Source organism: Pezoporus wallicus, unplaced genomic scaffold, assembly GCF_028554395.1.
Source record: "Pezoporus wallicus isolate ANWC-B61680 ecotype Strahan unplaced genomic scaffold, APGP_CSIRO_Pwel_v1 contig_4450, whole genome shotgun sequence".
In the NCBI taxonomy this organism is placed as follows: domain Eukaryota; kingdom Metazoa; phylum Chordata; class Aves; order Psittaciformes; family Psittacidae; genus Pezoporus; species Pezoporus wallicus.
In genome coordinates this window covers 52,332-124,420 of record NW_026635196.1, presented here as the reverse complement: position 1 = coordinate 124,420, position 72,089 = coordinate 52,332, and the positions used below count along the sequence as shown (strand labels likewise).

Genomic DNA, 72,089 nt, shown 5'->3' with positions numbered 1-72,089 from the left:
GCGGTGTACAGTACATTTTTTACATCTGGCCCGGTCCGGACTGGTCCCAAGGCTACTGCGTGAACTATCTCTCATTTAATTTGTTCAAAGGCTTGTTGCTGCTCAGGCCCTATTTAAAATCATTTTTCTTCTGGGTCACATGATAGAGAGGGCTTACAATCAAACTGTAATTTGGGATGTACATTCTCCAGAACCCCACTGCACCCAAGAAAGCTTGCGTTTCTTTCTTATTAGTTGGTGGAGACATTGCTGTTATCTTGTTGATCACATCTGTGGGGATCTGGTGATGTCCATCTTGCCATTTTATCACCAAAAATTGAATCTCCTGTGCAGGTCCCTTGACCTTACTCTGTTTTATGGCAAAACCGGCTTTCAGCAGGATTTGGATTATTCCCCTCCCTTTCTCAAAGACTTCTTCCGCTGTATCGCCCCACACAGTAATGTCATCAATGTATTGCAGGTGCCCTGGAGCTTGCCCCTGTTCTAGTGCAGTCTGGATCAGTCCATGGCAAATGGTAGGGCTGTGTTTCCACCCCTGGGGCAGTCGGTTCCAAGTGAACTGGACACCCCTCCAAGTAAAAGAAGACTGTGGCCTTCAGTCGGCTGCCAAAGGATTTGAGAAAAATGAATTGGCAATATCAATCATGGCATACCACTTGGCTGCCTTTGACTCCAGCTTATACTGAAGTTCTAGCATGTCCGGTATGGCAGCACTCAATAATGGTGTGACTTCATTCAGGCCACAATAGTCTACTGTTAGCCTCCAGCACAGTCAACTCTTGGGATCCTCCTTTCACTCCAGAAGTATAGATGGGTTCCACTCCTTGACAGCTTTATGGTAGCACGGTACACTGTGCACTGGTATGTATTTGAGCCTTATACTTTTGTGGGGCTGATGTGCCAGGCCATCTGATGCACACAGTCCAGTAAATCCGATTGTCCTCTTCCTCCACCTGGCTGGAGGAAGGGCCCCTCTAATAGTCATCACATTGGTCACTTACATGTTTTTGACAGGGATTATTCTTCTTTATCACAGGAGCTGGAGTAAAATCAGCTCTTCCACTCCATCTGGGAATCTGCTCACCAGAGACTGAAGCCGTGGCTCTCATGAGATGATCAGCCTTGACCCTTGTTCTCTTCAATTCACTGACCCGTTCCTCCAAAGCTGAAGTAGGTTTTCCATCACACTTTGTCATGTCTCCTCCGTGATCCCACGTGTAAAACCATAGGGTAGCCCGTGGCGTATATCTCCTGTATCTCCTCTCTCGAACAATAGGACGCCTTTTGTTAGTAGCTGAGACGTGTGTTGGTACACGTGAGGAGCTGGATAAATCAGATAGATCGTCCCTCAATTGTCTGAGGTCCTGGGACAGTTTTTCCACAGCCGAGATGATGGAAGGAGTGCGATTGTCTTTGAACTCTCAGAATTTATGAACCATTTCATCCACTGTTAGTGGTACTATGTCATTCCAGGTTACTGTTGCCAGTGAATGGGCATATGATGACAGTGCATTCTGTGTAAGTTTTCGCCACATGGGTTGTGTACATTCGACTTCATCGGGATCTATGGGTCTATTCCCAGCATCCGGCCTGCAATAGATCATCTCTACAATGGCCGATTCCCTCAGAGACTGGATGCCTTTCTCTAGAGTAGTCCACTTGGCGGAATGACTCATAACATCGTCCTTGTATGGAAACCTTTCTTTCACAGCTGCCAAGAAGTCACCTCTTCTTCTTCTTCTTCGTCATGGGATGATGACTCCTGATCAGATGCTGGCCCAGGTGGTGAGTACATTGTTTCTTCATCTTGCTTCACCCTTCTTGCCTCTTTTTTGCTTTTCCTTTTGCATACAGGGGCTGCCGATGTTGGTACGAATTGGTCCTCTGGTTTAGCTGCAGTGATTATCACTGTGGTTTGAGTACCGACTGTACTTCTCGCTGGGGGTGGTGAAGCTGCTGTGCTTGGAGCTGGAGTAGCTGCCCTTAATGTTGCTTTGCCCTCAAATCCGCCGACATTCTTTTCCTTTTGAAGGTGCTGGATAGTGTTGAACAAGGCCCTGTAAGCATAGGCCAAGCCCCAGCACGTTGCCATGATTTGTCCCTCTCTGATATGACCAGAATGACAACACACCTCATTTAAGTGTTTTACTAATTTTTCTGGAATTTACACTTTTTCAGTGGTGAAATACCAAAGCACTGGAGGGGCCCACAGGCCTAGATACTTAACCATAATATCAGACACAGCCCTGCCACTCATGGCTGTCCAGCCTCGAGGAAAAACTCTTGGTCCTCCTATATCATAGTCTAACCCCAGACAGGGCCCAAACCCAACTCTGCTTAACTCGCGGGACCAGATGAAATGGTCATGGGCAAGACACACTCTGTATGTGTGCCAACATGGTGATCCCCATCACAATCAGCAAGCTCATCTAAAGGTATTTAAAGGCCATTCAAACCTTTAAAACTCTCAAATAATGATGTAAAGGGTCCAGGGGAGGGGTGGGGGGTAGGGGGTTGGGAGGGTAATAAAATGCCTCCTTCACAGGTTGACCACCTGAGTAGAAAAAATATGTGCAATTGCTAAGCGCTTCTATTATATACCTCCCAAAGTATAAAGGTGGTGACCACACTGGGAACATAATCCAGATCAGTTTCATGATTAATGATTCTATTGTATTACAAGTCATTACCATAAAGTACAATGAGACAAGAACCTTAGCCCAAGCCCCCCACCTGATAAACACTAATACAGCAGACACTGGCGATAAGAAAAATGTCCATCTGTGTTTAAACCAGGCTGAAATGCCCCAGAAAAGCTCTAGTATTCTGAGAAAGGCAAATGCAAAATGTTAGAGAGAGTGAATCTTTCTCAGCTGCTTCTCTTTCTCTATGGATGAACATTAGCAGCAGAGGTTTCTCCTATCTGTTGCATGGTTCAGTCATCTGAAACTTTGCAACACCCCTCCCCCCCAACAACAAAACGAAAACCAAAAACCAACACAAAACCAACAAACAAAAAATAAAAAAAGAAATTATTGGTATGAAAGGCTGTGAATAGGGTCAAGTGCAAATGCAATATTTTATCAGACTTGTCTTCCTTGAGCTATGTTATGCTCTTTTCAAGATCCCTCTGAACAAATTTCAGAGGCCCTTTTTTATTTGTTCAGAATTGGGAATTTAGAGATATGGTTCCTTCCTACTGAAAAGCTGCCCAACGTAAGTGATATTTATACTCTTATATAGTGTCATTTTTGCATGTTGCTATTAGAAACTCCTGGTATTTGTAAATAAGTGGAAAATAACTCAGAATTTGAAATTCCTGAAATACAAACTTCAGTCTACAAAGATGATGCAATACCTACAAATCAGCATTGTCTTGTTTTGATTTTCACTTCTTCCAGAAATCCTGCCTTAGACTTTGGCTGAGTTTTTTAACTTTTCTGTGCCTTAGTTTTCACATCTGCAGAATATAAATGCTTGTTTCTTTGTGAAGTTTTTGTAAGATAGTGATGATACTTTTTATAAACTTGCTAATTATTATAAATTGGCTCAAAAGAAATAAGCAAAACACTCAAAACACAAGTACACTAAGTAAAATCAAGTTTCCTGCAAATATTTTTCAAATTATGATGGCTATTATGTATGTTTCAAATATTCTAAGAGACACTGAAAAGCATAATGTTTTTTTCCTTCCTACAATGTGACACATCTGACAGTGTTATAAAATGAAAGTTAGCGAGGTGTAATACTATACTTAGGAGAAATTGTTTCTCACCAAGCTCTTAATTAATTACAATTTAATCATACATATATTCCTTCATTAAAAAACTCCTACACTCCTTGACCAACAGTAAGGCATACAGAAGAAGTACTGTGTTATCTGATTTTTTGTGCACAGCTGGCTAACAATTGCTTCCAATTATATTGCAAGTGAAGTCATGTGGGCAGGAGCTTAGGGGGAGTGAGTCCTTGCTAAGGAACAGGCAGGATGGTACCATCTGGACAAGTGAGAAGACACCTTACAGAAATTATGAGGAAGACTGGAGTCTAGAAGGAGGGAGAAACTCAATACAGGGGCTGTGCAAACAACACATAAAAGAGGCTGAAGGGCAAATTGACCAAGATACTGGATAGCTAGAAACTCCTTGACACTTGAAACTGAATGACAAATAAACCCAAACAAAACCAGTGATTCCAATCAAGGATGATTCAGAAGGCAGTGCTCACTAAAAAATTCCTTCTCTTGAACAAGGGGAACTGAGGGAGCGAATTGGCCAGGAGAGTCAGGCTGCCTAAGTTTATTTTTGTAGTCAGGCTGCCTACAATAACTTTTATTACAACTATTCATGATTATACACAAATGAAATTGATTAAATTAATAAAAAAACTCTAAAAATTCCCCTAAATAAAAATTTGTTATGCACACATTATGCCACCTCTTATGTAATCCTGTAAGTCTCAAAGGGGGAAAATGTAGGCTTAAATTGTAGGTTTAAACTAACAATAGTATGTGTGTCTTTAACATAGTAAAATACAGCAAACTCTTCTAACTTGCTAACATGTAGAGAGAAAGGAATGTTCAGGTGATGGGAGAAGGAACATCATGGCACTGATAACAACTAAGGAGACAGCGAATAAGACCAAGGATGCCAGCCTTCAAGATAGCAGAGTGGCGCCCAACATGGAACAGAACAGAAGCAAGGACATACCAGTCGCTAACTCAGCACTAGCACCTTGCAAGCGTTCGCAAGCACTGAGGGTCATTCAGTAAACACAGTGAGGAAGACTGTCAGTGACCACCAGATACCCCCACTCAGCAAGAAAGCACATGCTTAATTAGGATGCAAATATCATAATTAGTTCCTGAAAATCTCATGAATATGTAAATAATTTTCTGGAAATGCTGTAAATATACATGATTATGTTAAACATATAGCTCCTACTGGCAAGTAACAGGGGCACTCACCTTTGCGAAACTATTCATGTGTTTACCCAGTACTGCAATAAAGAATGCCTGCTTTCTAAAACTCCAAACTGACTCTTAGAGAGTTTCTCTGACCGACTTTTACGGTAACAAATTGTTGGTCTAACTTAAATTGGAAAGAAACAAAGAACAAATCAAACTGATGTTTGGAAAGCAAGCTGATCGCAAAGGGTTCAAACAGCAAATCCTGTGCGTGGCAACAGGATGGTCTTGCTAATATCCCATTCTTGCTTTTTGTGATCTATTCTCAATTAACAAAAAATATCTTCCTAAGACTGAAGAGTATCCTAGAGCCATCAGATATTTGCTAGATCATGAAAAGAGAGCTCATTCTTGTAGTGTGTTTTTGTTTAAACCCAGCCAGCAGCTAAGTACCATGCAGCCATTGGGAACAGAATAGAAAGAAGGTAAAACCTGTGGGCTATTCATGATTATACACAAATGAAGTTGATTAAATTAATAAAAGAAACTCTAAAATTCCCCTAAATTAAAATTTGTTATGCACACATTATACCATCTCTTATGTAATTACCAGTGATGTCATTACATGCACGTGCTGTATCTGTCTGTAAGTCTGGGTAAAACACCCTCTTGCTGTAAATCTGCTGGCTGTTGGTAAACTTAACAAAAAATAAGCTACTTTGCCTATTACTAATATTAAATTATCAGTATAGGAAAAAATTAAACTCCTTTAAAATAAAAATAGCAGAATACTAAAAGTCTTGAGAAGGAGGTAAGGGAAATTAATCCCTTTAAAAATGTGGCATGAGAGATAAGCAAGCAAGACTATTTTAAGAAGTCTCACTTTCTTACATTATACAGAATTCCAGTTGGTACTGCATAAAGCTGTGTTACTTCTGCTCCTGAAAATTAAAGCACAGGGAGATAAAACTAGGGGATTAAAAAACTTATTTTGTGTGCCTATTCTTTACCGCAAATGCAATCCTCAAAACCATGGTATCAGAACAAGCAGTGTGATTACAAGTAGTAAGTGATGTCAGTAACACACAGACAGGGTTCCTTCCTTCTTCCCATCTTGAAGCTCAAAGACTATAGATTTGTGGGAGATGGCGACTTGTATTTTTACAACAAACTCTTTGCTTTTCCAGTAAATTAAATAGTGCTAGAACATGGTCCCCCATAACACCAAACTATTAGGATGTGCCCCACATGTTTTGTGCCCTGCTCCCACCAGCCTGCCTCTTTAGTACCCTTCAGGAGTTATTGTGTTCAACGGTCCATCTGCAACAGGCAGTCTCTGCAGGAAACAGATTTTGCTAGCAGAGGTGTGTGCGATTCTGTGCTTTTTGGTGGTTTTAATGTCTAGGAAATATCCCTGAGTATATTTAATTTACTAATAGAGATACAGCCTAAGCGTCTAAGACCAGCTTCATTTCCTGAACAGACAGTCTTTACTTCTTTTGCTATTATGCTTACAGAAAAGGACTTTGAGGCCATTAATCTAGAGCTTTGGGTTAGCTGGAGGAGTATGAAGTGAAAAGTATCACAGCATTTATGCCACCCAGATACAAGACCAAGACTTCAAACATGATTACGGTATTCACTGAACACCATAAATCTGTTTGATGTGTCCATAATAGCATATACCTAAGAGTGCAGAATGTAAAAGACTTAATACTTAATTTTATCATTCTTTAAGGGTAAATAACAAAAAAAATGCTACAGACCTCAAGAAATTTTCTTCTAGAGTTTCTGTACTCTATCTTATAACTCCTCATCTATAACTGTTCAGCTTCATTACGCTATTGGTTTGTTTTTGTTGTTTGTTTTTTGTTTTTATTTTTAAGACTAGATTCTTCACTTTTAATTAATTTTAGTTCTTCCCTTTTCTGAGTGTTTCGAAATACTTTTAACCACTTTTTTAATCAGATATTAACTTGGATGATAAAATATATTCAAAATATAGGCATAAAATGTATATTCATTACTTCAGAAGGAAGTTTCGGCAGTTTTTTATCACTTTTTCTTGATTCCAGTTCAAGAGAAAAGACACCTTGAAATATAGAAATCCATACATTTTTGTATGCCCAGCAGGTATGGAAAACTGCATTTGCATTAATGTAGCTATTTGATTCACTGTATATATGCATACACATATTTTGTTCAGCCATCTCTAATTCAGAGTCCCTGTAAATTTTTGTCATGGCTTAAGACCAGCTGGTAACTCAGAACCATGCAGTCGCGTGCTTACTCCCCCCCCACTCCCAGAGGGATGGGGAGGAGAATCAACGGAATGTAACTCCAACGGGTTGAGATAAGAACAGTCTAGTAACTAAGGTATAATACAAAACCACTACTGCTGCCACCAATAATAATAATGATAAGGGAAATAACAAGGGGAGAGAACACAATTCCTCACCACCTGCCCACTGATACCCAGCCCAACCCAAGCAGTGATTTGGGCCTTCTGGGTAACTTCCCCCAGTTTATATACTGGGCATGACGTGCTGTGGTACGGAATACCACAGCTGAAGGAAGCTAGTTTGGGTCAGGTGTTCTGTCTCTGCTCCCTCCTGGCTTCTTGTGCCACTCCTCCCTGGCAGAGCATGAGACTAAGAAAATCCTTGATTGGAGTAAACATTATTTAGCAACAACTAAACATCGGTGTTATCAGCACCAGTTATCAGTTCCCAAAGTCAAAAACACAGCACTGCATGTGAGCTACATTAGAGTGATTTGTGTCAGTAACTGAGGGGTCCTAGTGATCATTGCACTTTGTGTGGAGATGGAATCCCTTGTGATCATTGTGCTATGTGCAAAGGGTATGATAATTGTCCCTGTCAATACCACAGTGAGGAGGAAGAAGAAACAAGGGAATAATTCCCCTGGGTCAACCGCAATATTGTGGAAAGAAATGTTTTGCTCGTTGTTTAAATTGCATGAATGTTCTTAGAAAAGGGGGGGTAGGTAACTTAGAGGTATGTCCTGTTACAGAATGTTGTGAAATCTGTGCGCTGAACAAATAAACACATAAGGAGTGGAATTTATGGGGGCTAAGATGGCGGTCAGACTTGTGATAGACATCTTCCTGTTAATGCATTAACAAGACATTTAGTAACCTTTCTAAAATATTTCTTCACCTGGAGACGAGACCCCAGCAACAGGTGGAGAAGCCCAGGAAAAGAAGGCAACAGGATTGGCTGAAACCCAAGAAGCCTGGCTAAAGAAGACAATAGGATTGGCTGAAATCCAAGACCAAAAAGTATAAGAGACTATCCCCAGAAGTTCCCCTCATGTGTCTCGGGCAGAGCGGAGACTCCCTGGCGCACCCAGCGCTGCTTGCTTATTGCCTCTCGATATAATTATAATAAAAATCAATTAAAACAGATTGGTGATATTAGGTTCTTATAACAAAATTGATGACCCCGATGTGATCTCTGTGTGGCTGCCTGGGACTATAGCTCTTACGAGGGGCGCCCCGCAAGTTGTGCCTCAGGAGCGGTACCCCTGGGCAGTCTCGAGAGATCAACGAACAGAGAGGCAATAACCAAGGAATTCGAGCTCCCCAGAAAACCGCAGTATAAATTACCCGTAATTCTTGTGCATGAAGACCCGGACGAGAACAACGGACTGTAAGTATCGTTCGGTTGGGTGGGAAGGCCGGTGTGTGCATGTGACTGAGACGTTTTCCTCTGTGATCCCAATGTCCCCTGAGAGAATTGGCCAGTGAAGAGACAGAGTGCTTGGAGATTTGTGTTTGTGCACAATTGAGACACGGACTGGGTATCCTGGACCTGTGAAATACTGGCCAGGGCATCAAGATCTGTGAAGCGAGTGTGGACCTATTCTAAGCCCGTTTCCAATCTCCCATGAGGGACTTGGCTGCTGAAGAAGGGAAGTGATAGTGATCGACTGGACGGAGACACACCTGGCGGGAAATGGGTCAGAGTGAAAGTTGTAGCTCCAGCCCAGGAAGGGGCCCACGGAGAGGTCCCAAGAATAAGGCAGGGAGCGAATTACCAGAAATACCCCCAGACAGTCCCTTGGGGGTAATGATTAAAAATTGGGGCTTTTGGCCATCCCAAGAAGGGAAGAGTAAGGAGAGAATGGTCCATTACTGTATGGAAGTATGGACTAAAGAGGAAATTTGGCCTGACAATTTATATTGGCCAATATTTGGGACTTTTTATGATTGGATTTGTCAGGCTTTAAATTCATATTTAAATGGCAAGGAACCCTTTAATCAGGAGGAAAGTGATTATGCCGCATTGTGGAAAGGATCCTCTGTAGCGGTTTCGCGATTTCCTCTGAGGGAGAAGAAAGGGAAAGCAGAGAAAGCAAACAAACCATCATGGGAGCTGCTGGATAATTTACCATCCCTCTATCAAAGGCAGAACTCGGGAAATAGTGGAGACAGTATTTATCCTTCGTTATCTCCCGATTCTATTCCAACGGCTCTCCCTTCTCTCCCTTCTCCCCCTTCTCCCCCTGCCTCCAGTTGTACTAGAAGTAAGACAAAAATACGGGAGGATAAAAATCCACAACAGAAAATAGGAGAAGGAGAAACTTTGTTTCCCCTCTGAGAAGTTCCAATGGGAGGAAATGTAGGAGGAATTGGATTTGTAGCAGTACCTCTGAACAGCGGCGATGTAAGATCCTTTAAAAAGGAAAAAGGCCGGTTATTAGATGACCCTTTGGGGGTTTCTGAATGATTAGATCAATTCTTAGATACTAATATTTATACCTGGGAAGAGATGCAGTCAATATTGAGGATATTATTTACTGCAGAAGAAAGATCTATGATTAGACAAGCCGGAATGCAAAATTGGGAGAGACGACATCAGCAGGGTCCTCCTGGAGAGCAAAAATGGCCTAATCAGAATCCCCATTGGAATAATCAAAATGTTCAGGACAGACAAAACATGACGGACTTGAGAGAAATTATTATACAAGGAATTAGGGAGGCAGTTCTGAGAGGACAGAATATTAATAAAGCTTTTAGTGAACATCAGGAGAAAGATGAGTCTCCTACTGATTGGTTAGAGAGATTAAGGAAAACATTGCAAATGTATTCCAGAGTTGATCCGGCTTTCCCGGTAGGAGAAGCACTTATAAAAACTCAATTTGTAGCACGCTCGTGGGGGGATATCAGAAGAAAGAGAAATTAGATGATTGGCAAGATCGTGGATTGCAGGAATTGCTGAGAGAAGCCCAGAAAGTCTATGTATGGAGGGATGAGGAGAAACAGAAAGCAAAGGTAAAATTATTTGTAGCGGCAGTGCAAGGAACTCAGAAACGAGAACAGCCAAGATCAATACCCAAGGTTTCAGGACCTGGGTATCGAGAAAGGAAACAGAACAGAAGGAAAAGGCTAGGACCCTCTCTGAAGAGGTACCAGAATGTTATTATTGTGAAAAGAAGGGACACCTTTAGAGAAATTGTAGAAAGCGGATGTGGGATGGGAAAATGTTTAAAGATGAGGAATAGGGGTGTCAGGGGTGCCGCAGAATATATATGGACTCAGTCAGAGATCAATATGATCAGATAAAAAGCCGTTTATTACAAAGCCTTAACCCCTTAAATACTATTTCTTACATGCACTTACAGTGATTTGGCATATTATGATTGGATACATGTCTTGAAGACCCTTTGCAACTAGCATATAATTGGTTAAGCACAGGTGTGGGAACTTGACCTCAAAAGCTTGCCAACAGTCCACAGTTCTAATTAATTCAGTAAAATCCAGCTTCTTCTTATCTTGCTTGTTTAGGCTTCCTTGGGCCTCTCATGGCCTTGCTGTATCTTTCAGGATTTTCAGAATTTATGTACCAATTATCCATTCTCCTGTGAGAACACTGCCTCCACATCTCCCGCTTTTTGTTTTATATATGGTTTGGATGACTCTACTCAAGCAGGGGTTTGGCCTAGATCATATCTCCAATATATGCCAACCACAGGCTGCTGGGCCTGCCCCTTTTTTCTGCTGTATGGCTCTCTGGTAACAGGGGAGGCCATCCTTCACATCAAGGTCTGGCATGGCATGCGTCCCCACCGCTCCACGCCTGCTGGGTTGCAGCCAACAGCGGAGCTAAAGGTTCTTCTTGGTGGCAAACACAGAGGCCAACCCAGTCTTGCCCTTGATTATGGTAGCAGGCATTTTGTCAGCCTCAGTCCTTGCACCTTGTTGTCAATGCAGAGTTTCACCTGCTTCATCCAGTAACAAGATGCTACTATAGCAAGGCACACACAAATTTACATTAGCAGAGTAACTATTACAGGGTGCAGCAGCATGTGTGAAGATGCTGATGGGAGCGAGGGACTAGCCAAAGAAATTTCTTGCCTGTGGAATTCTCCCACCCTCTTAATTTGTTCCATTACCTGCTTTATAGCACTACCATTGTATTAAAATCTTTCTAGCTTTTGCCTTAGTATTTTCTAGCAGCTACTGCAAATTTCCATACTCTAACATCTCTTTTACAAGTGACAAATCTATACAATACAAGGCGTAGTTACTTATTAGCAACTAGCTAGTAAATACAAGTGGTTTTATACACAAAATCACAGGACCTTGGACCTGCAGTCAGGTGGACACAAATATACCCCCTCCCCCAGGTTATCAGTTCTTGAGAAGTAGACAGGTTAAACTGCATATTTGCATCATCATTGCTCTTTTTTTTTTTTTTTGATCCCTGTAAAAGCCGGCCTGCTCGGCAGCAGCTACAGCCGCCTGCCTGCTTCAGCAGCAACTATAAATACCTGCTGGCAGCCGCACTTTTAAATTAACCCTTTCATGCCCGAAATGTTAAACAGCTACCCGTTAAAAACTTTTACATGAACCCAACAATACACAAAACATCGATTGCCCTCAACACACACACACACGTGTGGGATCCCACAGGCACATGCACACAAGTACAATATTTGAAACACAGAAAGACAATTATTACTCCCACTACACAGTCCCACATACAGAACCTGGCATAAGGACCCTGTGGAGATTAACAGAAAAACAGCTCTGAGAAGCATCATTGCAGTGCGAGGTGGCAGGCTCAACCTTAGCGGGCGTCCCCGCAGAGGCTCTGCCTCCCCCACATCGCATGAGGCTTGGGCTTTTATCCTGACCAAAATGCACACTCATTCCGACACAGGTGGCCAGCCTATGTTGGAAGAAGTGGCCAGCAATATCTACAAAGGTCTCCAAAGGTCGATAGAAACCTGGACATACTTATATTTACCGACTTCTAGTTCATGAGTATCACAGAGAGAGTGTATTAAATGAGTCACAGTATGCCCAATACCCCTGATAAGAACATACGAAAGACCTTCCCAACACCGAAAACGCACACAATATTCACAGTATCACAGTATCACAGTATATTAGAGATTGGAAGGGACCTCGAAAGATCATCTAGTCCAATCCCCCTGCCGGAGCAGGAACACCTAGATAATGTTACACAGGAATGTGTCCAGGCGGGTTTTGAATGTCTCCAGGGAAGGAGACTCCACAACCTCCCTGGGCAGCCTGTTCCAGTGTTCCGTCACCCTCACTGAGAAGAAGTTTCTTCTCAAGTTTAAGTGGAACCTCTTGTGTTCCAGTTTGTACCCATTACCCCTTGTCCTATCATTGTTTGCCACTGAGTAGAGCCTGGCTCCATCCTCGTGACACTCCCCCTTTATATATTTATAGACACTTATAAGGTCACCCCTCAGTCTCCTCTTCTCCAAACTATAGAGATCCAGCTCCCTCAGTCTTTCCTCATAAGGGAGATGTTCCACTCCCTTAATCATCTTCGTTGCCCTGCGCTGGACTCTCTCCAGCAGCTCCCTGTCCTTCTTGAACTGAGGGGCCCAGAACTGGACACAATATTCCAGATGGGGTCTCACCAGGGCAGAGTAGAGGGGAAGGAGGACCTCTCTCGACCTACTAACCACCGCCCTTCTAATACACCCCAGGATGCCATTGGCCTTCTTAGCCACAAGGGCACAGTGTTGGCTCATGGTCATCCTGTTGTCCACTAGGACCCCCAGGTCCCTCTCCCCTACACTGCTCTCTAACAGGTCGTTTCCCAACCTATACTGGAACCTGGGGTTGTTCCTGCCCAGATGCAGGACTCTACACTTTCCCTTGTTATATTTCATCAAGTTACTCCCTGCCCAACTCTCCAGCCTGTCCAGGTCTCGCTGGATGGCAGCACAGCTTTCTGGCGTGTCAGCCACTCCTCCCAGCTTAGTGTCATCATCAAACTTGCTGACAGTACACTCAATTCCCTCATCTAAGTCATTGATGAATATATTAAATAATACCGGTTCCAGTACTGACCCTTGAGGCACTCCACTAGTTACAGGCCTCCAACTAGATTCAGCCCCATTGACTACAACTCTCTGGCTTCTCTCCTTCAGCCAGTTCGCAGTCCACCTCACTACCTGATCATCCAGTCCACACTTCCTCATTTTAGCCGTGAGGATGCTGTGGGAGACTGTGTCAAATGCTTTGCTGAGGTCAAGGTAGACCACATCCACCGCTCTGCCATCATCCATCCACCGTGTTATTTCCTCATAAAAGGCTAAGAGATTGGTCAAACATGATTTCCCCCTGGTGAAGCCATGTTGACTGCCCCTCATAACCTTCTTATCCTTGATATGCCTTAAGATGGTACCAAGGATAAGGTGTTCCATCACTTTCCCAGGGATGGAGGTGAGGCTGACCGGTCTATAGTTACCCGGGTCCTCCTTCTTGCCCTTTTTGAAGACTGGAGTGACATTTGCTTTCCTCCAGTCCTCAGGCACCTCTCCCGTTTCCCAAGACTTGGTAAAGATGATGGAGAGTGGTCTAGCAATGACTTCCGCCAGTTCCCTCAGCACCCGCGGGTGCATCCCATCTGGACCCATGGATTTATGGATGTCCAGATTGCTCAACTGGTCTTCCTATATCCCATGTTTGTCTCACTGTAGGTTCAGGGGGGTGGGTGGGGGGTGGTGGATGGCTGTTTATTTTTTTCTTTTTCTTTTTTTTGTTTGTTTGTTTGTTTTTGTTTTTTTTTTCTTCTTCTTTAATGTAAAAAAAATTGCTCCCTTCACTTTAAGAAGGACTGAAAACATCCATAAAACGGAAGTCCTAAGCTCAAATTTCAATTAATTCAATCACTGACAAGGGGGGTGTCCTGGGGCAGTGCTGACTCTTTCCAGGGTTTCATCCATCGAGCTGGCACCCACCGCAGACCAGAATCTGTAATTATACACATATAACCTTGACCAGTTAGTTTTACTTCTGCAGGACCTTTCCAAATGCCGGTTTCCAAATCCTTATACTGGACCAGAATACCCAGAGTTTTAGTCATATAACCTGAACCTAATGCCTGACCATGTATTATGGTGGGGGGATCATTAAAGTCTCCTGTCAATCACAAAAAATTCATAACAGACACAGCTTTCTGTATCCTTGCTACCGGTGTAAGTCCTTCTTCCCCTGTTTTTTTTCCAACAACTGTTTCAAAGTTTTCATTCAATAATAGCTTGTCCTGTAAGAGGATAGTTTCAATAGTAACATGGACATATTTCAGTTTCCCAAAAGAGGGTACATGAATCACATCCATTTGCCAAACCTGAAGAGGCTGGAGGCCTCGAGGGTTGACTCCAAGGCCTATACCTATTGCTTGGCCTTGACAATCGGTACAAGATTAGTGATTTTTGTCATGATGTGATCTAAGGCCTCATAATGAGCTTTTGATAGAACTCTTTTTTGTTCAGCCTTTGACTCACCCTTTAAAAGGGGAATGAGATCGGTCAGATCATCATTTGAGATTTGAGCTATTTTCGAATTTTCAGGGACGTTGACTGGAGGAGCATGCGTTTGCACCATGATCCCAATATTTCCAGTATAGTCAGCAGCAATTACACCAGGTAATACAAAGATTCCTTTCCTTGATGTTGATGATCGTCCCAGTAGCAAAGCACACAACCCATGACCAAGAGACCCATTTAATTTAGATGGAATACAATGAACAGAAGTATCAGTTATGGTAAAATCTATTGCTGTTGCCACGTCCACTTCGGCACTCCCTGCGGTGGCGGAGGGGATGCAGTCCAGACACCCTGATTTTGTGTTGTCGCGGGGGGTGGCATCGCGCTCACAGTCAAGTTTCCCAACGGGATTCTGTCTTTTTTAAACTTTGAATGACATTCAATTGTCTTGTGGCCAAATTTGTCACATTTAATACATTTGTCTGCAAAATCAGTAACACCACATTGAGGGGGGCGGGTTGCTGAACTGATTTTCTTTACAGTACACTGCTTTTTAAAATGTCCCATCCGTCCACAATTATAACATCTCATGCCTTTAGTACCCCCACGATCACCCTGACCTTGTTGTAGAAGGGGTTTAACAGCAGCAGCGAAGGCAGTAGCCATGTATCCAGCCTTTTCCTCTGCTGTGCCCACTTTAGAACATGCATCCATCATTTCTTGAAGACCAGCATATTTTGGCAAAACCTGCAAAATACGCTTACAAGCTGGGTTAGCATTTTCCATAGCCAGAGACATAAGCATGGATTCTTTAGCATTAGATGCCAGATCAATATTCTTTTCGATAGCCTCTGTCAATCTGTCAATAAATTGCATATATGGCTCAGTAGGTCCCTGTTTTACTGATGTATATGAAGGATTAGGCTTTCCTGCTTCTGGCACAGCTTTCAGAGCAGCTAAAGCCAATTGCTGTGCTTGCTGTAAAACTTCAATTTTCATACGAGCTTGTACTCCATCAGGGTGAAATTGTCTCTTTCCCAATAACATTTCAGATGAAACACCATGCAAAGGGTGATGAGGATTACATTCTGAATTCTCATCTGCAGCCCTTGCAGCAAGCTCCTCAAACCCACTTTTAAAATGTAGGAGCTGTGAAGGAGTTAATAAAATTGCAGCCACTCTGAGAAAATCATTTGGAGTTAGAACATTACTAGAAAAAAAGTCAGATAACATTTGCTGTGTATATGAGGAAGACAACCCATACTGAGTAATTGCTCCCTTAATTTCTTTCATAGCTTTCCAGTCCATAGGAGTCCAGACAGACTGTCCCTGAGGATTTATAATAACAGGGAATGCAGCGGGAACATCTATCGGTAAAATAGTACCATCTATAATTGCATCCTGAATGCAGCCTCGCCATCTCATGGCACTCGGATTAGCTTTATTAGATGTAGGAGTCGGTGGTAACGGCACATCACAGGGACTGATCTTATCTGTTTTTTCCGGTTGTTCCAGTTTTTCTGGGGCTTGCTCCCTCTCCTCCCCCAATTTGTCCAGACGGTCCCGCAAGTCCTGCAATTGTTTATCTAAGGATTTTGTCCATTGCCCCCTGTTCCACTCATTTTGCAGCTCCAGTGGGAGCGATGCAAGCGGTGGTGTATGTGGTGGAGGTGGGTATTTATTTGGAGTTACACTCTCCTCTTCAGGAGACTCCCACCCAGACAGAAATCTTGGAGATTAAGTTTAGGGGCAGTAGCAGCACAAAAAGGGTTAACATCAGTTTGTTTCGGTTGCTCAGTAGCTGCTACTGGCTCCTGAGTTTCAGCTGGAGCTACCACCAGTAAAGGCATTGTCGACACAGGATAGGGGAAAGGCGCAGGGTCCTCAAACTTTCCTACTGTACTGTGCGCCGGTTTTTGACCAGAATGTTTTATGCCCGAAACAGATGACACTACCATGGCTGTATCACCGGGTGCTGAATCTAATGTAGGTGCCGAGCCCTGCTACTGTGAAGGGGAGTCATAAAGAGCTGTAAAAGTGGATTTTGCCGCCTGTTTCTCATCCTTCATTGCGGCTAGAGTCCCTTTTAGTAGTAACCAGGGGCAGCAAGAGACTTCGCCTCCTTAAACCCACAAGTAATTTCATCCCACAGGCGTGCCCCAATTTTTTTCCAAGTCCCGAGTTCAAAACCTTCATTAACCCCCTGGATCAGCTCTTTTTCTTTACTCCAGAGCAACAATCTTTTTAACAGATTATCGTCATATTCTATCCCTCTCATTGAGAGGATATGCTGGAAGAGCTTAAGGAAGACCATTTTTTTTTTCCCATCCTAACCATTTCCAGAACCCGTTGGCTGTTACCTTATTTGCACTGCACAGTGTCTTCCAGGCTCACTAGGCTCCGTTCCGGATTGAACCCAGCCGATGTCCCTGCGGCTCCACTTTTTCCACTTTCTTCGGTGCCACGCACTTTAATTCTTTCAGCTTCAATATGAAAAATATGGGGGGTCCCTGTTCGGGCGCCAATTGCCGCAGAATATATATGGACTCAGTCAGAGATCAATATGATCAGATAAAAAGCCGTTTATTACAAAGCCTTAACCCCTTAAATACTATTTCTTACATGCACTTACAGTGATTTGGCATATTATGATTGGATACATGTCTTGAAGACCCTTTGCAACTAGCATATAATTGGTTAAGCACAGGTGTGGGAACTTGACCTCAAAAGCTTGCCAACAGTCCACAGTTCTAATTAATTCAGTGAAATCCAGCTTCTTCTTACCTTGCTTGTTTAGGCTTCCTTGGGCCTCTCATGGCCTTGCTGTATCTTCCAGGATTTTCAGAATTTATGTACCAATTATCCATTCTCCCGTGAGAACACTGTCTCCACACAGGGGCTATATATTCTGGGGACAAGAACATCATCAGAGCCCTTGATAAATTTAAAGATAGGTCCCCAGGGAGAAGAAATAATATTTCCAGTTGATACTGGAGCCGAAAGATCTACGGTTAGGCATATTTTTATGGGATGTCAGATAAGTAAAGATACTACCTTAGTAGTAGGCGTAAAAGGGGAACCCTTTAGGGTCCCTGTTATCAAAAATGTAGAAATAGAATCTGAAAAGAAAACTTGTATAGGAGATTTTCTGCTAGTGGAGGAGGCAGAGAGTAACCTATTAGGACGAGATTTAATTATAAAGTTAGGAATAAATTTAGAGGTGGAAAAGGGAGTGATTACTGTAAACTTATATCAATTAACAGAAAAGGATGAAGAACGGATCAATTTAAAAGTCTGGTATAATAAGGGAGAAATAGGAAAATTAGACACTGAACCGTTGGAAGTGGAAATAACAAACCCAAAGGAGCCCATTAGGGTCAGATAATACCCAGTCTCCTTGGAAGGAAGGAAAGGACTGAAACCAATAATTGAAGAATTAGTACAGAAAGGAACCTTAGAACCCTGTATGTCACCACATAACACTCCAATTTTACCGGTCAGGAAATCAGATGGGAGCTATATGTTAGTTCAAGATTTAAGGGCAGTTAATCAGAGAACTGTTACCCAGTTTCCAGTGGTGGCAAATCCGTACACCTTAGTGAATCAGGTATCGCCAGGACATACCTGATACAGTGTAATCGATCTAAAAGACGCCTTCTGGACCTGAAAGCAGCAACTGAGATGGACAGTATTACCCCAGGGTTTTACTGAATCACCAAACTTGTTTGGACAGGCTCTGGAAAAAATGTTAACATCCTTCGAAACTGAGGGCAATGTAAAACTCCTACAATATGTGGATGATTTGTTGATAGCTGGAAAATCGGAAGAGGAAGTCCGGGAAAACACTATAGGTCTATTGAACTTTCTCGGAGAAAAGGGATTGAAAGTTTCAAAATCTAAATTGCAATTTAAAGAGCCGGAAGTGAAATACTTGGGACACTGGATTAGTAAAGGGAGAAAGAAATTAGATCCAGATCGAGTGGCAGGAATCATAGCCTTACCTGCCCCAAGAACAAAAAGGGAGGTTTAACAGCTGTTAGGATTATTAGGTTATTGTCGACAATGGATAGAGGGATTTAGTGAGAAGGTAAAATTTTTATATGAAAAACTTACACTAAATGTCATAAAGTGGTCTTCAGAGGATGAAGAGAAATTCCAACATATTAAAAACACTTTTATGAGAGCTCCTGTGTTAAGCCTTCTGGATTTGGATAAACCATTTCAATTATTTGTGGATACGAGTAATCAAACTGCATACGGGGTATTAACACAGGACTGGGCAGGCAGTAAAAAGCCTGTTGGATATTTCTCGAAATTGTTAGATCCTGTAAGTAGAGGCTGGCCAACGTGTCTACAAGCAGTAATAGCAGTAGCCTTATTAGTTGAAGAAGCTAGGAAGGTAACCTTTGGAGGATCCCTAGTAGTTTATACCCCACACGATATCCGGGGAGTCCTCCAACAAAAAGCGGATAAATGGCTCACTGACAACAGACTATTAAAATATGAGGCTATTTTAATCTATTCCCCCGATCTGGAATTAAGATCAACAACAGCTCAAAATCCAGCACAATTCTTATTTGGAGAATGGGAGGAAACTTTAACTCTTGCTCACAGTTGTATAGACATGGTAGAATTACAGACAAAAAATAGACCAGACTTAGAGGAGGAAGAATTAGGAGAGGGAGAAAAATTATTTGTGGATGGATCTTCACGAGTAATTGATGGAAAATGAAAATCCAGATATGCAATTGTAGATGGGAGAAAATGGGAAGTAATAGAGTCCGGACCATTGAGTGCAAGTTGGTCAGCCCAGGCATGCAAGTTATATGCCTTGTTGAGAGCATTAAAAAGACTAAGAAATAAAAAGGGGACTATATTTACAGACTCAAAATACACCTTTGGTATAGTCCACACCTTTGGGAAGATATGGGAAGAAAGGGGTTTGATAAATACACAAGGTAAAGGGTTAATACATGAGGAATCAATAAGAAAAATATTGCAAGCAATAAGAGAACCTGAAGCAATAGCTATAACTCATGTTAGAGGACACCAGAAGGGGCTCCAGTTCAGAACCAGAGGAAACAACCTGGCAGATGAAGAAGCCAGACGGGCAGCTCTTTTAGTTTTAACCACTGGTGAACACCTAGAAAGTGAGATAAAGGAATATGAAAAATTAGGAGCCAAATTCGAAAACAATAAATGGATATTACCAGATGGGAGAGAAATGTTACCTAAGGGTTATGCTAGAAGAATATTGTGTAGGTTACATCAGCAAACACATTGGGGAACAAGAGCATTTGTTGATCAATTTTTAAAATTCTATGGTTGTATGGGAATTTTTGATATGGCAAAACAAGAAGTACAAGGATGTTTAACATGTCAAAAAGTTAATAAGAAACAGATGAGACAGGCTCCCAAAGGGAGAAGATCTTTGGCCCACCGACCTTTTGAGAGGATACAGGTTGATTTCACTGAACTACCAAAAGTGGGACGATATAAATACCTTTTAGTGATAATAGATCAATTAACACATTGGGTCAAGGTCATTCCCACTGCAAGGGCTATGGCTCAGGTGGTGACAAAACAACTACTTGAGAATATTATTCCTAGATATGGGATGATCGAAGTAATAGATTCAGATCAAGGATCACATTTTACCTCTAAAATCCTTAAAAATGTTATATCAGCTTTGGGAATCCAATGGGATTATCACACTCCTGGGCATCCCCAAAGTTCTGGGAGAATAGAAAGGATGAACCAAACCTTAAAACATCAATTATCAAAATTAATGACTGAAACTAAAATGACATGGATAAAATGCCTCCCTTTGGTGCTGTTAAATATTAGAGCTATGCCAAATTCGACAACTGGAATCTCACCTTTTGAGATGCTATATGGGATGCCCTACACTCAAGGGCTACCAGTAAGTCACCCCAAATTGGAAGATATGACTATCAAACGCTATATCACTATTTTGAATGAAAACATGCAAGAACTCAGAGCCAAAGGAATCCTAGCTCAAAGCACTCCTTTGGAATTTTCAATACATAAAATCCGACCAGGGGATAGGGTATTGATAAAAAGTTGGAAGGAGGATAGTCTAACCCCTCGTTGGGAGGGACCATTTCTTGTTCTTCTAACTACCAAAACAGCGATAAGAACTGCTGAAAAAGGGTGGACACACGCATCACGAGTAAAAGGACCCATAAAGGAATGGAGAGTTGTGACTGAACCTGGGGATACCAAGCTAACCCTCAAGAGGACTTAAACAGGTAACTGGGGGAATCCATATTGACTCCTATAGATATTATATGGGAAAAACAGGTGTAACTGAAAACATTTCCATAAATAATAGAATAAGGGCCGATACCAGTCCACTTCCTATCTGTAAATGTTGCAACCTATATATATTAGGACAAGGTGTCCCAATTGTTCAAAATATTATTACTTGGAGAGGAGACCAGGAACAATTTCTGAGGAACCAATTACAGTTCTTTTGCATTTGGTGTGAAACTATAACCTCATTAGAACAGTTGTTGTGGGTCAAATATTATTGCTATAATAGCCGACAGGGAATATACCTCTGATCTACCAGAGAGGGCAAGACCAGAGGGAATCAGTGCTGCAGCTGGAGAGGTCTGCCAAGGGCTGCAACCCCTGGGGCTGTGACCGCTGAGCACTATGATCCTGACCGGACCTCTTTTGGTGTTGGTACTGATAGGAACCATATGGGGAAATGCTGTGGCTTCTAAGGACATTCACAACAACTGTAGTGAATGCATTACCACAACTAGATGAGGGAGAGTAACCTCTCAAACACTGATCTATCATACCGTGTATGAATGTAAAGGAACAATAACCAGCTACTGCATACATAACCAAACCCAATATGGACTTTGTAAAGAAGAAACTAAAATGGTATGTTTTGATCCAAAAGAACTCCCTTATCTATATTGGGTAGAATTACAAACAGGAGGAGCTGCTGTAAATCGGAAACCTGAATTGAGCGTACCCCTTGGCAGTAGTAATAGAGTCCCTAACCTTAAATCTCCGATATCTGTGATTTTTGACATCTGTAAAGCAATTGACAGAGATCTAAATACCGGAGCATGTGGAGATATAGGGTGGAGAAGATATTATGGAAGTCTTACAAAATATATATGTATGGCAAATGGAAATCCTGGTTGCACCCCAATATTGGGAGGCCACCTTTGTGGATACGGATGGGACTGTGTATGTTGGGCCACCACAAATTGGGGTTATGAATACCATTGTCCTGACCTAAAAGCTTCTATTCAGAATGTCTCAGTAAACTCAAATTGTGGGCCGCACGAATGTACCCTACTCAATCTAACTATGGAACGTGTTAAGGAATCAATACAACATCATTTATTATTCAATTCATTCTATCATGAAATGGAAACAGGAGTCCAATATGAAATTCCCACAGTTACTAAAAATCTCTTTGTACAATCTGGAAAAACCAAGAAGGGAACAATAGGAGGCAACAATGGTTATTACAAACAAGTATAATTGGAAAAAGTTGTTGGCAAAACTCAGAAAGTAATGGAAAACCAGTAGGGAATTTACTTTGTGAAGGAGGTTACATATGGAACAAAACAAAGGGAGACTGGGAAAAATGGGGAGATCCTATAGAAATGAATCAGCAATTCCGTAACTGGACTAATGGAACTAATATACCAAACGGCTGGCCCGCTCCAGACGGACATTATTGGATCTGTGGTAAAATAGCCTTTGCACTGTTACCTCAAAATTGGGCAGGATCATGTATATAAGGAACAATCAGACCTAGTTTCTTTTTATTACCTATAAACCAAGGAGAACGCTTGGGAGTCCAGTTATACACAGAAACAGAAGAACTAAGGAGAAAATGATATAAAAGAGAACTACAAATTGTTAATTGGAAGGACGATGAGTGGCCACCTGAAAGAATAATCTCTTATTATGATCTGGCAACTTGGGCCGAAGATGGGTCCTGGGGATACAGGACTCCTATATATATGCTGAATAGGATTATAAGGCTACAAGCTGTGGTAGAAATAGTAGTAAATAAAACAGGAGATGCATTAGGATTAGTTGCAAAGCAGAATACTAAAATGAGAACTGCAATATACCAAAATCGTCTGGCTTTAGATTATTTGCTAGCTCAAGAAGGAGGGGTCTGTGGAAAATTCAATCTTAGTAATTGCTGTTTAGAAATAGATAATGAGGGAAAAGCCATAAGTGAGCTTGTAAGAGAGATGAAAAAGGTAGCCCATGTTCCAGTACAAACTTGGAATGGAATCAATTTCAGAGGAATAGGATCCTGGGGACAATTTTTCAATGGAGACTGGATAACTAAATTGGCATAATAATATTGGGAATATTTGGGGGATTACTAATTATTCCATGTATAATCCCATGTTTCAGCAGACTGATACATACGGTTGTACAAAACATGCAATTCACTGCCATGCCGTTGGAACCAGAGATCGCGAACAAGGGGGAAACCCACTCGTTAATGATATTAAAAACTAAAGTGACTCCAATGTTATCCGCAGCTCGCAAAGCAGTCATTAAACTGGAGGCCAAGACACGAATCAATAATTTACACAAAAACAAAGGGGGGAATTGTGAGCTACATCAGAGTGATTCGTGTCAGTAACTCAGGGGCCCTAGTGATCATTGCACTTTGTGTGGAGATGGAATCCCTTGTGATCACTGTGCTATGTGCAAAGGGTATGATAAGTGTCCCTGTCAATACCACAGTGAGGAGGAAGAAGAAACAAGGGAATAATTCCCCTGGGTCAACCGCAGTATTGTGGAAAGAAATGTTTTGCTCATTGTTTAAATTGCATGAATGTTCTTAGAAAAGGGGGGGTAGGTAACTTAGAGAAATGTCCTGTTGTGGTTAATGGGGCAGAATCTAGCTGGAGGTCTGTGACTAGTGGAGTCCCTCAGGGGTTGGTGCTGGGACCAGTGCTGTTTAATACTTTCATCAATGACCTGGATGAGGGAACTGAGTGTACCCTCAGCAAGTTCGCTGATGATACTAAACTGGGAGGAGTGGCTGACACACCAGAAGGCTGTGTTGCCATTCAGCGAGACCTGGACAGGCTGGAGAGTTGGGGGGAGAGGAACTTGATGAAATTCAACAAGAGCAAGTGTAGAGTCTTGCATCTGGGGAAGAACAACCCCATGTACCAGTACAGGTTGGGGGTTGACCTGCTGGACAGTAGTGAAGGGGAAAGGGACCTGGGGGTCCTGGTGGATAGGAGGATGACCATGAGCCAGCAATGTGCCCTTGTGGCCAAGAAGGCCAATGGCATCCTAGGGTGCATTAGAAAGGGTGTGGTTAGTAGGTCAACAGAGGTTCTCCTCCCCCTCTACTCTGCCTTGGTGAGGCCACATCTGGATTATTGTGTCCAGTTCTGGGCCCCTCAGTTCAAGAAGGACAGGGAATTGCTTGAAAGAGTCCAGTGCAGAGCCACAAAGATGATTAAGGGAGTGGAACATCTCCCTTATGAGGAGAGGCTGAGGGAGCTGGGTCTCTTTAGCTTGGAGGAGACTGAGGGGTGACCTTATCAATGTTTACAAATATGTAAAGGGTGAGTGTCAGGATGATGGAGCTAGGTTTTTTTCAGTGATGTTCAGTGATAGGACAAGGGGCAATGTGTGTAAACTGGAGCATAGGAGGTTCCATGTGAACATCAGGAAAAATTTCTTTACTGTGAGAGTGACAGAGCACTGGAACAGTTTGCCCAGGGGGGTTGTGGAGTCTCCTACATTGGAGATATTCAAGGCCTGCCTGGACAAGTTCCTGTGTGATGTACTCTAGGTTACCCTGCTCTTGCAGGAGGGTTGGACTAGATGATCTTTTGAGGTCCCTTCCAACCCTTAGGATTCTGTGATTCTGTTACAGAACATTGTGAAATCTGTGCGCTGAACAAATAAACACATAAGGAGTGGAATTTATGGGGGCTAAGACTGCGGTCAGACTTGTGATAGACATCTTCCTGTTAATGCATTAACAAGACATTTAGTAACCTTTCTAAGATATTTCTTCACCCGGAGACAAGACCCCAGCAACAGGTGGAGAAGCCCAGGAAAAGAAGGCAACAGGATTGGCTGAAACCCAAGAAGCCCAGGAAAAGAAGACAACAGGACTGTCTGAAACCCAAGACCAAAAAGTATAAGAGACTATCCCCAGAAGTTCCCCTCGGGCAGAGCGGAGACTCCCCGGTGCACCCAGTGCTGCTTATTGCCTCTCGATATTAATTATAATAAAAATCAATTAAAACAGATTGGCGCTATTAGGTTTTTATAACACTGCACCAGCTACTAAGAAGGAGAAAAACAACTGCTACTGCTGAACCCAGGACATTTTGATATAGCAAGTATGGCCAGAAGTAGAAACATGGAATTCCAAAGTTAAAAGCATGAGTCTTTATGGCCTGGTATCAAGCTGAAAACTGCCAGATTCCCACTTGCCTTGTACTGGGACAAAAAATATCACTAAAAATATTGAACAGATATTAAATTATTATGTACATAAAACACTTCAACTTTTAGATACAATAGCCACTGCAAAGTAAATTTCACTTTCTCTGCTTAGTCCACAGCTGGCAATCAACAGCAAAAAGGTTTGAAGGCTTTGGCATTTTGTTTCCGACTTCAGACACTTAGGATGTTAAGTGCTAGCATAACTACTAGCCCTCCTCCACACCAACACCAAGGAAGGGCCTCAATACAAAGCGAAGAGCAGGTCACACAACCAGGTACCACTCAGCCGTGGAGTAACGTTTCCGCAGAGTATCCCTGTTGCCGGAACAGGACTGCAAGTCGCGGCAGTCACAGACAAACTGATTAAGACGGGCGCGGCATGGCGCTGAAACCACGGGGTGTCCGAGTTACTTGGGCTCCAAGCCAGCCTCAGATCCCCTGAGGTAGCACAGCGAGGACCCTAGCTACTCTCGCTCGCCTCACCCCAGGACGGGCAGCCTCCGCAGGCCGAGGCTTTCCCGGGCGGGCAGCTGGTCGCGCGCCTTCCTGGGCTCCGCGGCGAAAGACGACCACCGGGCGCCCTCTCCGGGCGAAGCAGGACACCTTCACCAACCGGGCGAGAGACTACGGCGCCGCTGGAGGTGGGGTCCCGCCTCCGCTTCCGCCGCCGCCTGGGGTCTCTCTTTTCCTCCCTCCTTGGTCGGTTCCGGTTGGAGCTTAGTGGTTGTCATTGGCTTAGTGACCCCATCCGGGCACTCGGTGCAGCGTTATCGCTCATCGTCCCAATATGGCGGAGGTAAGCGAGGTAAGGGGGCTGGAGCTTTGAGGTTCAATTGGCTCCCTGCGAGGCTCCGCCACCAGCAGGTCCCCCTGCATACTTCTCACCATCCCCATAAAGCGTTTCTGGGGCGACTCGGCAGTTGGCAGCGTTGGGGTAGCTGGAGCCTGTGTCACTAGGCCGTGCAGCGCGGGTACGGAGTTCGCAGTCTGCGAGCGGCCGACGGGCTGTGGCCGGACGCGGGCGGGGGGAACGGCCGTCACAACAGGTCTCGAGAGGGTGCGGGACGGATTGGCTGTGGTGCCGCAACGCGGACGATGGAGAAACGCCTGGCGGTAGGGAGGAGGAGTAAACTGGGAATGGGGAAGAGACGGCTGGTCTATCTTCCTTTGCCTGTCCCCGTCATGTCCCGCTGAGGCCGGACGGAGTGGGAGCGTCGGGCCGGGAGCGGCTCCTGGGCAGCTTCTGGCAGGGGAGGAGGAGGAAAGGAAAGCGAGCGAGTGAAGGAGGGATGGGAGAGTGAACAAGATGCAGCGGTGAGCAGGGTTAGGGACGGGGACGAGGCCGGTGGGGAGCGCGAAGCGGCGGAAAGGGGGAGGGGGGCGGGGGAAGGGCGTGAAATAGAGGCCTCCTACCTGCTGCTGGGCTGGAGGGAGTCTGTGTTTCACTTCGTTTTCTCTCCCCGCAGGCTTCCTTTGGGAGTTCGAGCCCAGGTTCGTCCTTATCCATCTCCTGTCCCAGCACTTAGTCTGCTGCTCACATGCCGCTCTCTCCTTCCTGCTTCTTCTCAAAGTTGACTTCTGTTGCCTTGTAGCTTTCCTAACACTTCATGTAACTAATTGTCTGCCCGATTTTTTTAAGCGAAGATGTGCGCTGTGGAGTTCTTTCCTTAACTCTGGTCACAGTTAGTAATTGGTTGCTTGGAACCCAAAATTAAAAAAAGTTTTGTAGCATTTTTAAGTTGGCGTCTCAATAAAAGCCATGTATCCTGGAGAGAGGCTGTTCATATTGTTGCTCATAACTGCAGGGTTGTGTAAATTTTTGACTTAATAATATCAGAAAATGTTTAAAATCATAATGATATGTAATTGTTAAGGCTTATCTGCTGTTAAGGTTCTTTGGAATACAAGCAAGCATATTTAACATTAGCAGGGCTCCCCATGAAGAAGTATTTGGGGAGTGCATTTGCTTCTGTGTAACTGCTTTCAGCATTGGCTATTTTTAAATTAAAAATATTAGATTTTTGGAGCTTGTGTTATTTTAATATGGTTTTAAATATTTTAAATGAGATACTGAGTGTTAAGAGTTACTAAAGAACTGGGACTTTCATCTCAAGACTGTGAGTGGACTAGAACTTTCACTTGAGTTAAACATAAAATGAATTAGATCAGTGATTGGAAGCAGTAATCTTGAGCACACATATATATATGTAAGTATATATTAAGGCAGTTGACAGACAGTTCTTTAAAAGCCATAGGATCAGGATGTGATGATCAACAAGAGAAAAATTCAACATGTGATGTTATGATTTGAGTAGTATTATCAGTTTTCTCGAGACGGTAATATGAGTAGCATGTGAATAAAAAGCATTTTTGGCCTGAATGTTTCCATGCGGTATGATTGTCACAGTATTGTCTTAAGCTAGCTAAATAGACAAAGCTTACTTTAATTACCTGCATATAAGGAATGAACACTTAGCATAATTGCTGAAAAATTAATTAGATGTTTTAAAACTCAGAAGTGTTAGTATATACAACTGTCTCCTTGAAGGCTAGAAGCAGTGCAGAGTGATTTTGGTTTGGGTGTTTGTCTTTTTAGTGGTTTTCTTTTTTTTTTGTTTTTTTTTTTTTGTTTTGTTTTTTTTTTTTTGAAAGCATTGAAAATTTGTAGCTGTTTCCTTCAAAACATCAAAAAATTCTTACGTGGAAATAATTCTTAATAAACCTTTTCTTTGCTGTTTGTAATCCAAGAATTGCAACAGAGCACAGGTATGTAAGAACTAGAAGGAGAAACCAGAAGTGAAAGGGAAATATCCCTAGTCTGTTTCTTCATCCTGAAAGACTTAAGAAAGTGAACATTATAGAATGAAGCAACCCTATGTGCCTTTAAGAATGCTGACTTTGTGGTGCAGAATATTTGCATCTTTAAAACTTGTTGAATCTAATTATAACCTTTCTAACAGTTGACAAAATGCACTTAATAGTACTTTTTTGATTACTTATGAGTATCCTCTTGAGTAATGCAGAAGTGTGTTGGACCACAGAGCTGTCACAATGGCTTGTTAATTAATGTGATCCATTAGAAGTGTTTTGTTATTTCTGCTATATTTTCCTCTATATTTCTTGAAACTCTGTGTTCTTCCTTAGATCAAGGGCTAAGAATTAAATTAATTTTTTTTTAAAATCTCATCTGTGAGGCTAAACTAATCTGAAGTGAGTCTTGCTGCTTATTTTGCCATTAGTAGGAAGCTGATTTGTAACTTCAGTTAGCTGTTTATCATTGAAAAACTATGCTATTTACCATATAAATAATATAAATAGAATTGGTCTATAAATCAGTCTCTTGCAGCATCTGAAATCTTGTTACAATTGGATTTTATATGTTAATGATGGTTTCAGGGATGTTTTGTACAGTCTTTTATTTAGTAAAATATTAAGTTGGGGTTGTACTTTCTGAAACTTTGTTTCTCCCAAGTACTCTATACTGCAGGAGAGAACTGAACTTATTACTTCAAAGTACAAAAAGGAAAAGTCAGCTAAAATAGATGAATTTGTCAGGTAGTTAGGAATTTGTTCCAGTTATTCCATTGAGAATTCTGACCCTGTATGTAAAAATTCATGCAACCTTATTTTTTTTTCTGTGGTGTAATTTCTTGTGTTGATGTATATATAAGAAAGAAAAATTACTCAAATCAGGGTTGTTTTGATAGTTGGCTCTTTATCGTCTGAGGATCATGACTTTGACCCTTCTGCTGAAATGCTGGTACATGATTGTGATGATGAGCAAACCCTTGAAGAAGAGGAAATGATGGAAGAAAGCAAAAATTTCAGCTCTGAAATTCAAGATTTAGAAAAGGTAAGACTGACTTGCTCTCCTAAATGTCCATTTATGTTGTACCTCTTAGTGAAAAGATATTAGTGTTATTTTAAGTTCAGGATCTTATTTTTTCATGTAATAATCCTTTCACTTTGGAAGAGAAATTACTAAATCAAGTTTTAGAGTCCTATCATCTAATTTTACTTCCAAGTTTAATAAGATGAAATTATATATTTTGCATACTATTAAGTGACAGCTAGCTGTGTTTGTTGGTTGGATTTTGTTTTTCCAATCTGGAAATACAGCCCTGTTTTGGACATGATGGATCACATTTATTTGCTACATAAATTGTAGTTCTGTGTCGCAGTTTCAACAATTTGGTATTTGGTGGGTTTGAGATAACAGATTTAACCACAGCGTATTAGAAGGAATTTATATTTGTTAACCGTTGCTGGTCATGATACTGATTTATCTGTTCTCAATATTAGTCTCTGATATATGTCATGTCACTTCTGTTGCTGCTGTTAAAGACTGGTTTTAGTGTTTGCTGTGCTCTGTAGCACTTAGGAGGTTTATTTGTTTGTTTGCCTGGGAGATTTATCATTAAAACACTGTTCTTGAGCTTAATCAAGTGTTTGGGCTCTGTACTGAAGACATTACTGTACTTTGGGTGCCATCACACAAAGACAAGTAACAATTATACTTCCTCTGAAATGCTTCTTGAGAAGGACATACAAAATGTTACCTTCACGACCTTCTGATGTTTTCTCCCTTGTTACAATGATTTTTCAGTACCTTGAGCATCCTTGTGTAGTCAAAATACTTCTATTGGTATTTACCAGGAATATTGTTTTGGCTTTTCCTAAGGTTAACAAGCTTAGAATATAGGCAGGTATCTAGAAAGCTTTTCATCTCAGAGGGTCTGGAACTTCACTCTCAAATGATGAAGTGATAGAATGGGGGTGGGGAAGGACAGGACTGGACACCCTGGGTATTCCAAAGAGGCACAACTTATCGCACTGTGCTTGGGCCTGGCCTGTGCCTACCAAACACTGTTTGATATTATGCAGCACCCTCAAGAAGAGAGAGTCTCTGGATCTGAAAACATACCAACAGACACTTTGGCTAAACCAGAGACCCAGTCTTCAACTATATCAGTCACCCCTATAACTAAAAGGAAATGGAAGCAGAAGTCAACTTGTTCAGTAAGGGATGAAGAAGCTTCTCCTAAGAGGGTGCAGGCTGCCTCTTCCGATTCTCTCGCCTGTTCTGCAGCAGATCAGTCACAAGAACAGGAGGAGGAAGGGATTGTAAATCATAAATGAGACAGAAACCACTTGATTCCTGTTCCTAAGTGAGGTGTGAGATATACAGAAAGATTTCGGCAATCGACCAGGTTAGCAAATTCTCACTGGGGGCCAATAGTCAGGAATTAGAGGGTAAGGAAGCTGCCCAGCAGCTGGGATCTCTTTCTAGAGATGAGGCCATTGACGGAGGGATTGGAAAAGGCAGGAGTCTCTGGTGGTGACAGGTATCCCTTCAAGGAAGAACTTGCAAATTCCTGAAGCATATTGGTGGTGGTCCATTGGTGGTGGAGGTGATCTATAACAACCTGGTTAACAGCCAGGTATCCAAAAGCCTGGATGAAATCCAGTGCACATGGTCCATGTGGTGAAAGTTTGTATGAAGTGTACTGATGTCATATGCCAATACCCTGGCAATAACAATCTGGACAGACATGGAGGCACTGACTATGGATGGATTGGTCAGACAACTCTGAAAATACAAAGATAATCTCACTTCTTCCCCACAGGCCTGTGTCAGCTGTGGAGAAACTGACCAAAACTGGTTTACTGTTGTGGTGTTTTGCATACTTGTAGCTTGTAACTATATAGGACTGAAGTCTTCAAGATTTTCTGCATTGCTTTCTTGTAGAGGAATTGTTACTGTTTCTAGTATATCTTCTGTATTGAAGAAATATAGGCAAATCATGGTCTACAGTATGAATCAGGTAAAGAGCAAATTTTTAACTACTCCTTAGTTTAATCAAGTATATGGTTTTCTTCACTAGTTTGATGGAACTTCATTATATGCCAAGAGACATGGCTATGAATTATTTCAGTCCTGTACCTGAAAATATTTTAGATCTTTACTTAAGATGACTGCTTTCAATTAAATTTTTTTTGCTTGTTTTTACTTATGTTTTTAAAAATGTCTTATTTTTTTAGGCCTTAACTGCTTACAAGTATTTGGCAATATGTTGAAATGTTTGTAAATACTTCTGTATTAGGAAGGAAACATGCCACTGGAAGATTTACTGGCATTCTATGGCTGTGAACCTGCAATTCCAGTTATGGCTGGTTCCAGTGCGGATAGCTCTCCAAGTGAACTTGCAGATGAACTTCCAGATATGACTCTAGATAAAGTAAGCCAGAACTGTTTTCCTTGTATTATGGTTTAAGAGCAGAAATCCATGTGACCTTAAATTATACTTCACTACCTCTTGATGTTACAAAATACACATCTTTGTCAATTTCAGTATGCAATTAAGAGTTGCTGTACTAGTGGAGGACTTGACAGTGTTAGGTTGAAGATTGGACTCAATGATCTTAAAGGTCTTTTCCAACCTAAATGATTCTGTGTTGTTGTTGCTGCTGCATAGGAGTAGGTTTTTCTGTAGATCTGTATTTTAATGTATGCAATGTTCAGAATGTATGCAACTGTAGGTAGGTAATATATTATCTTTTTTTTTTTCCTCTTCTCTCTTCTTTTATTTTTTTACACTTTCTGTAAACCCCCATACAGAGAGGTTCAAACATGTCTGCTAGTGGAGTATTTAACCTACAGTAACTTTTTTGTGTGTGTGATTTGGGAAGATAATGGGTTGTCTATTATCTGTAACTCTTCTCAGCAAAATTTTACGAAAGTGCCTGGGAGCTGTTCTATTTCTTTAATTTACCCCCCCCCCCAAGTTTAAGAGGTAACAGCCTCTTAAAGCTTAAGTATACCTGTGATGCAAAGAATGACAGAATTATGAAGATTTCTGCTGGCCTATTTCTTTGGAAGCAGTTGGAGGAACATTTGAGATTTGATGCTTGCAGAGGTTACTACTTGTGCATTTATTTTAATAGAAGACAGGGGGGAAATTGAACCTTTGTGTTCAATTCTAAAGTAAGTAGTTATATTCTGATATTTAGGAGTGAGCTAGCTTTTTAATTGAGAGGATGGTTTGCTAAAATTACTTATGGTAAGATATTTTTAATTAATGTGACTTGCAATTTGCTGAATCTAAATGCTCACCAGTCTATACTTAATAGTTAGTCTGAGATTTTATTTTTTTTTTGTTTTAATGATACAGGAGGAAATTGCTAAAGACCTCTTATCGGGTGATGATGAAGAAACACAGTCTTCTGCTGATGACTTGACACCATCAGTTACTTCACATGAGGCTACCAACTTCTTTCCTCGGCCATTAAGATGTGGGAAACCTAATTTTAGAATAGTACTCAAAAAGTCTTAGCATTTTATTTATATATATATGTACCTTCCTAGTTTAAAATATCAGAATTGCACAGTAGTGCTGACTTTATAGAGAATTGAGAAACAGTGCTTTGCAGGATGTTGTACGAGAATGTTGTCCTTGGTTGGTATTACTGATTACCTAAAAGACCTATATTTAGTACTGTGCTCAAAGCACAGATAGAGTAACTTTTCATAATTAATAGTTAATGTGTTGAGGAACACTCTTTTTGTGATTTTTCAGTATGTTAGTGAATGACATGAATATGTAACTCCTTTTAATTCGGTGTTTCTCTACTAAAACTTGCTGCTCCTTTAAGCCATTGACTCTTCCATTCAGCCTGTGGATGTGAACTGGGATGTGATTTCTTTGTGATTGTTTCCCTTCACACATTCAACAGTTTTCCATAGGACTTCATGAGTCAAAGTGGTTTTATATGGGATGGGGCCTATGAACCCATAATCTCAAAAACTTCTCCATATGTGGAGCTATTATGGGAAAGATCCAAGAACCAGTGTTTCAGTTATCCAACCTGGACAAGATATTCTTCATTGCTCACACTCTAGTACACCAGTGAACAAATGAAATACAGTAGGCAACATGAAGGATTTTTATCATGATTTTAATTTGATGAGTATCTTGAGCTTTTTCTGGGGGATTTCATCCCCCTAGAGAAGGGGGATGTTAAAGGGGATGTACTGTTGTCCCCTCCTCCTCCTTGAGAAGACTTGCCTGAGAAGACTTGCCTACAGCTTTACTTTCTTTGTGATTAACCTGGGGCTGAGTCATAGCCCTGGAAGTTTTCTGGTTTTATCATACCTTTTCTGTAAGGCATAAGCCTTTATTGAAGAAAATTGATGAAGAAAAATTATCTCATTTCCTTTTGAGTGTTAGAAGCATAGCAGATTGTCTCAGTTGCAGTAATAATAAATGTTTCAGTTCTGCAAAATACAAGTACCAGTGCTTTCTGACTTCATACTAGTTTGATAGAAATATAGATCAACGGATTCATGATGAGTGTCTCCCAGAATAAAATTAGGGGCTCCTTTCAGAAGTAAAGTATATATTGTAGTTCTTTGTTTGAACTGAAGATTCTTCCTAGCTAAAAGCAAACTTTTTTGTCTCTGAAGCAAACACTATGTGTGATGGAGATAAGGAATCGGAAGGTGAAGGTGTAGAGGCAGACAGTGGTAATTCATCTGAAGAGTTGAGAAAGGTAATAACTATATCTTTAAAAAACAAGTTAAGAAAACCTTGCTGTTAAGAAAAACGCATTAAGATTTTATAGTACCTTAATTCTGGAGTTCTTTGCAAAATGCCATGTTAATGGAATTTATAATGATTCAATACACAGAATATTTAGCTAATACCATTCTCTTGTGACTTTTGTTACATCCTCAGGAAATAATGGTTGGTTCGCAATATCAAGCTGAAATTCCACCTTACCTTGGCAGGTACCATAATACTGAAAGGGGTAAGTTCTTCTGACTGTTTTACTTTTTTTCTTATTTATACAAACCAGTTGATGGAAAAAATGTTCCTTAAATTTATAAGATAAATTATTATAATATAAATTAAATGGCTTAGTTAAAGTCTTGGAGACATTTTAAAAATATAAAAAAAATCCCACAAAAAAAACTCAAAGCCCTAAAAACCCAACCCCCCAAAAAAAGAGAAACAAAAAAAACCCAAACCTGCCAAACAAACAAAACAAGCCCTAGATGACTGAAGTAACACAACCACATAATTATATCTCAGAATTGTGATTCTGCAACTTCGAGAGGAAGTTCTCAAGAAGACCTAGGAAGATGGATTGCAGTGTTAATTCTGAAGTATCTAGTAATATTAGGAGGCAACAAACTGTTTCAAGAAGGAAATAACTGGGCTATGCAATTTGGCTTACACTGAAGATCTTAAATGGTATTTTTCTTTGCTTGTTTTTTGGCAAGCATAACAGTGTGGGTCACAAAATGGTTATGAAAAACAAAGCAATAAACTTTTAAATTTTCATAGAATTAGTCGATGTAGGTCCTGATATACCTTGTTTTTTAAAAATAATATGATGATTTAAGTATGAAATTCTTCCTGTGTAAATTTAGTTTAAAAACTGCAATTGTGCTACAGTAGGAAAAAAGTAACTTTATTAAATAGTTTTATTTAGTGTTTTTAGAAACCTTCATTGTGAGAAAAGTATAGCACACATAGTTGTGGAATTAAAGTAAATATTGAAAGAAATTTCCTCATGGGTGAAACAGCTGTGAAATCAAGGAACAGTTTAGGGGGATATGTTAATAAATGAAGGCCTTCTGTTTTTTCTTCTGCAAGTTAATTGTGTTCAAACTGTAACATTTTGTGGGAATATCATTCTAGTGAAGTATATCAAGTCTTTTCACCATTACCAACTGCTTTTTGAAGAATGATCCTTTGCATTAGTGAAGAATGTTTAGCATGGATGGATCAGGAAGCATTAGCAAGTGAACATAGAATCATAGAATAAGGTTGGAAAGAACCTTAAGATCATCTAGTTCCACTCTCCCTGCCATGGGCAAGGGCACCTCACGCTAGCCAATGTTGCCCAACGTTCTGTCTATTCTTGCTTTGAACGCTGCCAGGGATGGAGCAGGATCACCTCCTTCAACCTGCTGGTCATGCTTCTTTTGATACAGCCCAGGATATGGCTGGTTTCTGGGCTGTAAGCACACACAGGTGACTCACATTCAGTTTCTCATTGACCAACACTCCCAAGTCTTTTTCCACAGGGCTGCTCTGAATTGCTTCACTGCCCAACCTGTAGCTGTGCCTGGGATTGCGCTGACCCAGGTGTAGGACCTTGCACTTTGCTTTGTTGAACTTCAAGAGATTGCGTTGGCCCACCTCTCAAGTGTGTAAAGGTCCCTCTGGATGGCATCTGTTGTGTTGCATAAGAGACCTAGGGAAGTTTCCCATTTTCTAGGATTCAAGTGTGTTGCTTACTGGTTGTAAGAAATGGAGAAGTAAGCCAGATTTAACTGGGTAGTCCTTTTACTGTTTATGCATCTTGACTTCTTGGCTGAGGACTAGAGAAGGGCCAATATCCAGAGAATGATCTGGAAGGTGTTAATCTGACAGTTTCTCTGGAATGGGCTGGTGCTAGAAAGAACTGGTAAGACTATTGTCTGCTGGCATGGCCAAGAGCAAAGAGAGAGTTCCCAGATGGGAGAATTTGAGGAGCTCCTTTTGAGAATATCGGGCATGGACTCCAGCAGGAAGTGCTGGGTTGTCTTGGTTGATAATAAAGGTTGAATTTAAGTGTCACCAGTGTTTGGAAAGGTTGGACCTGGCTGTATGGGTGGAGGTTTCTGTGAAAGCCTTTTCTGTGCTCCCTGAAGAGCTTGTGATGGCAAACAGGGGTTTATATTTCTGCTATGTAGTTCCAGCTACCAGAATTGTGCTAGAAGGCAGTTCTGCTCTTCTAAAAACTTTGCACTTGTAATATGTGTGTTTAAAAGCTTTCCATGTTCTTAAGTCATAACAGAACTTTCAAAGGAGATGCAATTTTATTCCTTAATAATCTTTTCTGCAGATTTGAGAGATTTTAGAATATTCATCCCTTCTACTGTAACTGCCATTATACTTGTATGTATTAGAACTTAATAACTTTAATTTTGTATTGCCAAGAGAGTACATGAAGCATTATGTGTAATGTTAATCACATCTACTGATCAGAGTAAAGGATTTATAGTTTAATCTAGAATTTAAATGTGGGCACAGACAAAGGTTCAGGCCAACTCTTGAATGTTTCCAATATATTGTCTTTCAAATAAGCTACTTGAGGTGCACATACTATTTCAGTATACTATGAAGGAGGACTGTATATCCTGATTGCTTGTAAAATATGGAATGTACAAGTTGCATTTGGTTGTTAGTGAGCAAAAAAATACCATGTTGAGACCTAGGTTTCCATTCTGTGAAGTAAGTTTTGGTGAATTTCAGTTGAAAGTGACCAGTTAGTACATATTTTAAAAAAAAAAAGTGGCTATTTGAAATATTAAACTAATATCCTGCACTCTTCTATTGTAAACTGTAGTTTATTTGTTGAAAGCAGCTGAATATAACAGTGGTTTTGCTAGTTCATTTATATGAAGATGAGTACATATGCATAAATTGACTTGATTCATCTAGTTGTCAACAAGCTGTTCCTCTGTAAAGACTCGAGTTCAGTCCCTTATCCTCATGGAACCTGAATCACTTTGCTATACCACAGTACAGAGTCTGTCTCTTAACTGAGGCTTTTGGGGAAAATGAGTTGCCAATTTTAAAACATCATCATGGTGCTTGATTTGATTACTTCTATATTCCTGTTGTTTGTCTTTGTGAAATAGCTTTTTATGTTATACCTTAACAATGTCACACTTGATGTTGTATTCCTGGTTTAACAGCCTATGAAAATGAAGACCATTTACTTTGGAAACCTGATGTGATCTCAGAAAGTAAAGTTAAAGAATACCTGTTTGAAACCTCCTTAAGAACAGGAAATGAAAACATGATATGCAGAATTCCTGAAGGACTACATACACGGGACAATGAACAAGTATGTTTTATAATGTGTTCTGTTTGTGATACACTGCTTTGTAATTAATGTGTTCTCTTTCTCTGCCTTGTGTTATAAAGCTAGTAATATTCAATTTGCCTTGGATGTTATTGGGGAAGTTAAGCACGTACTTAAAATTACAAGTATTTGAATGTTGGCAGTGTTGCGATCTATGATGTTTGATTGCCATGCTGTTGACAAATCCAGCTTTTCTAATAATTTAATATAACATTTTACATTTGCTTAATTAAACCTTGCCTCACTTCTGGATGGTTTTGCTTTTGGTTGTTTTCAAATTTTCATCCTGTATAATGATAAATCCTCTTTTTTACATTAGATATGCTCACTGAAAGGCTAGTTTCAGAAATTTAGATTGGATATTGGCAAACTTTGACTCTTTCTAAAGATAACTTCTATTTTGTAGGCACTGTATGAACTTCTCAAAAGTAGCCATAATGTTAAAGAAGCAATTGAGAGATACTGCTCAAATGGAAAGGCATCTCAGGGTAAGAGAGAGTACCTGCCTTTTAAGAAATGTGCATTTGGAGGAAGAAAAGTGTAGTAGAACCTTGAATAAGATTCAGATTGACAAGTACATATTTTTCAATGATGTCTTTAGCACAGATTAGGTATAATCTGTCTGTTGGACAGACTGAAACTTCTGCTAGAGAACTTTGCAACTTGTTTAAAGGTTGTAGGATCAAATTTTATATCTTCCCTTTTCCTCCACTGCTGTTTTAAGAATGGCCCAGACTGAGAAGGATGGGGGGAGATAAGATTTTGCTCCCATAAGACAGTTAATATCCACATTACAGTACCAATTGAGAGCATGATCAATTATAATTTGTTACTGTAAAAGTCGGTCAGGGAAACTCTCTAAGACTCAATTTGGAGTTTTAGAAAGCAGGTATTCTTTATTGCAACGCTGGGCGCACACATGAGCTATTTCACAAAGGTGAGCGCATATTCATAGTTTTTCCAGGAACTAATTATAATATTTGCATTCTAATTACGCATGCGCTTTTTTGCTGAGTGGGGGTCTCTGGTAGTCGCTGATAGTCTTCCTCACTGTGTTTACTGAATGACCTCAGTGCCTGCGCATGCTCTCAAGGTCCTAGTGATGAGTTAGCAGTTGGTATGTCCTTGCTTCTGTTCTGTTCCACTCTGGTGGCACCAAGGCTGGCATCCTTGTTCTTATTTACTGTCTCCTTAGTTGTTATCAGTCCTGTGATGTTCCTTCCCCCATCAGCTGAACATTCCTTTCTCTCTACATGTTAGCAAGTTAGAACAGTTTGCTGTATTTTACTATGTTAGTTTAAAGACATACACACTATTGTTCGTTTAAGCCTGCAATCTGTTTACTTTTATACCAGAATTAGAACATAGCTGGCTATGTAAGTGAGCCCCACTCTTCATCACTGTGCTAATAACATCGTGCTATGTCAACCCTAAGCTGGTTCTGCTGTATAGTTTTATAGGTCTTTAGTTAGAGTGTGGAGAGATTTGTTCAAATTTACAGTGGAAAATGAGTTAGTCCCCAACTTTATTATTCCCTTTAAAAATCAGAGTTTATAATTTAGCAAAGATGATTGTCCTGTATTTTAACAAACGTGCTGTATAAAGCAGAAGTGGCCTATGAGCCCTGGCTTAGGTTGGTATTTTGCACAGAACTGGATCCAAAGGGAATTCGAGTGTTTACAAGCTAGGCATTGTGAAAGCTAAGTATCTAAGGTAAAGCTGAAGGGAACATCAAGAAATATCAGAGCAGTGCTTCAGAAAAAGCTCTTCTCTAAGAGATTGTGTAGAGCTAAACAATAAGGAAGTATCAGTTGCAGGTCTGTATCCTAAACCCCATACCTCTCTAGGATTTAGGTTCTTATTTTAGGATTGAAAAATACCTCTTCCCAAAATCTGTCCTAAGGACTAGTACTCACTACCACCACCCCCTGCCCCAAGTCAGATGGGATTTATACCCTCATTAAAACTGGTAAAGGATGATAATATTGTTAGGACCTGTCTCTTAGAGTAACCATTGTGCTATGATCTACTCTACCCACTGAAGTTCACTAACTTTACATGGGGATCTTCTCTTCTCTTTGAAATTTAAGATCTGTAGTAAGGAGTGAAAAATTAATGGGAAAGAAAGGAAATAGTCTTATAGTGGAATGATTATCACCTTCACCTGGGAATGGGAAAGTCTTTGTTCCAGTGTCTGCTTCCAGAGATGTATTGAAATGTGTGCATTTGGTTTTTTATTATTCTGTTTTTTAATTTATTTTCTCTATCAGCTTTAAGTAATAGCTGAACAGATCACTATTATGAATGCAAGATGCTTAAAATATCCCTTCTTTGAGAGAGATATATATATATACACAAAGCCATAATTGAGGTAGTATAGCAACAGTACTTGAGACAGAACTGACCTATTCAAACAGTTTGAGCTACTTTGGTTTAAAACTCTTATTCTTTTTTTGGTAAACTTTCTGTTTTTGTTTAGATTTGTAAAACTAAAATTCAGTTTCATCTTAAAGAGAGAGATTGTTCCTTCACTCTTTTTCCAACAGCCACTGTTCTTTGTATCTGATGCAAGAAGAAAAATTCAGAAAAATTGTTTTGTTTGCTTGTGGGTTTGTTTTTTTGTTTGTTTGTTTTTGTTTTGTGGTTTTTTTTTTGTTATAAACAAGAATATTGGATTTCGGGCAGGATATCTACAGTAGAGGAAAGAACATGGACCTAAGTAACTGAACTATTAAGGTTTATTTAGAGCGCATTTTGATATTTATACATTAGCAACACAATTTTTCTCTGTAAAGGTTAGTGAATGAAAATAAGGTTATCATGCTACTTTTCAATCATCTAGAAGAGATGACGGCATGGACAGAAGAAGAATGCAGAAGCTTTGAACATGCACTTCTGATTTATGGAAAAGACTTTCATCTCGTACAGAAAAACAAGGTTAGTATTTTACAGTTAAATGGAAGAACTGATAGATGATAATGATGCCAAAAATCTGTAAAAGTGATTGTCCTGGGTTCAGCAGTAGCAGTCATTTTTCTCCTTCTTGGTAGCTGGTGCAGTGCTGTGTTTTGACTTCCAGCCTGGGAACAGTGCTGGTGATACCAATGTTTTTGGTTGTTGCTAAGTGATGTTTACCCTGACCAAGGACTTTGTGAGGCTCATGCTCTGCCAGGGAGGAGGGGAAGCCGGGAGGAAGCAGAGACGGGACGCCTGACCCAGACTAGCCAAAGAGGTATTCCATACCACAGCACGTCATGCCCGGGGTGGGGGGGGGTGGTGAAAAAAAGCCTACATCACCCAGGATTCCCAGGCGGTCTCCCATCCAGGTACTAACCAAGCCTAACCCTGCTTAGCTTCCGAGATCAGACAAGATCGGGCATTTTCAGGGTGGTTCAGCCTTGGGGACAATCTCTTGGTCCTCCTCTGTCATCGCCTAATCCTAGAGAAGACCGAAACCTGACTCTGCTTAACTTTCTAGATCAGATGAAATGGTTGTGGATGCAACACACTCTGAATGTGTGCCAATATGGTGATCCCCATCACAATTAGCAGGCAGGTCTCAAGGGTACCCAAAGGCCATTCAGAACCATCAGAACTCTCAAATGATGCTGCTGTTCTTGTCACTGGGGCTGGTGTAGCTGCTGTGCTTGGAGTTGGAATAGCTGTGCTGTCTGCTACAGTTGGAGTTTGAGTAGCTGCTGTACTTGTCACTTGGGTGTGTGGGAATGTCTCCCTCATAGGCTGACCACCTGAGGAGGGGAAAAAAGATGTGTAATTGCTATACACTTCTATTATATACCTCCCCAAGTATAGAGGTGGTGACCACACTGGGAATGCAAGCTAGATCAGTTTCATGATCAGTGATTCTATTGTATTACAAGTCGTTACCCTAAAGTACAGTGAAACAAGAACCTTAGCCCAAGGCCTCCAGCCGATAAACACTAACACAGCAAATACTGACTGTAAGTAATGTATGACATGCTGAAACTGTGAGATCAAGAGCAACATCTTTGAGAGCCAATAAATCAGCATTGTGATGAGTGACTATTAATCCAAAACAATGAATGCTTATCACAAATACGATTAGACACTGTGGTCAGATCTGTTGTTATCTCAAACCTTCGTGCCTCACGTTGGGCACCAAAAAGAACTGTCATGGTTTAAACCCAGTTGGCAGCCATTTCTACCCCCCCCCCCCCCCCCCCTCCCTCTGCTCCTGGGTTGATGGGGAGGAGAATGGAAAGAATGTAACTCACCACCCACTGACCAATACCCAGCCTGACTGAGCAGTGATCTAGCCTTTCTAGGTAACTGCCCCCATTTTTACATCCTGGGCATGATGTTCTGTGGTATGAAATACCTCTTTGGTTAGTTTGGGTCAGGTGTCCTGTCTCTGCTTCTTCCTGGCTTCCCCTTCTCCCTGGCAGAGCATGAGACTCGGAAAGTCCTTGGGCAGACTAAACATTACTTAGCAAGAATTAAAATCATCGGTGTTATCAGTGCTGTTTCCAGGCTGAAAGTCAAAACCACAGCACTGCACCAGCTACTAAGAAGGAGAAAAATGACTGCTATTGCTGAACCCAGGACAACTACTTAGAATATTTCAGTTTGAAAGGGCCTACAACAGTCATCTAGTCCAACTCTCTAACCTCTTTAGGGCTGACCAAGAGTTAAAACATGTTATTAAGGGCATTGTCCAAATGCCTCTTAAACACTGACAGGCTTGGGGCATCAAATGCGTCTCTAGGAAAGCCTGTTCTAATGTTTGACCATGTTCTTGGTAAGGAAATCTGAAACTATAGATTTCTTTCTACGTCTCCTGATTTAATTGGTTTGTTCCAGGTACTAGAACAGTAAAACTAACAATATTGCAAAATTAGGGGGTTTTGGGAGAGTGCAAAATGGACTTTTTTGCATTAGTCTTGTCAGTTCTTCTTGCCTTCTTTTAGGTAAGAACCAGAACAGTTGCTGAGTGTGTGGCTTTCTATTACATGTGGAAAAAGTCAGAACGTTATGATTACTTTGCTCAGCAAACAAGATTTGGAAAGAAGAGATACAACCATCATCCAGAAGTTACGTAAGTAAAATGTTCTTGGAATATGTTTTCTGTTGCAAATGGTAAATGTAGAAGATAGTTTTTAATTCCCATCATTGCGTTGTAATGCTGAAGTGCCTATTGCAAATGAAATTAAATCTGTCATCATTTTTAGGCCTTGTTTTTCTGTTAAATAACTCATTATGTATACCATATTCTTGAAGGGACTACATGGATCGTTTGGTAGATGAAGCAGAAGCCCTTGGAGAAGTACATTCTTCAGCTTTAACATCTCGTACTCGAACAGAAACCATTCCTGATCAACAGCTAAGCATTCTGAACTCTATTACTGCTAATGAGCTGACAGGTAAAGTAAGAGGAAAAAAAAAAAACAACCCTCACAAGACCTTTCTGTTTGTCCTTGTTTAAGCCTAGCCAGCAGCTAAGTACCATACAGCCACTTGCTTGCTCCCCCCCTAACCTCCCCCCGAGAGGGATGAGGGGGTGAATCGGAAAAATGTATAACCCATGGGTTGTGATAAGAATGGTTTAATAATTGAAATTAAGTAAAATTATAATAGAAATAATACCAATAATAACAATACTAATAATGGGGAACAACAAAAAAAAAGAGAGAAAATGAAAGTGATGTGCAATGCAGTTGCTCACCACCCATTGACCGATAACCAGCCTGTCCTGAGCAGGGATTGGTCCCTTCAGGGTAATTCCCCCGAGTTTATATATTGGACCTGAAGTGCTGTGGTATGGAATGCCCCTTTGGCTAGTGTGGGTCACGTATCCTCTCTCTGCTCCCTCCTGGCTTCTTGTGCCCCTCCTCACTAGCAGAGCATGAGAGACTGAAAAGTCCTTGATCAGTGTAAGTGCTACTTAGTAACAACTAAAACATTGTTGTGTTATCAGCATTATTCCCAGACTAAAGCCCCAAAACAAAGCACTGCACCAGCTACTAGGAAGAAAATTAACTCTGTTCTAGCTAAAATCAGGACAGTATCCACCCCTTATTTATGTCATGCTCAGCCCCCACACTTTACAATAAACTATCACTTTTTCTGTCTCATTATATTTTATTATTTATACACACACACATATCCACTTACAGATATCATTCCCTTAGCCTGCAGACCATCCCTATAAAAGTTTGTTGGGTTCATTCAGTCAATGATGTCAGGCTTCATCTGTCGTAACATTCTTTCAAGGCAGGAGAGATGGTGTACAGTGCTGGATTGTTGCCTGCTGCAGCCAGTTCTGATTTCATCACCACTGTGCTCATCCAGCTTCATTAAAGTTCATTCTTTGTTAGCATAATGATCGAAAGGGAGCTAGGTTCAGGCCCCAATCTCTGCAGTGCCAGAGGTGACTTCTAGCTGCTGCAGAAAACTTCTAGCACTATATAACACTTTGAGCTGCTATGGAAGTATTATATAGCAGTCAACAGCATAAAATCGAGTTCATTGGTGACATTTACCCAAAATCAAATTCCCTTGAGGTACATACTGGATTTCCCCATTTTCTGCATTGCCCACCAAGTATAGACAGGTCCTGGAGAAAAAGCAGTCCCCCAAATGGGTTTCCCTTTGCCTGTAGCAGGAATATCCCAGACTGTCTTCTCCAGCATATTCTTTATGTGCACCACAGGAACATTATCCTCTTCTAGAGTATGTAAAAGTTTTGATTGGGCCAGGCCAGTTTGATTGGCAGATCCACTAATGTTGACTAACAAGGTGGCTTCTGCTAAATGTATATCCCAATGTTTGAAAGTCCCACCACCCATTGCTCTCAGTGCAGTCTTCAACAGTCCATTGGACCATTTGATTTTTCCCAGAGGCTGGTGTGTGATAGGGGATGTGTTATACCCACTCAATGCCATGCTCTTTGGACCAAGTTGTTCTGGAAATGAGTCCTGTTCTCTGACTTAATTCTTTCTGGGGTGCTGTGTCACCACAAAACTTGTATTTCAAGATCTAGGAAGGTGTTCTTGGCAGTGGTATGGGGTACAGTGTATGTTTCCAGCCATCTGGTTGTTGCTGCTGTCATTGTAAGCACTTGCTTCTTGCCGGGGCAGGTTGATGGGAATGTGATATAGTAAATCTGCAAGGCCTTCCCATATTTGTACTTCAGCCATTGTCCTCCATACCAGAGAGGCTTTAACTGCTTGGCTTGCTTAATTGAGGCACATATTTTGCATTCATGAATAACCTGGGTGATAGCATCCATGGTCAAGTCCATCCCTAAATTACAAACCCCTCTATATGTTGCATGGCTTGAAGTATCATGGACCCTTTGGGCTAAAACTAATTCAACCTTATGTTGCCAGTCTAGATCTACCCAAGCTACTTCAGTCTTAGCAGCCTGATACATGTGTTGGTTATTCTGATGTTCCCCAGTGGCCCAACTCTTGGTTACATGAGCATATAACTGGTGTACCTTCATCACCAGGTTCTGCACCCGGGCAGCGATATCTTGCCACAGTGCAGCAGCCCAGATGGGTTTACTTCTGCCTTGCCAGTTGCTCTGCTTTCATTGCTGCAACCACCCCCACAGGGCATTTGAGACCATCCATGAGTCAGTATAAAGTAATGGCCATTTTTCTCATTCAGCAATGTCCAAGACCAGCTGGATGGCTTTCACCTTTGCAAACTGACTCGACTCGCCTTCTCTTTCAGCAGTTTCTTCAGCTTGCCGTAGGGGACTCCATACAGCTGCCTTACATCGCCGATGCTTTCCCACAATACAGCAAGACCCATCAGTAAATGAGGCATATTGCTTCTCACTTTCTGACAGTTTATTATGCAGTGGTGCTTCTTCAGCATTTATCACCTTCTCCTCTGACATTCTGTAATCATTATCCTCTGGCCAGTCCATGATGACTTCTAGGATTCCAGGATGATTGGGGTTTCCTCTTTGGGCTCGTTGTGTGATTAGTGCAACCCACTGAGGGGTTGACCTCGAGTCTCCTTTGGAGCTTTCTGCCAGAGGCTCCAGGTAGGACCATTCTCCCCAGTGGTGTAAAGCACATTTTTCACATCTTGCCCGGTCCAGACTGGTGCAAGGGCTACTGCATGAACTATTTCCCATTTAATTTGTTGAAAGGCTTGTCATTGCTCAGGACCCCACTTGGTATCATTTTTCTTTCTTATCATGAGCTTATAATCAGACTGTAATTTGGGATGTGCATTCTCCAGAACCCCACAACACCTAAGAAAGCTTGTGCTTCTTTCTTATTTGTTGGTGGAGACATTGCTGTTATTTTGTTTGTCATGTCTATTGGGTTCTGACAGTGTCCATCTTGCTATTTTATTCTCAGAAATTGATTTTTCCTGTGCAGGTCCCTTAACCTTACTTTGTTTTAATGCAAAACTGGCCTTCAGAAGGATTTGGATTATTTTTTTCTCTTTCTAAAAATTACTTCTGTTGTACTGCCTCACACAATGATGTCATCAATGTATTGTAGGTGTTCCAAAGCTGCTCTCCATTACAGTAAATTCTGCATAAGTCTGTGACAGATGCTGGGGCTGTGTTTCTACCCCGGGGGCAGTCAGTTCTATATGTACTGGACTGTAGTGTTATGGGGATGAAAATAGTTGTGCTGCCAATTGCCGGAGTTTGTGTAGCTAGGGTGCTTGTGGAAATTGAAGTGGTTCTAATGCTTGTTGCTGGGGTATGAATTGCCATAGTTTGTGCAACTGGGATTTGAGTAGCTATAGTGTGTGTAGCAAGGACTGAAGTAGCTGCAGTCCTTGTCGCTGGAGTTTGAGTAGTTACAGTGCCCGTCACTCGATTCTGAGTCCCTTTTTTTTTCTCCTTTGAGCAACAGTGCTTCTTATAGTTGTTGGAGTAGCCACATGTAGCTATTTTAACCCTAAGCAAGATCTGAGCCATATTCAACAGTGTGCTGGTTCCTAGCAAAAGAACCAAGCTGGTTTCAAGGCTATACAAAGGGTATTCAAAATTGTTAAAATACATGGATACTGCTGTAATTATCCCGGAGGAGGATATAGGAAACTGAAGGAAGATGTTTCTGTTACCAGTTGGCTTTCAGAGAAAAGGCCAAAGGTGTAATCATTAGTAGTTCCCACTAGATGGCTCCCGAGGGACAAGGGTGATGACAATACTGAGTGCACATACTACATTAGTCTCATGACCAGCAATTCTGTCATCATAACCCAGCACTGCAGAGTATAACAGAATTATAACTAAGCCCAAGCCCACGAATAAACATTACCCCAGGGACCATATATGACAAGAGCATTATTACATAGCAAACCAGTGAGCATGAACTCTGAGAACAAATGAAGCAACACTGTGGCCAATGACTATTACAATATAATGAATGCTTATACCAGAATTGTTTTAACACGCTCTGGTCATATCCATCTTTATTTCAACCCTTTGAGCCCCATGTTGGGCACCAAAAAGGACTGTCATAGTTGAAATCTAGCTGGTAAGTTAAGTACCACATAGCTGCTCGCTCTCTCACACACACACCCTTCCCTCCTCCCTGGGTGGGATGGGGAGGAGAATTGAAAGAATGTAAAACTTGCGGGTTGAGGTAAGAACTGTTTAATAATTGAAATTGAGTAATATATAATACCAACAAAAACAATGCTGATAATAATGATAGGGAACTCCCCCCCCTTCCCAGTTTATATCCTGGGCATGATGTGCTATAGTATGGAATACCCATTTGGCTGCTTTGGGTCGGGTATCCTGTCTGCTTCCTCATGGCTAATTGTGCCCCTTCTCACTGGCAGAGCATGAGAGACTGAGAAGTCCTTGATCAGGGTAAGTGCTACTTAGTAACAACTAAAACGTGTGTTACTAGCATTATTCCCAGACTGAAGCTAAAACACAGTGCTGTACCAGCTACTAGGAAGGAAATTAACTCTGTCCCAGCTGAAACCAGGACATTGTTGTAACTCTATAAGCAACTATCTTGTTTACATTTTGTGTTCGTCTTTTCTAGCGTTGACAAGCAGTGTAGCTACAGTCTGCAATGATTCAGATGTGAATTGCCTGGATGATACCTTTCCTCCTATGGACAGCTTACCCCGAGCACCAGTTAATCATGTGCCTGTTGGAACAGAGGAATTGCTTAACTTGCCTAGCAGTGGTGAAAGCGATTGTTTTAATTTATTTGAGACTGGCTTTTATCATTCAGAGCTAAACCAAATGAACGCATGCAGTGAGGAAACAGAAAGACCTGCGAAGAGATTGAAAATGGGGATTGCTGTCCCAGAATCTTTCATGAATGATGTCTCTGTAAATAATCTTGGTGTGGACTTTGATAACCATGCACACCATATTACCAGTGCCAAAATGGCTGTTTCAGTGGCTGACTTCAGTTTATCTGCAAATGAGACAAATGGTTTTATTAGTACCCATGCTCTTCACCAACATACTGCCCTTCACTCAGAATGACTGTGGAAAACTAAACAAACAGTGGGTACTTTATGCAGTAGTAGTAAACTTAATGGGAACTATCAGGTTTGCCTAGTCTTTCACTGGAAGTTTGAATTTTGACATCAGTGATGTCTCTTTATGTATAGAACTATATCTTGATTTATCAAGAGTAATTTCTTTTCTCAGTCCATAAATGTGGAAATGTTTGATAGAATTTGGGACTGTAGAGAGAGGCCACCATTTCAAAACCAGCACAGAAGTTCTGAACTTATTGGAGTGGCTTTTTAGTTACTTTTGCCATAACAGATACAGTGTAACAACATTTACAGGTACTGATCCTGTTTCTCTGCTCAATGTAGCTCTCACCCTCTTATTAAAGGGAGGGATGGGTTTCTCTAACTTAAACTGCACAAATATACAAGGATGTTTTTTTTAAATGGAACCTTCTCTCATGTGATACTAGAGTACTTCAGTTTAAAACCCAGCAAGTTCATCTTGGTGGAAGCTAGCACAAGGGACTTAACATGAGTAAAGTATGAAGACCTACGCTTGGATGCTGTTGCAAAATTATAGGCCATGGCTACTTTACATAGAAGTAATTATGCTGTCAGTTATCTGTGTACTTTAAACTTACTAGCTTAAACAGATGCACCTTAGGCTATTGTATTCAGATGGGGTTTGTCCACAACTTTGAAGATTAATGCACCTGTGTAACTTAACTTTCCTAAGGCAGCTGATGTATGAAAGCTACAGTCTGCACAGCTTAGGATTTACCACTAAACAAACAGTCTGTGTTTTGGAAGACATCTTAAATTATTTGGAACACTGCAGTTCAAAGTGTTAGAATTTTGAGGGACTAACTAATTTTTGTTAAAATATTAGAACATTGAAGTAGGTATCTAAAAGTTTTTCAAAGTGGATTGCATCTATTTGTTTTGGCAAGTCACTGGCTCAAAAATGGCACTTAACTATATTGGTCAAATATAGGAAAGGGTGAGTAAAAATGTTTCCCATAAAAGCAACTATTTAAATTAAGTAATTTTTTACTTTGAACATTGAGTGCAATTTAGCCATCCACAAAGTTTGTCTTGCAAATGTTTTTTTTCCAGTTCTTGTGGAAGAACATTACTTCAGTAGGATGACCTCTTTCCCTCCATACTTTTTCTTTGCACTGTTTGTATTACAAATTTAATTGCCACTAATTTGTTTTCATTTTTGAAGTAATTAAGTTTGTGTTGGTGATATTTGTAATAGTTGCTTCAAAGTTATGCTGAGTAATTAGAAAGTAGTGAATTTAATAAATACCCTCTTCCCTTCCAATTATTATGTGTATTGTGAACTGTATTGACATCCTGAGTTTCAGATGCAACATATGGAGTTTTCTTTACAGCACTGTAACAAAGATTGTTTTGAAGCATTTATGCAATAGCACATTTACCATATTAAAAGGAATTACTTTAGTGCAGTGGACAAAAATAATTTTGTAATCACTTTTTAACCGTATACATCTGAAATATGTAATTCTAGTAAGTACACAATTAATGGGTAGCCTTGGCCCTGTGTTATACTTTTGATGTTTTTAGCCAAGTTGTCAGCTTCTTGTTGCTGTGTTTTGTGCTGAACACACCTTGTTTCTTTTGTTTTGAAACATACCTTGTTTTGAATGTTTTTACCTTGTTTTTATGTTTTGAAACATACCTTGTTTCTTTTGTTTATGAATCAACACATTTTATGTAATTTTGTAAAATGCTGGCCATAATCCTTCATTTATGGGTTCAAATTTATGGGTTTACAGAAAGTGGCTGGTCTGTATAAAAATCATTATACAAAGATTACTGAATGGTTATACCAGTTGCACTTAAATGAACATGCCCATTCTTATTAGCTGATACAGTAATATATTCAATTTATCTATGCATTGCTGGGCTCTTAATGTAGATGGAGACTTGTCTAAGGTTTGGGTTGTCAGCAAGTTGAATGGACACTTTAGTTATTAAATACTTTTGACCAAAATTCAGAAAATGAGAGAAAAATTAATTCCAGCTAGTCTAATAGATTTTTAGATGCTCATCATATTTAGCCTGTTGGCTAGCTAGCTGATATTGTTTACTTTTAATTCTTGGTTAAAATGAGGCAATAATTTGCAAGATTTTGTAAATATGTAAATTCTTCATATCTTTAGATACCTGTTTCAATATTTTCTGACTACTTATGTGTATAGTAACATTTTTGTGTGTGCTTGATGTGACATTCATAAATTTGTACCCCTATGACTTTATCCATGTCAAATAGCTATTTATTGATTTTTTTTTTTTTTTTTTTATTTCAGAAGCTGGATTTAATTATTTTTCTCTCAGTTTAAACATTTAAAATTGAGAACTTGTTGCTGTTTATTAAAAGAATTGTGTTTTGAAAGTCAGCATCAAGATAAATGAATTTCAACCATATGAAGAAATTGTATTGCCTTGGTTCTTTGATGGTGAAGCACAATTCTTATAACAAACTGTGATGAATTCTTTGTCCTCTGCCATATTTTTTCTTTATACAAACAAACCAAAAATCCATAATGGGCAATTGCAATGTTGGTAAATATATCCTTTTTATATACAGGGAATCTGGAGAGGATAGCTGATTAATTTAAAAGTGTAACTTGGCGTTTTGATTATAGCAATACCTTTACTTTGGTTGCATGTATGTCATCTTTTCATGCTAAGCTTTTAAATGTTAAGTTTTCTTCTTGTTATGGTCAAACTGCTGAATTTACTTGGAGGATACTAAATTGTGTACTATTAGGTCAAAGATTTGTGCAATTGTTTCCTGTTTTGAATTTTTAAAACTGAGGGTCAAAAATGTAGTAGTGATACTACTAATTTAACCAAAGTTTTTAGGTGACTATTTCAACTTTGAATGTTAACTAATGGATAAACTGACCAACAGGGACACTATTTGCCCAGCATTACAAGCACATTGTCTACAGATGGGGAAACTAAATACAGTAATTTATAAAATAATGACAAGGTTACTATACTTTTTTTTTTTTGCTATTCCTGGTTTTCATTGGAAGAAGGAAAATGCTATCAGTTGTAAAATACAGTAGGTATGGTTATAGTCCTCTTAATAAAACAGAGTTTCCAATTATTCAGAGTACATACCCTGTGCATAATAACATCTTTAGTGAAAATTGGAACATGTATTTAATATCAGATGTTCAAGAGGAAGTTGCTGTTGTTGTGTTGGTTTTAATATTTGAACATAAACACTGATATTTTTTTTAAGCATTATTTTGTATTTGTTGTACTTTAATACCTGGTGTACAAGTCCAGAAATAAATGTCTGGAAACCTTTCTTTACTTGTAAAGCCTTTCATGCATCTGCATTATGTCTGCTACTTCCTTTTCAGATTTATTTAGCAAAACGTGTTCAGTTATTAAGATACTTGCATACTGTTGAAGTGCACACTACCACTTGACCTCATGTACAGATGAAAAATTCTATAAGCAGCTGGGAGAACTTTCATGATTGTTAGCACTTGTTCTTGCAGGGGACTTCAACTTTCCAGATGTCTGCTGGAAATATGGTACAGCAGAGAGGAAACAGTCTAGGAGGTTTCTGGAGTATAAGGTAACTTTCTGACCCATCTGGTGAGTGCCCTGCTGGACCTGTTCTTTGCAAACAGAGAAAGACTTGTGGGTGATGTGATGGTTGGAGGATGTCTTGAGTACAGCGATTATGAAATGATAAAAGTTTTTGATTCCCAGAGAAATAATGGGGGGAGGGGGTAGCAAAACTTGGACTTCTGTTTAGGGGCCTGTTTGGCAGAGTCCTTTGGGAGGCAGTCCTCAAGGACAAAGGAGTCCAGGAAGTCTGGACATTCTTCAAGAAGGAAATCTTAAAGGTGCAGGAGCAGGCTGTCCCTATGTGCCAAAAGACAAGCCATCATGGAAGATGACCAGCCTGACTGAACCGAGAGCTTTGGCTCGAAGTTGGGCAAAAAAAAATAGAGTTTAGAACCTTTGGAAGAAGGGGCAGGAAACTCAGGAGGACTACAATGATCTTGTGAGGTTATGCAGGGAGAAAATTAGTAGGGCCAAAGCCCAAATAGAACTTAATCCAGCTGCTGCCATAAAAGACAATTAAAAATGTTTCTATAAATGCATTAGCAACAGGAGAGCCAAGGAGAATCTCCCTCCTTTATTGGATGTGGGGGAAAACAATGACGAAGGCTGAGGAAAAGGCTGAGGTACTTAATGCTGCCTTTGCCTCAGTCTTTAATAGTAAGACCAATTGTTTTCGGGGTACCCAGGACCCTGAGCTGGAAGACAGGGATGGGGAGCAGAATGAATCCCCCATAGTGCATGGGGAAATGGTTACTGACCGGCTACACCACTTAGACACACACAAGTCTATGGGGCCAGTTGGGATCCACCTAAGGGTACTGAGAGAGCTGGCAGAAGTGCTCACCAAGCCACTTTAAATTATTTATCGGCAGTCCTGGCTAACAAGGGAGGTTCCAGTTGAGTGGAAGTTAGCAAATGTGGTGGCCATTGACAATAAGGGCAAGAAGAAGGATCTGGGGAACTATGGGCCTGTCAGTCTGACCTTGGTGCTGGGTGTCGTGGTTTAAACCCAGTCAGGTAACTTGTTCACTCACTCCCAGTGAGTGGTGCCGAGCTGACAACAATCAAGGTCCGTGTCCGTCTCCCCCCCCCCGTGCACCGGGGCTCTCCCCTTCCCCGCTCCCGGAGGAACGGGGAGGAGGATCGAGAGAGTGCAACTCCTACGGGTTGAGACAAGAACAGTCCAGCAACAAATCACCACCGCTACTATCAGCTAAAACAATGATAAGGGAAAATAACAAGGGAAGAGAATACGATACCACCGGCCAAGAAAACGAGTTCCACCCGGACGCTCCTGTCCTTCCGGGTAACTCCCAGTTACCCCCCAGCCCGGGCATGACGTGCTGTGGTATGGAATACCTCCCCGGCTAGCCCGGGTCAGGCGCCCCGTCTCTGCTTCCTCACAGCTTCCCCTCCCTGGCAGAGCATGAGCCTCACAGAGTTCTTGGTCAGGGTAAACATCACTTAGCAACAACCGGAAAAAAACATGACTGCTACTGCTGAACCCAGGACATTATCCACCCCTTATTCCATACCATTCACGTCGTGCTCAGATCCCACATTTTCAATACACCATCGCTCTCCCACATATATACATCCATATACATACAGACCAAGAGGAAAAAAATCATTTTCTTAGTGCATGGACCAATCCCTATAATGCTGCCAAGTCCATTCGGTCCATGATGTTCCAAGTTCATTCTCTGTTGGGATGATGGCTGGAGGGAAGTCAGGGCCAGTCGCTGGTGACCTGGAGACATCTAGTTGATGGGCTATAAAAGCATTACACAGCAGGCAACAGTATACAATTGAGTTCACTGGCTGTTTTCCCCTAAAATCAAATCCCCTTGAGGTATACATCGGACTTCCCCATCTTCCCGCATTACCCACCAAGTATATCCTGGTCCCTGAGCAAAAGCAATCCCACGAGTGGGTTTGCCTTTACCTGAAGCAGGAATAACCCAGACTGTCTTCCCCAGCAAATTCTTCATATGCACCACGGGAACTTTGTCCCCCTCTACAATATGTAAAAGTTCTGACTGGGCTGGGCCAGCCCTGTTGGCAGATCCTCTGGTGTTGACCAACCAGGTGGCCTTTGGTAAATGTGTATCCCAATGCTTGAAAGTTCCCCCACCCATCGCTCTCAGTGTAGTTTTTAACAGCCCATTGTACCGTTCGATTTTCCCAGAGGCTGGTGCATGGTAGGGGATGTGATATACCCACTCAATGCCATGCTCTTTGGCCCAAATATCTATAAGGTTATTCCGGAAATGAGTCCCATTGTCTGATTCAATTCTCTCTGGGGTGCCGTGTCGCCACAAAATCTGTTTCTCAAGGCCCAGGATAGTGTTCCGGGCAGTGGCATGGGGCACAGCGTATGTTTCCAGCCACCCGGTGGTTGCTTCCACCATGGTAAGCACATGGCGCTTGCCTTGGCGGGTTGGTGGCAGTGTGATATAGTCAATCTGCCAGGCCTCCCCATATTTATACTTCAACCATCGTCCTCCATACCAAAGAGGCTTTAACCGCTTGGCTTGTTTAATTGCAGCACATGTTTCACACTCATGAATAACCTGGGCAATAGTGTCCATTGTTAAGTCCACCCCTCGGTCACGGGCCCATCTATATGTTGCATCTCTGCCCTGATGGCCTGAAGTGTCATGGGCCCACCGGGCCAGAAATAATTCACCTTTATGTTGCCAATCTAAGTCCATCTGAGCCACTTCAATCTTAGCCGCTTTATCCACTTGTTGGTTGTTCTGGTGTTCCTCAGTGGCCCGACTCTTGGGTACATGGGCATCTACATGACGTACCTTCACCACCAGGTTCTGCACCCGGGCAGCAATATCTTTCCACAGTGCAGCAGCCCAGATGGGTTTACCTCTGCGTTGCCAGTTGTTCTGCTTCCATTGCTTCAACCACCCCCACAGGGCATTTGCCACCATCCATGAGTCAGTATAGAGATAAAGTACTGGCCACTTTTCTCGTTCAGCAATGTCCAGGGCCAGCTGGATGGCTTTCACCTCGGCAAATTGACTCGATTCACCCTCTCCTTCAGCAGTTTCTGCAACTTGTCGTCCAGGACTCCATACAGCTGCCTTCCATCTCCGATGCTTTCCCACAATACGGCAAGAGCCATCAGTAAACAAGGCATACTGCTTTTCACTTTCTGACAGTTTATTATATGGTGGGGCCTCTTCAGCACGCACCACCTCCTCCTCTGGTGACATTCCGAAATCTTTGCCCTCTGGCCAGTCCATGATGACTTCTAGAATGCCTGGACGACTGGGATTTCCTATTCGAGTTCGTTGTGTAATTAGTGCAGCCCATTTACTCCATGTAGCATCAGTTGCATGATGTGTAGAGGAGACCCTGCCTTTGAACATCCAGCCCAGCACGGGCAGCCGGGGTGCCAGGAGGAGCTGTGCTTCAGTGCCAATCACTTCCGAAGCAGCTCGAACCCCTTCATACGCTGCCAGTATCTCTTTCTCAGTTGGGGTATAGCTGGCCTCAGATCCTTTGTATCCCCGACTCCAAAAGCCGAGGGGTAGACCTCGAGTCTCCCCTGGAGCTTTCTGCCAGAGGCTCCAGGTAGGACCGTTCTCCCCAGCTGCAGTGTACAGCACATTTTTTACATCTGGCCCGGTCCGGACTGGTCCAAGGGCTACTGCATGAACTATCTCGCGTTTAATTTGCTCAAAGGCTTGTTGCTGCTCAGGGCCCCATTTAAAATCATTCTTCTTCCGGGTCACATGATAGAGAGGGCTTACAATCGAACTGTAATTTGGGATGTGCATTCTCCAGAACCCCACTGCACCCAAGAAAGCTTGTGTTTCTTTCTTATTAGTTGGTGGAGACATTGCTGTTATCTTGTTGATCACATCTGTGGGGATCTGTCTACGTCCATCTTGCCATTTTATTCCCAAAAACTGAATCTCCTGTGCAGGTCCCTTGACCTTACTCCGTTTTATGGCAAAACCGGCTTTCAGCAGGATTTGGATTATTTTCCTCCCTTTCTCAAAGACTTCTTCCGCTGTATCGCCCCACACAATAATGTCATCAATGTATTGCAGGTGTTCTGGAGCTTGCCCCTGTTCCAGTGCAGTCTGGATCAGTCCATGGCAAATGGTAGGGCTGTGTTTCCACCCTGGGGCAGTCAGTTCCAAGTGAACTGGACACCCCTCCAAGTAAAAGCAAACTGTGGCCTGCACTCTGCTGCCAAAGGAATGGAGAAAAATGCATTGGCAATATCAATCGTGGCATACCACTTGGCTGCCTTTGACTCTAGTTCATACTGAAGTTCTAGCATGTCCGGTACGGCAGCACTCAATGGTGGTGTGACTTCATTCAGGCCACGATAGTCTACTGTTAGTCTCCATTCTCCATTAGACTTTCGCACTGGCCATATGGGGCTATTGAAGGGTGAGCGGGTCCTGCTGATCACCCCCTGACTCTCCAGTCTACGGATCAGCTGATGGATGGGAATCAGGGAGTCTCGGTTGGTGCGATATTGCCGCCGGTGCACTGTTGTGGTCGCAATTGGCACTTGTTGTTCTTCAACTTTCAGCAACCCCACAGCAGAGGGATCTTCTGAGAGACCAGGCAAGGTGGACAGCTGCTCAATTTCCTCAGTCTCCAAAGCAGCAATACCAAAAGCCCACCGGTACCCTTTTGGGTCTTTGAAGTACCCTCTCTTGAGGTAGTCTATGCCGAGGATGCATGGAGCCTCTGGACCAGTCACAATAGGGTGCTTTTGCCACTCCCTCCCAGTCAGGCTGATTTCAGCCTCCAGCACAGTCAACTCTTGGGATCCTCCTGTTACTCCAGAAATATAGATGGGTTCCACCCCTTGACAGCTTGATGGCATCAGGGTACACTGTGCACCGGTATCTACTAGAGCCTTATACTTCTGTGGGACTGATGTGCCAGGCCATCTGATCCACACAGTCCAGTAAATCCGATTGTCCCCTACCTCCACCTGGCTGGAGGCAGGGCCCCTCTAATGGTCGTCACAGCATTGGACACTTAAGTCGTGTTGAAAGGGATTATTCTTCGTTGTCACAGGAGCTGGAGTAAAATCAGCTCTTCCAGTCCATCTGGGAAACTGCTCACCAGAGACTGAAGCCGTAGCTCTCATGGGACGATCAGTCTTGGCCCTTGCTCCCCTCTTCAGTTCACTCACCCGTTCCTCCAAAGCTGAAGTAGGTTTTCCATCCCACTTTGTCATGTCTTCTCCGTGATCCAGCAGGTAAAACCATAGGGTACCCCGTGGCGTATACCTTCTGTATCTCCTCTCTTGAATAATAGGACGTCTTTTGTTAATAGCTGAGACGTGTGTTGGTACACGTGAGGAGCTGGATAAATCAGATACATCGTCCCTCAATTTGTCGAGGTCCTGGGACAGTTTTTTCACAGCTGAGATGATGGAAGGGGTGAGATTGTCTTCGAACTCTCGGAGTTTATGAACCATTTCATCCACTGTTAGTGGTACTATGTCATTCCAGGTCACTGTTGCCAATGAATGGGCATATGATGACGGTGCATTCCGTGTAAGTTTTCGCCACATGGGTCGTGTACATTCAACTTCATCTGGATCTATAGGTGTATCCCCGTTATTCGGCTTGATGTGATAGATCATCTCTACGATGGCCGATTCCCTCAGAGACTGGATGCCTTTGTCTATAGTAGTCCACTTGGCCGAACGACTCGTAACATCGTCCTTGTACGGAAACCTTTCTTTCACAGCTGCCAAGAGCCTCCTCCAAAGGCTGAGGGACTTTTTCTCTCTTGCAATTGCTTTGTCAATTCCCCCTTCTCTAGCAAGTGATCCCAGCTGCTTGGCTTCTGTACCTTCTAGTTCGTGACCATCGGCCCCATTGTCCCAGCATCGGAGTAACCAGGTGATGATGTGCTCCCCTGGTTGACGGGTAAAATCTTTTCGCATATTCCGCAGCTCGGTTGAGGTTCGAGGTCGAGAAGTTACCTCTTCTTCTTCTTCTTCGTCATGTGATGATGACTCCTGATCAGATTCTGGACCGGGTGGTGAATTCATTGGTTCTTCATCTCGCTTCACCCTTTTTGCCTCCTTTTTGCTTGTTCTCTTGCGTACAGGGGCAACTGATATTGGTACGAATTGGTCCTCTGGTTTGGCTGCAGTGATTATCACTGTGGTTTGAGTAGCGACTGTACTTGTTGCTGGGGGTGGTGTAGCTACCGTGCTTGGAGCTGGGGTAACCGCGCTGTCTGTTGCAGTTGAAGTTTGAGCAGCTGCTGTACTTGCCACTGGGGTAGCTGCGCAGTTCATTGCAGCCAAAGTTTGAGTAGCGACTGTCGCTTTGCCCTCAAATCCGCCGACATTCTTTTCCTTTTGAAGGTGCTGGATAGTGTTGAACAAGGCCCTGTAAGCATAGGCCAAGCCCCAGCACGTTGCCGTGATTTGTCCATCTCTGGTATGGCCAGAATGACCACACACCTCATTTAAGTGTTTTACTAATTCTTCTGGATTTTGCAGTTGTTCAGTAGTGAAATTCCAAAATACTGGAGGGGCCCACTGACCTAGATACTTGCCCATACTATCCCACACACCCTGCCACTCATGGCTGTCCAGCCTCTGGGAAAATCTCTCGGTCCTCCTACATCGTCTTTTGACCCCAGACAAGACCCAAACCTGACTCTGCTTAACTCTTGAAATCAGTAGTGGGCAAAACACACTCTGTATGCGTGTTAGCATGGTGATTCCCATCACTATCAGTAAACAAGTCTCAACAGCATTAAAAGGCCATTCAAAAAATTCAAAACTCTCAAATGTAAATGGTCTGGGGGGATGACTAGGAGGGTAAAAGGATGTCTCCTTCACAGGTTGAGCACCTGAGAAGGAGAAAAAAGATGTGTAATTGAAAAACACTGTCGTGGTTTAAACCCAGTCAGGTAATTCGTTCGCTCACTTCCCCCCCTTTCTTCCCCTCCCCCTGCTCTCGGAGGGACGGAGAGGAGAATCAAAAGAATGCAACTCCCACGGGTTGAGATAAGAACAGTTTAGTAACTAAGGTATAACACAAATCACTACTGCTACCACCAATGATAATAATGATAAAGGAAATAACAAGGGAAGAGAATACAACACCTCAGCACCCGCTGACCGATAACTCGCCCCCCAAGCCCGACCAAGCTCCGACCAATACCTCCTCCAACCCTGCAGTCTCCCAGCCCTTCCGGCTAACTCCCAGTTACATCCTGGCCATGACGTGCTGTGGTATGGAATACCTCTTTGGTCAGTTTGGGTCAGGTGTCCTGTCTCTGCTTCCTCCTGGCAGAGCATGAGGCTCACAAAGTCCTTGGCCAAACCAAAACATCCTTTTATCAGCTCTGTTCCCGAGCTGAAAGTCAAAACACTGCACTGCACCAGCTACCAAGAAGGAGAAAAAATGACTGCTACTGCTGAACCCAGGACATTATCCACCCCTTATTCCATACCATTCACGTCATGCTCTGTTCCCACATTTTCAATATACCATCACTCTTATCTTAGTGCATGGACCAGTCCCTATAAAGCTGCTGAGTCCATCTGGTCCATGATGACAGGCTCCATCTCTTGTAACAGTCTTCCAGAGCAGGAGAGACTGTGTGCAGTGTTCACACTCGTGAATAACTAGGGCAATAGTGTCCATTGTTAAGTCCACCCCTCGATCATGAGTCCATCTCTGTGTTGCATCTCTGCTCTGATGGCCTGAAGTGCCATGGGCCCACCAGGCTTAAAATAATTCACTGTCCCCTTCAGCAGTTTCTGCAGCTTGTTGCTGGGGACTCCACACAGCTGCCTTCCATCTCCGATGCTTCCAAAGCACTGGAGGGGCCCAGTGAACTAGATACTTGCCCATATTGTCACACACACCCTGCCACTCATGACTGTCCAGCCTTGGAGAAAACCTTTTGGTCCCCCTATATTGTTGTCTAACCCCAGACAAGACCCAAACCTGACTCCGCTTAACTTTTGAGATCAGACAAAATGGTTGTGGGTAGCACACAGTCTGTGTGTGTGCCAACATGCTGATCCCCATCACAATCAGCAGGCAGGTCCCAAGGGTACCCAAAGGCCATTCAAAACCTTCAGAACTCTCAGTTGATGCTGCTGTACTTGTCACTGGGGCTGGTGTAGCTGCTGTGCTTGCCGGCTCTGCCACCGCCAGCTTCTCTTTTCCTGAGTCCAGCTCTTCCTCCTCTGCCTTGCTGGGAAATGCTGTGGGGTCTCCTGCATCCTCCTGGGGCTCGGCGGGCAGCTTCCGGGGAATGCTTTCGGCCGTCGCGGGGCTGGGCTCCTCCGCGGGGCTCGGCTCCTCCGCGGGGCTCGGCTCCTCCCGCTGCTCGGCAGCCGCTTCCTTCTGCTCCTCGACCGCCCCGGCCTCCTCCACCCGCAGCCGTCCCTTCGCGGCCTCCGGCCCCGCTCCCGCCGCCGCTTGGTCCCCGGGGCTGCTCTCCCGGGCCGGTTCAGCAGCCGACGGCTCCCGGGACCTCTCCCCCTCGGCTCCCCGCAGCCTCACGAAGATGGAGAGTAGGGCGAGGGCCAGGACGGTGAAGAGCAGCCGGACGGCCAGGTACAAGTCCACGGCCACGTCCGTCCCGCCCTGCTGCTGGAGCCCGCCCGTATTACAAGCCATTGCCATAAAGCACAGTGAGACAAGAACCTTAGCCCAGGCCCCACACTTGATAAACACTATCACAGCAAATACCGGCTCTAAGTAAGTTACAACGGTCTGAAGCTGTGAGATCAACAAGAACAACTCTGATACCCAATAAATCAGCATTGTGACGAATGACTATTAATCCAGTCAAATCTGTCGTTATCTCAACCCTTCGTGCCCCACGTTGGGCGCCAAAAAGAACTGTCGTGGTTTAAACCCAGTCAGGTAATTCGTTCGCTCACTTCCCCCCCTTTCTTGCCCTCCCCCTGCTCTCGGAGGGACGGAGAGGAGAATCAAAAGAATGCAACTCCCACGGGTTGAGATAAGAACAGTTTAGTAACTAAGGTATAACACAAATCACTACTGCTACCACCAATGATAATAATGATAAAGGAAATAACAAGGGAAGAGAATACAACACCTCAGCACCCGCTGACCGATAACTCGCCCCCCAAGCCCGACCAAGCTCCGACCGATACCTCCTCCAACCCTGCAGTCTCCCAGCCCTTCCGGCTAACTCCCAGTTACATCCTGGGCATGACGTGCTGTGGTATGGAATACCTCTTTGGTCAGTTTGGGTCAGGTGTCCTGTCTCTGCTTCCTCCTGGCTTCCCCTCCCCCCTGGCAGAGCATGAGGCTCACAAAGTCCTTGGCCAAACCAAAACATCCTTTTATCAGCTCTGTTCCCGAGCTGAAAGTCAAAACACTGCACTGCACCAGCTACCAAGAAGGAGAAAAAATGACTGCTACTGCTGAACCCAGGACAAACACTAATACAGCCAATACCGGATGGACGTAAGATATGGTATGCTGAAACTGTGAGATCAAGAGGAAAAACCTTGAGAGCCAATAAATCAGCATTGTGACGAGTGACTATCAATCCAGTCAGATCTGTTCTTATCTCAACCCCTCGTGCCCCACGTTGGGCGCCAAAAAGAACTGTCGTGGTTTAAACCCAGTCAGGTAACTTGTTCACTCACTCCCAGTGAGTGGTGCCGAGCTGACAACAATCAAGGTCCGTGTCCGTCTCCCCCCCCCCTGCACCGGGGCTCTCCCCTTCCCCGCTCCCGGAGGAACGGGGAGGAGGATCGAGAGAGTGCAACTCCTACGGGTTGAGACAAGAACAGTCCAGCAACAAATCACCACCGCTACTATCAGCTAAAACAATGATAAGGGAAAATAACAAGGGAAGAGAATACGATACCACCGGCCAAGAAAACGAGTTCCACCCGGACGCTCCTGTCCTTCCGGGTAACTCCCAGTTACCCCCCACCCCGGGCATGACGTGCTGTGGTATGGAATAACTCCCCGGCTAGCCCGGGTCAGGCGCCCCGTCTCTGCTTCCTCACAGCTTCCCCTCCTCCCTGGCAGAGCATGAGCCTCACAGAGTCCTTGGTCAGGGTAAACATCACTTAGCAACAACCGACAACATCGGCTTCACCAACGCTGTTCTCAAACTAGAAGTCAAAACACAGCACTGCACCAGTTAACACAAAGGAAAAAAAACATGACTGCTACTGCTGAACCCAGGACACTGGGAAAGTTTATGGAGCGGATGGTCCTGAGTGCCTTCATGGGGCATGTATAGGATGAGCAGGTGATCAAGCCTAGTCAGAATGGGTTTATGAAAGGCAGGTCCTGTTTGACTAACCTGATGTCTTCCTATGACAAGGTGACCTGCTTAGTGGCTGAGGGAAAGGCAGTAGATGTTGTCTACCTGGACTTTGTAAAGCCTTTGACACCATTTCCCACAGCATTCTCCTGGAGAAATTGGCTGCTCATGGCTTTGACAGGTATACTCTGCTGGGTGAAAGACTGGCTGGATGGCTGGGCCCAAAGAGTGGTGGTAAACGGAGTTAAATCCAGTTGACAGCCGGTCACAAGTAGTGTTCCCCAGGGCTCAGTGTTGGGGCCAGTTCGGTTTGATATCTTTATCAATGATCTCAATGAGGGGATTGAGTATACCCTCAGTGAGTTAAGTGGGAGTGTTGATCTGCTTGAGGGGATAAAGGCTCTGCAGAAGAATCTGGACAGGCTGGATCCATGGGCTGTCAGGGTCCGACTGGAGAAAACCCAATTGCCAGACCCTGTTTCAGTTCGTGATCCCAAGAGTGAAATTAAGACGCAAATGAGGTCAAGTACCATAATAGATTAGTAAGTTTATTGCAAAAAGACAGTTATAAAAAAGGGAAATTACTGTAATAAAGGGGATAGCGATAGGACAGATTGGAAAAAATGTAGAAAATTAAACAAGGATTTGGGGTGCAGAGAGAGAGTGGTTCACCCCCATGGATCCAGCAGCATCCTGGGTATTCATTGTTGGTGGTGGGAGTTCTTTAGAGTTCGTAGTCAGTATCAGAACAAAGTGTCCCCCAAGAGTCCATAGTAGTTGTCAGTGGTGGGTGTCCTCCTGGAGGTACCCTTCTGGAGTCTTTCCCTTGAAGGTACCCCATGGAGGTGTCCCGATGGAGGTGCTCCGGTGGTGATGCCTTATGGAGGGTGTCCCTCAGGGTCCATAGTAGTCATCGGTGGAGGCTGTCCTCACGGAAGTATCCTCCTGGAATCATCCTCCTGGCAATGGCTCCCTGATGATGTGCCTCTTGGTAATTACCTTTTTCCTTTTTTATAATGGGTTTGGGCGAGTACCTCTGTTCTTCATGTCATGAATTACACATTCCTGGTGGAGTTGCCCTGGTCTTGCAGCCAGCTCTTCAACTGCATGTCTGCAGCAATTCTTGGGATAATGGGTAGCAATTCCTCACACCAGTCCTCTAGGTAATGAAGGGAAGAGTCTTAGCTCTTTCCCACTCTTTACTGAGGCAATAGATATTGGAGTCTTATCTCAACTCCTCCCACCCATCTCTGAGACAAAAGATAGGTGGAATTCTATCTCAGCTTCTCAGACCAATCTTTGAGACAATGGACAGTGGAGTCTGATTTCAGATCAGTCTTTCACATGGACCATGGCCAATTGTATGAGGTCCAACAAGGTTAAATACCGGGTCTCACACTTGGGTCACAATAACCCCATGCAATGCTACAGGCTTGGGGAAGAGTGGCTGGAAAGCTGGCTGGCAGAAAAAGACCTGGGGGTATTGGTTGACAGATGTCTGAATATGAAGCTGGCAGTATGGCCCAGAAGGCCAATAGCATCCTGGCTTGTATCAGAAACAGTGTGGACAGCGGAACTAGGAAAGTGATTGTTTCACTGTACTTGGTATGGGTGAGGCCGCACCTCATGTGCCATGTTCAGTTTTGGGCCCATCACTGCAAGAAATGCATTGAGGTGCTGGAGTGTGTCCAACCAAGAACAGTGAAGCTGGTGAAGGGTCTAGAGAACAACTGTTATGGGGAGTGGCTGAGGGAACTGGGGTTGTTTATCCTGGGGAAAAGAAGGCTGAGGGAAGACCTTGCTCTCTACAACTACCTGAAAGGAGGGTGTAGCAAGGTGGGAGTCAGTCTCTTCACCCAAATAACAAGTGATATGACAAGAGGAAATGGCATCAAGTTTTGCCAGGGGAGGTTTAGATTGGATATTAGAAAAAATTTCTTCCCTGAAAGGCTTGTCAAGCATTGGAACAGGCTGCCCAGGGAAGTGGTGGAGTCGCCATCACTGGAGGTATTTAAAAGATGTGTAGACATGGTGCTTACAGACATGGTTTAGTGGTGGACTTAGCAGTGTTAGGTTAATGGTTAGACTTAAAGGTCTTTTACAACTTAAATAATTCTATGAATGAGAAAAATGAAAATGTAACATATGGAGATGCAGGTAAAGTAGTAAGAAATAATTTCTCTCAAGCACTAAATAATGTCTTTAGCATAGCAAAATCTTTGATGGGACTTAAATGTAGTTCCAGAGTAACGGATCACAGCAGTATAACCCAATTTTCAAACTGCATCATAAGCTGTAGAGAATACGTTCCTGTTATTTTGTGTAAGAAAACCTCAAATCCTTAAATCCATTTCAGATTAGACTACTTGAAATGCATTTTGGTTGGTTTTTTCCCTCCAAGAAAATTATCACTAATCTTGGACCCTGAAAAGCACTGTATTATTTCTAAGCTCTTACATACCACTTCTGTCTAAGGACAGAATTATTTACTTCTATGGTTTCCTAGGCTAAGAATGCTTGTTTTTGCAATGACTGGCACAATAACTCTTTATGGAAATTATTTATTTGTTAAAGAGATAGGAGGGCAAGCTGATATAAATTGGACCAAGAAAGCAGTAATTTGCCAAGTAATTAAAATGAACTTTGCTTCCCTTTCTTCAGGAGCTAAGATGAAGAGATGCAAGCTAAGTGTCTTCAATGATGGTTGATACAAGATGCAATGCAAAATACCTATCCAAAATACCTATACCTCCTTTTTTCCAGTTGTTTATCATAAATATCAATGTTGTTAGACAAAACAAGTCATAATGACTAACACCATCTAGTCCTTTTTTGTTTTGATGCAATTGTTAGCCATGCAATTCTAGAATCATAAAAATGGTTTTAGTATATTAAGATACATATATATATACACACACAATGTCAGCTTCTGCAAAGATTTTTAGTTAATCTCTTGATCATTCAAACACCTGTTTTCCTGCTATCCCAAATCAACAGGGATTCCAGTTAACAACTTCCTGGAGAATTACAATTGACTGCTGCCACCAGCTTTGCCATTTGAGCTAAAAAGTCAAAAGTCAGAGCCTTGCAGACCAATTTTCTTTAGAAAAGCCTGGTGAGAGCAGCTGAGTGTCTCTTGATGTAATCTCATTTATGCAAAAATCTGATTTCACCATCTGAATCGCAACAGGCCCTCATGGTTTCCAAATCGATACTGTAGTGTGAAAGGCTCCATCTTCCTGCCGAGGGGCTACATGGATTCAGCCCAACCTGCTAAACTTCTCAGCCTCTCACACCCTCACAATTTGGCAAGTTGCATGAGGATGATAAGGGGGCTGGAGCACCTCCTGTATGAGGGCAGGCCAAGAAAGTTTGGGCTGTTCAGCCTGGAGAAGAGAAGGCTGCATGGAGACCTCATAGCAGCCTTCCAGTATCTGAAGGGGGCCTACAAGGATGCTGGAGAGGGACTCTTCATCAGGGACTATAGTGATAGGACAAGGGGTAATGGGTTTCAACTTAAACAGGGGAAGTTCAGGTTAGATATAAGGAAGAAGTTCTTTACTGTGAGGGTGGTGAGGCACTGGAACAGGTTGCCCAAAGAAGTGGTAAATGCTCCAAATCCCTGGCAGTATTCAAGGCCAGGTTGGACAGAGCCTTGAGCAACATAGTATAGTGTGAGGCACCACTGCGCATGGCAGGGGGGCTGAAACTAGATGATCTTAAGGTTCTTTCTAACCCTAACCATTTTATGATTTGAGCTCTGGTGCCTGCAGCCAGGGGACTCCCTCACTGGCAGCAACAGGAGTGCCAGGACATTTACTACAGGGGTGAGGAGTGAGTTTGGACAAAACCAGGAAAAATAAGCTGAAAACTCTAAATGCAGTAGCGAGTCTTTCCCTTTTCCCCCATACACTCCTGTTTTTGCTTTTATGTTGGTAAATCCTCACTGAGGGTCCAAGCCAGTACATCATAACTGACAAAATACTTAAAATTATGAATTAGCACCTGAATTAGGACAATATCTTAACATGTGCAGACTATAGGAGAAGGGCTTTACAGACCTGGGCTATAAATTGAAACTGCCTACATTTTAGTTTGCTTTTCCTTTCCTTCTTCTACCACTAAGTGTACAGGCATATAGAGGTAGACTTAGCCAATGAAGTTCCTAATTTTAGGGAATGAAAATTACCCAGTCAAATAATCTTTTAAGAGAAAGATTGTAATGAATAGTTTATTAATATTAACAAACGATAAATATGGGTGTCATGGTTTAAACCCAGCCACTAAGTAAGTACCGCACAGCCACCCTTTGGCTAGTTTGGGTCAGGTATCCTGTCTCTGCTCCTTCACAGCTTCTTGTGCCCCTCCTCACTAGCAGAGCATGAGAGACAGAAAAGTCCTTGATCAGAGTAAACATTACTTAGCAACAACTAAAACATTAGCATGTTATCAGCATTATTCCCAGACTAAAGCCAAAACACAGCACTGTACCAGCTGCTAGAAAAATAACTTACAGCTGAAACCAGGACAACAGGTAATTTTACTGGGGCATTAATTAGATTGCACATTTCATCAGAAATAGTCAGAATGAGTCCTCCTCTTAGACACTGGTGGTGTCTGTTTGGTGGTAAGGAATGGCCACACAGGGAAGTAGAATGACTTTCAGCTTTAACATAGAAACAAGAATCTAAAGACAACAAGGAAAAGTTTGATATACCTGAAGCTATTTCCATAGGCACTTTACTGGGACCATTCTTGCCACTCTCCCATTTTCCTCTCTCCTGCTCAGTCACCATGTTGTGATGCTTCTTCCTCAGAAGTACTACCTGACTGTACTGCCTCCTCCTGACAAGTTTTGTCCTGGTTTAAGCCCAGCCTGTCACTCAGAAACTGTGCAGCTGTTCGTTCAGTCCCGTCCCCCCCCCCCTCCCTCTCCACATTCCCAGAGGGATGAGGAGGAGGATCAAAAGAATTTAACTTCCACAGGTTGAGGTAAGAACAGTCCAGTAACTAAGGTATAACATAAAATCACTACTGCTACCACCAATACTAATAATGATAAGGGAAATACTAAGGGAAGAGAATACAACCGCTCACCATCTGCAGACCAATACCCCGCCCGACCCGATCAGTGCAGTGATCTAGCCCTTCTGGGTAACTGCCCCCAGTTTATATAGTGGGCATGATGTGCTGTGGTATGGAATACCTCTTTGGCTAGTTTGGGTCAGGTGTCCTGTCTCTCCTTCCTTCTGGCTTCCCCTCCTCCCTGTAAGAGCATGAGACTCAGAAAGTCCTTGATCGGAATAAACGTTACTTAGTAACAACTAAAAACATGGGTGTTATCAGCATTGTTCCCAGGCTGAAAGTCAAAAATACAGCTCTGCATCAGCTATTAAGAAGGTGAAAAATGACTGCTACTGCTGAACCCAGGACAGGTTTGTTTGTTTGTTTATTTATTTAATTTACTTTCTATAGCCACCAGCAGACAAAAAAATAAAATAAAAGCAATTGCTGTTGCCAGTTGCCAGCCAGGTCTTGCTTTCCCTCCTGTATGAGCAGTCTCTGAAGCAAGTTGTCAGGTTTCAGTATTTCAGGAAGGAGAAACCAGTCCCCATGTCCTCTTAGTGATATGCAGCCTGCATTTCAGCACTGTAATCCTCCACTACTGTGCAGCATTCACATCCAGGAGGCAGCAAGAGCAGTAAAGCAAACTATTCTCAATAAATGTGATTCTCTTCACCAGCACTGTTGGGCTTCAGGCCTTGGGGTAAAAAATCCAGGTTGATGCAGACACAACCACTGTTAGGGAAGGAAGAGTTATGTGAACTGTTACAGGAGCTTGACCCCTACAAATCGATGGGCTCTGACAGTGTCCATCTGAGGATCTTGAGAGAGCTTGCTGATGTCATTGCAAGGATGCTCTCCATAATCTTTGAGAAGTCATGGAGATTGTGGGACATCCCAGAAGTCTGGAAGAAGGCTTATGTCACCCACATCTACATGAAGTGCTCAAAGGAGGATCCAGGAAATTATAGGCCTATTAATCTTACCTCAGTCCCTGGGAAGATTATGGAGTGAATCCTCCTGGGGGCTATCACAAGTCAAATCAAGCATATGATTGGGAAAGCCCAGCATGGGTTCACTAGGGGCACATCGTGCTTGACAAACCTGATTGCCTTCTACATCAAAGTAACCTGCTTGGTTGATGTCGGGCAGAGTGGTGGACATTGGCTACCTGGATTTCTCCAAGGCCTTCACAATATGGTTTCCCATCACCTCCTGTTCTGCTGACAGGCAGGGTATGCCACAAAATGACCACATGCTAGCTGTATAATATGCAGAGTTTATGAAAAAAACACGCTAAAGCCATTAAGCACACCAAAGCAAACAAGCACACTAATGTGAATCAGGTAAATATCTCTATATAGTAAATAAGTACAATAAAGCAAATTCAGTAAAGTAAAGTACCAAAGAAAGTTAGCAATGCATGCAATCATTACTGCATAGAAAGAACAGAGATTAAGAAGAAATACATCACCAAGTACCACTGAATCATCATCCAGGCCCACACTTCAAGCTGGGAAGCCCCATTGCAGCCAATTCTAGGAGTCTCAGGTAACTGGGAAAATTCCTATGTGGTGCATCCACCCATAGGTGAGGCTTCTCTCATGGCCACAAGTAGGTCCTGCTTTTATACCCTTAGAAAAAAAAAAAACAAAACAGCTTTATGCCAGATCTCTAATTGTTTACAGTGCAGCTGTGGCAAAGAAAGCCAACAGGATGCTGGGTTACATCAACAAGAGCATCACCAGCAGGGATAAAGAAGTCATTATCCCACTCTACTCAGTGATTATCAGGCCACACCTGGAATACTGTGTTCAGTTTTGGTCCCTGCTATACAAAAAAATGTGGATGGGCTGGAGAGGGTGCAGAGAATGGCCACAAAGATGATCAAAGGACTGAGAAGCTTGTGGTATGAGGAAGGGCTGAGAGAACTGGGTTTGTTCAGCCTTGAGAAAAGAAGGCTCAGGGGAGACCTTGTCACCATGTTCCAGTATTTAAACGGTGTCTCCAAAAAAGTTGGGGACTCCCTTTTTACAAGGAATCACATGGAAAAGACAAGGGGTAATGGGCACAAGTTACTCCTGGGTAGATTCCAATTGGACACAAGAGGAAAATTTTTCACAATGAGAACATTCAGCCATTGGAATATTCTTCCCAGGGAAGTGGTGGACTCCCCAACACTGGACACTTTTAAGATTTGTCTGGACAGCGTGCTGGGACACCTAGTGTAGGTCCTGCTTTGCTTAGAAAGGTTGGACCAGATTATCCTTGAGGTCCCTTCCAACCTGGTATTCTATGATTCTATGATGTTTCTATGTAATGAGTTGTAAACCTTATTTCCACAGTGTCCTGGGTTCAGCAGTAGCAGTCATTTTAATCCTTTTTAGTAGCTGGTGCAGCACTGTGTTTTGACTTTTGGCCTGGGAACAGAGCTGATAACACTGATGTTTTAGTCTGACCAAGGACTTTCTGAGCCTCATGCTCTGCCAGGGAGGAGGGGAAGCCAGGAGGAAGCAGAGACAGGACACCTGACCCAAACTGACCAAAGAAGTATTCCATACCACAGCACGTCATGCCCAGGATGTAACGGAGAGTTAGCCAGAAGGGCTAGTACACTGTGGGGTTGGAGGAGGTATTGGTCAGTGCTTGGTTGGGCTGGGGGAGGGGGGGTGCGTTCTCGGTCGGCTGGTGCTGAGGTGTTGTATTCTCTTCCCTTGTTATTTCCTTTATCATTATTATTATTGGTGGTAGCAGTAATGATTTCTGTTATACCTTAGTTACTAAACTGTTCTTATCTCAACCCATGGGAGTTGTACTCTTTTCGATTCTCCTCTCCGTCCCTCTGGGAGTAGGGGGAGGACAAGAAGGGGGGGAGTGAGTGAACGAGCTGCCTGACTGGTTTTAAGCCATGAAAAACATAAAACCACTACTGCTACCACCAATAATAATAATGACAAGGGAAATACCAAGGGAAGAGAATACAACCGCTCAGCATCCACCAACCAATACCCAGCCGAACCCGAGCAGCGATCTGGGCGTTCCGTGTCACTCCCCACAGTTTATATACTGGGCATGATGTGCCATGGCGTGGATTACCCCTTTGGCTAGTCTGTCTCAGGTGTCCTGTCTCTGCTTCCTCTCAGCTTCCCCTCCTCCCTGGCAGAGCATGGGACTGAGAAAGTCCTTGACTGGAGTAAACATTGCTTAGTAACAACTAAAAACATCAGTGTCATCAGTGTTGTTCCCAGTCTGAAAGTCAAAAACACAGCACTGCACCAACTACTAAGAAGGAGAAAAATGACTGCTACTGCTGAACTCAGAACAGGTGCATATTTATATATGCAAATATGCTGAAGAAAATTCTCTGCCCTAGGTTTTCTACAGAAGAGCCTCAGGTGTCTGATTCTTAGAAAAGTAATAATTGGTACAGGAATAGAAGCGTAATCCATACGTAGCCTCATGAGTATGTATGTATGCCCAGTGGCTATTAAAGGACTGCTTGTGTGGCAATGGGGAGACACATGTTAGGAGGAGCTATCCCCTGTGTCTCCCGGCGCCACAGTAAAGACTACATGCTTGTCAGCTTGAAAACTTTGTTGGCAAGTTTGTTCCTGGAGTTTTCTCCGTATCAATTTGGTGACCCAGATGGGACCCTCTCTGCTCGGCTGCAGGACCCTGAGGACAGGGCTACCTAGGGCCCTCGGGAATTTTTCCTGGAGGGACCCCTCGACTGATTCAGATCACTGCAGGAGCAGACAAGGACCATCTCATAAAAGGTATTCTTTCTTTTATATAGTTTGTAAGGTGCAGGGTGCATCTCGGTTTGGTAAATTGGTTTGGTAAATTGGTAAGCGTACGCATGGTTTGGAAGCCCTCCGTAAATCAGGATAGGAAATCTCGTAGGTAAAGGCGTATACCCGGCTGCTAGCGTCCGTTTCGTATACACCCACAAGAAGCAGAGGGCTTCTTGTGGTTTGGGTCCTGCAAGACACAGGGGATGTCTTGTTGAAATGGTTTTGGATTTTACTGGCATACACCCATAAGAAGCAGGGGTCTTCTTGTGGTTTGGGTCCTGAAAGATGCAGGGGGTGTCTTGTGGAAATGGTTTTGAATCTTACTGGAATTTATTCTGTGGCTTGTTACATAAGGATTTTGGTCTTGTGATTTTGGTATCAGTAACAGACTGCTATAACTAAGCAGGGGGCACCTTGTGGTTTGGGTCCTAGAAGATACAGGGGGTGTCTTGTTGAAATGGTTTTGAGTCCAGTGTGCTCAATACGGTCTGAGCCATAGGGGTTAGGATGTATTGCTTTTGATTCTACTGGTATTAGTCTTATTTTGTGGCTTGTTACAGTAATGATTTTGGTCTTGTGATTTTGGTACTGGTGACAGGATTTTATAACTGTGTTATTAACGTTTGTTTGGTTGACTTTTTGTCTCTGTCTTTGTCTCAAGTGTTGTAACTGTGTGGAGTGTGTCTGTGGGATCCCGTTTGTGTGTGTGTGTGTGAATGTGAATGTGAGATTGATAATGAAAAATCAGCAGAGTGAAGAGACCTTGAAAAAGAGTCCTTTGTGTGCATTTTGGCACACTGGAAAGAACTTGGAGGGTCTCCTTGGGGCTCGGTAAATAAGAAAACATTGGTAAAACATTGTAACCGATGGTGGCCTTTGTATACTTTGGAAGATCAGGAAAAATGGCCTAAAGATGGAACTCTGAACTATAATACATTGTTACAATTAATGTTGTTTTGAGGGGGAAAGGAAAATGGCATGAAATAATGTATGCAGATATGTTTTTCACTTTAAGAAATCACGCGGAGTGACAGACGGAATGAAAAATTAATATAGCTCTGCCAGATTCCTTAATTTCGGCTTTGGAAAAGGAAAGGGAAAAGCTGAAAGTTAAGCTGAAGAGATGTTGTTCAGCCTGTGATATTGGGGAAAGATGTTTAAAGTTAAAAAAACAGTAATCAAGAAGATAGGTTGAAAATTATGTATCACAGGTACCTCCGAGAGAAGCAGTCTCTGTATCCGTCCTATTTGATACTGATAAGGAGGAAGAGATTGCTGTCACTGGCAAAAAGCAGCACATTGACGTTCAGAGTTAAGAAGGGGTTAAACCAGAAGTGCTGTTGCAGAGGCAGGCATCTGCAGCCCCTGCAGAGCAGGGTGAGCAGCTGTAAAAAAAAAAAAAAAAAAAAAAAAAAAGGGAAAACCACGGGGGAAAGGGGGGGATCTCGAGCAGCTCCTGTGTTTGAGCATGGAGGAGTGACGACGGGCAGAGGTTATGGAGTGGGCTCTTCTGTGGAAACGGATCGGTGTGAGTGCTATGGGGAGTTTGGACATTGGAAGTGAGACTGCCCTGGGGGGGGGGCGGTGCCATAGGGTGGCTCGGGTGACTGAATTGGAACTAGACTGACAAGGGACCTGGGGAATCTACCCTAACAGATCCACTGGTTAAATTAAAACGACAGACTAGAGGAAATAAAAAGGAATTTTAGGAATTTTAGTGGATACTGGAGCAACTTATTTGGTGTTAAATCAGAGAG

The 72,089-nt window shown here is 42.6% G+C and overlaps 1 protein-coding gene and 1 pseudogene across 4 annotated transcripts; one reads left to right on the top strand and one right to left on the bottom strand.

Annotated features, from left to right (window-relative positions):
• Positions 1–25,902: 25,902 nt before the first annotated feature.
• Positions 25,903–48,861, top strand: LOC130600320 (mesoderm induction early response protein 3-like). Of its 4 annotated transcripts, none has more exons than XM_057411549.1 (13): positions 25,903–25,985; positions 26,656–26,680; positions 28,897–29,042; positions 31,294–31,428; positions 32,362–32,482; positions 33,654–33,739; positions 33,925–33,997; positions 36,942–37,093; positions 37,518–37,599; positions 39,954–40,048; positions 42,061–42,188; positions 42,371–42,513; positions 47,131–48,861. In XM_057411549.1, exons 1-13 carry the CDS (start codon positions 25,977–25,979, stop codon positions 47,583–47,585), a joined length of 1,650 nt encoding a protein of 549 aa, XP_057267532.1. In that variant the 5' UTR covers positions 25,903–25,976; the 3' UTR covers positions 47,586–48,861. The 4 variants fall into 4 exon arrangements, with proteins under 4 accessions (XP_057267532.1, XP_057267514.1, XP_057267524.1 ...); XM_057411531.1 differs by lacking the exon at positions 25,903–25,985 and adding an exon at positions 26,226–26,302; XM_057411541.1 differs by lacking the exon at positions 25,903–25,985 and adding an exon at positions 26,270–26,302 and having other exon boundaries at positions 39,957–40,048.
• LOC130600346 (5S ribosomal RNA) lies at positions 40,397–40,515 on the bottom strand (annotated as a pseudogene).
• Positions 48,862–72,089: the final 23,228 nt, after the last annotated feature.

Coding starts and splice junctions, on each gene's coding strand:
- LOC130600320 (XM_057411531.1), top strand. Junction 31,429..32,361: donor CAGATATGACTCTAGATAAA/GTAAGCCAGAAC, acceptor TTAATGATACAG/GAGGAAATTGCTAAAGACCT. Junction 37,094..37,517: donor ATACACGGGACAATGAACAA/GTATGTTTTATA, acceptor TCTATTTTGTAG/GCACTGTATGAACTTCTCAA.